This window comes from Cryptomeria japonica, chromosome 10 (assembly GCF_030272615.1).
Source record: "Cryptomeria japonica chromosome 10, Sugi_1.0, whole genome shotgun sequence".
Classification (NCBI taxonomy): Eukaryota; Viridiplantae; Streptophyta; class Pinopsida; order Cupressales; family Cupressaceae; genus Cryptomeria; species Cryptomeria japonica.
In genome coordinates this window covers 94429898-94501986 of record NC_081414.1, presented here as the reverse complement: position 1 = coordinate 94501986, position 72089 = coordinate 94429898, and the positions used below count along the sequence as shown (strand labels likewise).

Genomic DNA, 72089 nt, shown 5'->3' with positions numbered 1-72089 from the left:
ATTCCTATGCCAGTGCATGTATCAGGTTTCCTTGAACTTGGCATTTCTTGCACTTTCTGACAAAGTAGTAGGAATCTTTTTCCATAGATGGCCAATAGTATCTAGTGCGCAGGATTTTCTTAGCTAGTGACGGACCGCTTGCATGAGTTCCATAAATTCCTTCATGTACCTCTTCCAAGGCCTTTGTTATCTCATCATGTTCCAAACATTGAAGGAGAGTACCATCAAGACTGCGTCGGTATAGGGTTTCAACAATAATGGTATATCGAGCGGTTTGGCGAATGAAGGTTTTATGTTGGTTATTTGATTGGTTAGGAGGAAGTGTGTGATCGCGGACGTAGGTATAGAACTCACCGTACCATGGGGATTCAAAACCGATAAGGTGACATATCATCTTGAATTCAGGGATATCATAAGTGGGAATCCAAAGTTGTTTGACCAAGAACTCATAGCGTGTTGAATTTTGTGGAAGATCTAGGAGAGATGCAATGGTAGCCATAGCGTTAGCAGCTCGATTCTAATCTCTTGGTATCTGCTCAAAGGTGATAGTAGTAAATGATGCCTTTAATTTGTCTACCATTTGTTTGTACGGCATGAGTTTGTCATCCTTTGTCTGGTATTCGTCTGTTGCTTGTCGAATGACTAGTTGAGAGTCGCCTTATACTTGTAGTTCTTGTAATTTCCATTGTATGGCTAGCCTGAGTCTTGTGATCAAGGCTTCATACTCTGCTATGTTGTTGGTGCATGGAAATGTGAGTCTGTAAGATTTCGGGATGCTATCACCTTGAGGTGTGATAAACAGAATGCCTGCCCCTGAGCCATGCCTAGTGTTTGAACAATCAAAGTATAGTTTCCATGGTTGTGATGTCGTGATCATGAATATCTCTTCATCTGGAAAATTGGAAATGAGGGGATGATCACCCATGAGTGATGCATTGGCCAACTGATCTGCAATAACTTGACCTTTGATAGCTTTATGGTCCACATACTCAATGTCAAATTCACTTAGAATCATTACCCATTTGGCCAAGCGGCATGTCAATGTTGCTTTGCTGAGTAAATATTTGAGTGGATCAATCTTTGCAATTAACTGTACTTTATGTGTCCAACAGATAGTGTCTCAGCTTAGTGGCTGCCAAGATTACTGCTAAGCAAGCTCTCTCAATAGGTGTGTAATTGAGTTCATAGCCAACTAGTGTGTGAGAGATGTAGTAAACATCACACTCTTTCCCTTCTGCATTGTGTTGTGCCAATAGTACACCCAATGTTGTATTTGTTGCTGATATATAGAGTAGTAAAGGCCTACTTGGATCTAGTGGAATTAGCAATGGTGTATTCATGAGATAGTCTTTAAGCATCTGGAATGCTTGCTGGCATCTAGTATCCCATTGAAAGTGGATGTTCCTGTGTAATAGGTGTGTAAATGGGTGACACTTATCCGCCAATTGTGCAATGAATCTTCAAATGGATTGAAGTCATCCTTGTAATGTCCTTAGCTGACTGATGTTCTTTGGAGGTGGCATGTCCATGATTGCTTTGACCTTTGCTGGATCGACCTCAATACCTTTGCTTGAGACGATGTATCCTAGAAGTTTCCCTGAGGTTACTCCAAAGACACATTTCTTTGGGTTGAGCTGAACATGATAATGTTCCACTATGTCAAAGATTTTCTCCAATATGTATAGATGACCTTCTCTTGTGAGTGATTTTGCCAGTAAGTCATCAACATAATCTTCCGTTATGGTATGCATCATGTCATGTAAGATGGTGGTCATTGTTCATTGATAGGTCGCTCCTGCATTCTTGAGACCAAAAGGCATGACATTCTAGCAGTATGTGCCCCATGGACATGTGAAAGTTGTCTTATGTTGATCCTCTGGTGCGATCTTTATATGATTGTATCTTGAAAAGCCATCCATGAGTGAAAGCATGCCATGTCCTATTGTTAGGTCCACTATTATGTCGATGTTTGGTAGGGGGAAGTCATCTTTAGGACATGCTTTGTTCAGATCTCTGAAGTTAGTACAGATACAGATGCCCCCATTTGGTTTGCTGACAGGCACAATATTGGATATCCAATTTGCATAATCAATTGGTCTAATAAAACCAACATCTAGAAGTTTCTTGAGTTCTACTTTGGCTAGTACCGCAATCTGAGGATGCATCTTGCGAAGTTTTTGCTTGACAAGTTTGGCTCTTTCTGCTACTGTGAGGTGATGCATGACTAAATCTGGATCAAGACCAGGCATGTCTGCATATGACCATGCAAAGTTGATCTGGCATTTCTGGAAGAATTCAATGAACTTGGGTTGTTCCTCTAAAGTCAAAAGAGATGCCAGATGTATGTGGTGAGGCATTTCAGGAGTCCCCACATTGTATTCTTTTGTTTCCTCAATGAGAATTGTTGATTGTTCCTACTATGTACTAGAAGGGAGAATGTCAAACCTTTCATCCTTCGGTGCCTCAGAGAGGTTTTCACCATTGGATACGCTCTTTCTTTTTACTTTTGTGGGATCAAACAGTGCCACAGTGTGGTTTTCACTGGAAGATCCATGTTTTATTGTTATATTTTTGCAGCTGAAAGGTTTGGCATCCACCCTGAAGTATGTTGCGCTATTAAGTTCAATGGTGAATCCGGCTTTGTGATCCCCGCTTGGTATGTTATCCCGTAGTTCCAAAAAGTCAATGATTGCCTCATCGTTTTGGAAAAGCTCAAGACATGGGGGATTAGGTTGGTTCCATTCGATGAGTTTAGGATGGATAATGGGCATTACCTCATCGATTAGGTTAAGTTCGTGAGACATGTCAGTGAGGGTTAAGACATTGTGGTTAAGGTCGTTGATGGTACTCTCCCTGTCAGAATCAGGCATAGGATGTGACGTAGGGTCTATGGAAGAAGTTTCCAGCTCAGGAACCCAAGAGGTCTTTATCTGTGCTTCTCCGTAAACAGGGATGTCTTTGCGGGGTGGAGGTAGTGATGTGTCTTCCTCATCTGAAGTATTAAGCTGTATGGAATCAAATTCCCACTCATGTGAGTCAGTCTCTGAGTCACTTTCCAGTATCTGATTACTATACCATACTGGGATGTCCTTTGAGTTAAACACTCTAGGTGTGACCGGTTTTGTAGATGAAATGATCAGTGCTGCCGGAAGGATTATGGGGATCAATGAATCCGATACGGGGAGTATCGGTAGTGTTGATTCTGTTGCTTCTACTGGAACTGCTAGTGTCGTAGATACTGTTGTGGGTTTTGATACAGTTGCTGCTACTAATAGTGCTATTGATGTTATTGCTGTTGTTGATGGGATCGTTGGTTTGATTGGTGGGATGAATGGTTTTGTTGGGATTTTTAGCCTCGATGGGGCAGTTGCCATGGCATTTGATGTTGCTTTTATAAGCAAAGGTGACCTCTTTGTAATAGGCTGCTATAGTGGTTGGCTGGATTTTCCTTTGAATCTGAGCTTAGGAAAGATCTCCTTTTGAAAGCCTAGTCCTGTATTATCCTTGGGCTTTAATTCTGGCTGCAGTGGTTCATGTCTTCCTTGCTTGCAAGGTCCCAAAGCACTCTGACCATCATAACCCATTCTTTGCATGATGAGAAGGCCTTTTCCATACTAATCTGTGGGAAGCTTGGCTTGCGGAATATTGGTGGTGATGGGATCTTTATAGATCCATTCTGCTAAGTCCTCATCTCTTGTTTCTTCTTCTTGACTCTTTCCCAGGATGAATGGCATCAAAGGACATGTTGGCTTGATTAGTGGTTGTTGAAGTAACCGTGGAGGTTTACCATGTGTTCTAGGAGAAGTAGGCATTTGTCCCACACAAAAGAGTTGGTTGAGATTGTATTCCCCGGGACCTTCCTCTGTTATTTTCATTTTGAGCTTCTCTTGCTTGGGTATAGTGGTGTTTGAACTGGAAAGAGAGATGGACTTACGTATGATGTGGAGGAGATGGCTTCTCTATTGTTAGGAACAGTAATCTCTGGTTGATGACTGATATTATGACAATATGCAAAGGGGTTTGCATCTCCCAGGATTGTGATCTCTACACCATTATGCGGGAATTTGATACGTTGATGGTAGGTGGATGGAACGGCTTGCATGGTGTGTATCCAAGGTCTTCCTAATAATAAATTGTATGGTAGAGGAAGGTCCAAAACTTGACAGATGATGTGTTTCACCACAGGGCCCACTCGGATTGGTAGCACCACAACTCCTTTGGATGAACGCTCTGCATCATCATAGGCTTTGATTGTTATCTTCTTGCGGGGATCCACTGATTCAATTGCATATTCCAAAGTTGTGACTAATTGCAGCGTACATATATTCAAGCTTGCTCCATTGTCGATCAAGACTCGCTTGATCCTATGTTGGTTGATAAACCCTTCAATATGGAGTGAGCCGTTATGAGGTTACTGGAAGGAGGAGCTGTCACTTTTCGAGAAAGTGAGACAAAGTGATGATCTTAGATTTCGGACCATGGCTTGGAACTGATCTGTATTTAGGTTTGCAGGGACTGACGCCTCTTGGAGATCTTGATCCAAGATTGTTTTATGGGATGGAGATAGGCACAATAGCTCTAAGATAGATATCAGTGCAGGTGTTTTGTCTAACTGTTCCACAAGGTTATACTGCTTTGGGATAGATGGGGTGCCTTGTGGAGCTGCTTTTATGGTAATCTTGTTGCGACGTGTAACAACATTACAAGTGGAGTTGGGATTTTTTATGGTTATAGTTGCAATTTTTTCACTGGCATCATATAGGTGATTCATAGTGTAATTATACGCGGCTTGTGTATAATTGGTGGTATCTGTGTTTCACCCTGAAGTGGAAGGACCCCTTTGATCTTGTGATGGAAGTGGATTTTTAAACATGAGATGGTCATTGTTTGTTGTCTTTGGGTCATGTCCTTCGATTTCGATTTCACCTCGTTCAATAAGATCCTCAATAAGATCTTTCAATCTGTGACAATTGCTTGTCTTATGTCCTTTCCCTTGATGGAAATCGCAATGTTCAGTATCCCTCCACCATGAAGGTTTGACTTGAGGTTCATAATTTGATGTTTTGGGTAAGGTAACCAAATTTTGAGAAACCAGTTGTCGTAACACTGTTTCGATGGGTTCCCCTAAGGGAGTGTATGTTCGCTTTAGTTTTTGTTGACGTTGTCTGGGTTCATCTTGAGATGTGATGTGGCCTTGATTTGGAGGAGCAACTGTGTTAGTCTTAGGTGGGGGATTATGTCCTACAAATTGAACTACAGGTTGTGCACTTTTGATATTTCTTGCATCCACAACTTCGTCGTTGACGACATTTTTGTTTTTGTTCCAGAAGTTTGGTTTGTCACTATTGTTTGTTTAAGCTATCAAATACTTGGTTGATTTGTGGGTTATTTATTCATATCAGGTTCCTACAACATTGTTTGTGTATCTTCTGCGAGTTATTCTGATGAAGTAACTGGGGCATGTACTAATGGTGTCTACGTGGCAAGTTCACTAAGCTACGTGATCATAGGCAAAATACAGTCATAGATCACTACGGCTTGCTGACTACAGCGTATACCTCAACCATATGAGCATGAACCATTACCAAGGATCCATATTTTTTATTCTTTATATATGTTATTTGTTTATAGGTACCAATGCTCTTTCTTTGGTTCCTCCTACCTCATCCAAACTGGATAAAGGTTTTTATCTCTTATTATGGTATGAACTTGTCTCGGAATATGATCAGCCCAAGATCAAGGAGGATGATCGAAGTCATACATAAAAGGAGATAATCCTTGTCTGTTCCACAAGAAATACTCAGGTCAAATTAACCCATTATATCAAGTTGTTTGTATTAACTTTCTATATCAAAATCCATACTCAGGTCATCTTGAATCATTATGTCAAGTTGCTTGTATTTTCTTACAACATTTTAAAGCTCGATGATGAAAAATAAAGCACTATGGATCGTCATTTCATCTCATCTGTTTATATTACATTCCATTGCATACCGACCATCCATTTACTCATTTATTTACATGATTTTGCATGCAAGTGTGAACAAAGTTAATATATGAGTAGTTATGCAAAAATTGAGCTAGTTTTGGATACAATCGCGACAGAGTACTCTAAAACATCATCAAGGGCATCATGCAAAGTCTAAAACAACCTTGAATTCATCTATCATCATCCAATCATCATTTCATTACATTTTAATCGCATTTACATTATTCTTTAGTCATTCATTAGCGTGCATTTAAATATCATTTAGTTGCACTTACCCCATATAGTTCATTCTCATTTTACTTTCATTAGTATCATTTTATCCTTTCATTATTACCCTCATAACATTTTAGATTCACTTCCATAAATAATTGTCCTTCTTTGCATTTCCTACCATGATTACTCATTACTATACATTCATTTAACATCCGTTAGTGATCATCATTTATCCTCATTTTCACACTTATGTATCATACATTTGTTTAGGTTTCCATAGTTACATTCATTTATCTATCCATTAGTTAAAGTGCATTCATTCATCCATTTTAGTATATTCTTATACTCATTTTGTCTCACTTAGGATTCATTAGATTACATTCATTATCCCTCTTAATTGCATTAAGGTGCAGTTATTCATTACACATGAGTTGCATTATAATCACATTATCATTTTACTTCCTCATATTTTTACATTTAGAAATCATCATTTAAGCATTTGTACTTTACATTTGGTTTATCCACATATACATTCATTTTGAAACCATCTAGATGCATATTCATAAATAAATCATTCATTCAAAAGCATTACATTAACATCATTGCATATCTTTATCTCATCAATATATTATAACGAACAAACTACTATCTATACCATCGCAAATCATCATTTTCTTATGCATACATAAACATCATGGCATTGCATACATCTGGCATTTTATCCCAAAACATCAAAAGCACACATATATTAACCTACATCCACATGTTAGCATCCAACATCATACAACATGCATATAGACATCATGTAAGAATAAATCATCATAACACATGCATATAGGAATCATCTCATAAACACATACATATAGCAAAGAACAAATATCCATCTAAGCATAACTCACGAAATCACCAACAAGCATAAACTCCATACATATCACAATGAATATCATGAAAAAAATATGGGATCTCCTCATATATATCATCTCATGTATCAGAGTATAATGAAGTCTACAAAATCAGTTACCAAGAGCCATCCAAGACATAGTCCAAAATGACAATATAAATACATGCATGCAAAATGCTCTCTCAGATGCTACTCTGACCAGATGTTGCACCACCATCACCACCTACTCCCCCACTAGTCCTTGTACCATCCGATCTATCTCTCTGTGGAGGCCCCATCAAACCCCCACTAGCTCCTGCACCACCTGACCTATCTCTCCGTAGAGGACCCATCACACCCCCACTGCTCTGCATCCTCTGAGACCGCTCTGATCTGGCCTGTCGCATCTGTGAATAACTCAATGCCTGTCGACTAGATGGCACCTCCTGCTCATATAGGCCCCGCCAATAATCCACCTCTGCACCTGCTCTCTCTATCTCCCTCACCAAAGCTTCCACAGACGGCCCCTATCTCGGTACTCCCTCCAAGGCCCACACTCTCTCCTGCAACTGGATCACCCTGTCCATGGCCTGATCTCTCTCCTGCAGCACCACCGTCAGCTCTGACTCTCGTGCAAACAACTGCACATCTCTAGCTGCAACCTTTGCCTCCAGATTCTCCACCTGTGTCTCAACTGCTGTAAGTCAAGTCTGTAAATGTAATATCACATGATCCCAAAGATCTCCACCCCCTGTCGCTCCCTCCCTTGTATCCATAGGTGCCTCACCTGTAGCTCCCTCTCTAGTGGCTCCCTCCCCTCTATCCATCGGTACCTCCCTCTCTCCCATACCTCTCCCACCCAATATAACTTCTCCTTGCATCAGAGGTCCCTGTGATATCCGCAATGGCAAACTGCCTCTCCCTCTCCACTAAACCCAACCACCACCGCCACCTCCACCTCTGAATCCACCACCTCCACCATCCCTTCCTCCTCCTCCATGTGATGTCTTTCAACCCAATCCCAGGATGACAAGTGTCAATGTGAGATAGGTTGAGAGGAGAGGGAATAAGCATTAAATGCTTGACATGACCTGAGAGTTAACTTAGGAGTTAAGGTCAAGGTTAGGTTGAATGGATAAATTCTTTATTCAAAGAATAAAGCTTTTATCCAATGGATAAACTCTTGTGCAAAGGCAAAAGGAATAACCATGGTCAATGCAATAAATGCTTGAGGAGACACATGAGTGCAAGTTTAATTAACCATAAATGGTTATGTAAGAGTCATTAATGGTCATGTAAGAGCCATTAGTGGTTTTGGAAGACTTTAGAGGTTAGATTGTTGAACACACAAAGCATTAAATGCTTTTCAAAGACTTTGAAGTCTTTGAGAAGTGACTCCAAGTTGCTTAGGAATGTGACAATAATTAGGGGATGGATTAGGTTAATTAGGAAGGGTTTAGAAAAATCTAGAAGGGGGCTTAGGAGTGCAAGTGGCTTTGGTGGGTGAGGGAAAATAGGATTTTAATTAAAATAAAATCTATTTATTTCAATAAATGGGTGCAAGTTGCATTTGTAGGAAAATGCAAGTGGGGGGATAAATGATTTAAATAAATATTTTATTTTATTTATTTAAAAGAGGAAAAGGGGATTAAATGAAATAAATATGATTTATTCATTTAATTGATTTGTAAATTTGGTTGAATGAATTAATTAAAATAAATTGAATAATTCATTTAATTAATAGGAGAATGTTTGAAGATGAATTAATTAAATATTAATTTAATTAACTTATGCCTAATGGGTTTTTAATCAAATAAATACGAAATATTTATTTAATTAAAATGGACAGATTTATGTGACTACAGTTGATATTATGGATGTGTTGCATTGGTTTTGTCATTGATGTCAACACTTATCAACACTTATCCTTCTGGATATCTTTGGTTATGTTGAACCAGCACATTATGTTCATCGTAACATTATGTTCACCGGCAAGTTCAGTGACTTATACACAGTCACCGGTATATCACTTACCGGCAGGTTATATTGTTCACCAACACTGAAGAAGACTTGTTATCATCTGGAGATCACTTGGTTATGTCGAAGACATGGTTTGGACACTTGGTTTTGGTATTTTGGTAATTGGTCTAATCGGGTTGACATATTTGCTATTACCGGTAAATTGGTCTAGGTTATGACCGACATGCATTATCTATTCTGAAACAGCACGACACATTATGGAGATGATTCAATTAATTGGATATTGTTGTAAATGTATTTAACCGACATGATACATCGCATCTTGACTTATTTGTAATTGATTCAATTGAAATATTCTTAGTGAGCTGACCTACACATTTGGTCTTAGGTTTTGGTATATATGTAAGATCTCATTTGTGAGATAATGTAATAGATAGAGAAATGGTATATGGTTATGGTTATAACATGGTATGTGTGAATATTGAAGATCATATGAGCAAACCATAGAGAAGGTTCAAGGAAGGTTTGAAGGTGATTAACAAAGTTTAACCGGTACTGAATCCAGCATTGAAGATGCTACTTTGAGCAGTACATTATCATTGGATTTAACCATCCAATTGTAGTCAGTGTGACTCTTATTTTGTGATTGAGTAGTGAGCTCTAGGCGGTTGGTCTTTCTGCATGTGCAGACCCCATTTGTATACACATACTATTAGTAGTAGTATCATCTGATTATGGGTAAGGTTTCCCACTGTGGTTTTTTCCCTTACAGGTTTTCCACGTACAAATATTTGTGTTATGTTTTGTGGATATTGTTTCTCTTTATGTTCTATGCATTAAGTTTCACCGGTATTAATATTAACTGCTAATTTGTCTACTGGCATTAAGTTTGGTTTACCGGTATTAAGTATCAAGGTTGATTAAGTTATATTTGGGTTGAAATTAATTGACAATTGCTTCACCCCCCCCTCTCAGTTGCCTTCGGGTTCTAACAAGTAATGTAAACAAGATGGTTATGGGTCCTATCTACTAGCGTTGTTAGGTACCCATGTATAATGAAAGTCTCCCATAAAGTGGAGAAAGTTAGAAAAAAACCTATGGAAAAAAATAAACCACCCTCCAAAAGAGAGACGATACAAAATATGCAAGAAATTTTCTCCATATGTGAGAGAGAAAAGAGAGACCATACAGCCCCCCATAAATAATGTTCAAATGCTCCATGTGTTGTCCTACTCCAAAAAGAACCTATGGATGCTCTTGATGAAGTGACTTTGAATTTTGAGGCAATAGTTAATGGTGGAGATGAAAAATCCATGCTTAAAGTTATGAGTGCATGACTCTTAGATTCATCCATTGCCTTAGAATATTTTGAACTTGATCAAGACTCTAAGCTAGATTCAAAAATCCATTGTTTCTCAATAAGATGCATTACGTGATGAATCCTTTTCTACATGCATTTGTTCTCATTATGTCCTAGTTTATTAGAAAAGGCACATTTCACTTTTGTTGGCTTGGTATTCACTTGGTTTTAAAAAGTGTCGATTTGATTGGCATAATTTTTTCCTTCCTTACTTTCCTTATCCTAATGATAAGTCTATTTTTCCCTTTTGTTTGAAACCTTTTGTGTACCTTTTCCTATAATGAGGAATATAAGTTTAGTGGTCTTCATGGTTCTCATCTAAACTAACTTATATTGCTCCTATTAAGTCTACAATGAAATTATCCAAAGATGGCATTTTCCATGTCGCTCCAAGAGATCTCTTAGTGGAATAAAAACTAGATACAAAAATAGAATAGTCAAGACTTGGTCTTGAAAGAATAAAAAGGATGAGTTGATTCTCCTTCTTTTCTATGTCACATTCATTGAGGTGTAACTTTAGTGATTTGAATATTGTGAAATAGTCCTCCAAGGTCTCAAAGACTTTTGGACTTAAACTTAAGAGTTCATTTTCTAGCTCATGACTCCTTAACTTTCATCAACCTTCCCAAAGAATTGTTCAAGGGCTAGCCAAGCTTTATTCAATGTTTTCAAGGCTTTCACATTGAATTGAACTTCTAGAGATAGATTTAGACAAAATAATTTGAAGGCTTGATCACACTTATTAAACCACTTTTCCTCATCTTTTGTTGTATTGGATTCTCTTTCTATACCCATAGTTACCCTATATGACCCTTAATTCTTTAATATAAGGGAACTGACCAGTTTTCATTCATGATAATTGAAGAGTGTTAAAGGCTTAATAGTTTTGTTGAACTCCATGCTTAGTATATTTGATTGGAAAAATAGATATGCACAAAGAAATGTCAACAGGTAGATATAAAAGTGATAACTCAATGATAAACCACGAGTACCAAACCGGTACTAAGAGGGGGGGGTGGATCAGTACAAACACAAATTTAGTCCAAAACCGATTTGACAGCAAATACCCCAAATGACTGACAAACAGGGATACCTGTAAAACAGAGTGCAACCGGTAACATCTAGTACAGCTGAATCAGTCATGAACCGGTCACTCAATAAGCTACCCTCTTAGCTCAATACTACAATATCATTATATTCTCATGCATAAATAGGTAAACTTTAACCATTAGATCTTCACAACAGTGAGTTCAATATGTTTTATAGACAAGCATAAAACATAAAACCTTCATATGCTTAACAGGTAAAACAAAGCATCACAAGACAATAGCATTTCACATGACACAAATATTTTTCACGTGGAAACCCAACAGGGAAAAACAATGGTGGGGATGAATACCCACAAGCTACTTTTTGAACTCTTTAGAAGTTCGCTCTATTAGGAGCCTTGTCCGGTTAAAGAAATTACAATAGTTTATGCTAGGAACCGATCCTGTTAGGGATCACTCAGTTAAGGGATACCCGATTAAGGGTTAAAACCCGGTAGGGTCACCTTGTTAGAGGATTTCAAGAACTCAATAGTTGAAAGGATCTCCTAAGCTTTCTAGATTCTCAGAACTCATTAGCCTTGAGTTACCCGATTAAGGGATTTGAATCAAGTCGGTTAAGACCACCCGATTTAAGGGATTTTAAATCAAGCCAGTTAAGGCTACCCTGTTAGGGGATTTTACAACTGTTGAAGTGGTTAGAGATCAACAGGAATTACAATGATATGTTAATAGCACTCAATGCTAATGCAGATCCATTTTGGCTCCTCTTCACCTTCTGCACATTCAATTTGCAGATATCTCTTCTCTCCTTTGGCCTAGCAAGAATCATGTATCACTTCCCTTGGATACACACTCACAACTTTTACCAACAACCTCAGAAAGAAACACAACATCGACCTTATAGGAAACATACAGGTTGGTAGCAAAAACCCTAAACCCTAAACCTGTTAGGTTAAGAAATTCAAATGGTTCGATCCTGACCATTGAATCATACTGCATTAAATGCAACAATCTTGAATCGATCTCAAGACATTCTCCATCGTCCATTATCCACCGATTTCATGGCGGCTGATAACCCATCACGCATTATCACCATTTGACAGACTTCGCACATTGTTGAGGTAGATAGGAATAGTCTTCTTCATGCAATATCCTTCATGCGCACAGAGCTTACGTGGCAACCCGATCTGTCCTCCATCATACTGCTAACTCATCACACAAAGATCACTGATTGAGTCACACAAACTTGAGGTACTCCAACCGGAAACCCTGAAGTGGAAGCTACCTATCAACCGATAGTCATACAATGCTTCCATGTGTCGGTTCCCATAACTACATGCCGGTTCATCTTGAACAAATATGCCGCTTCACTTTGGCATATAAACCGGTTCATACAAATGTCGGTTCCTCTCTCTCTTCACTTATCACATGTGTCGGTTCGCACTATGTTTCATATTGACATCAATGATAACATACAATATCGTTATGTCTTCATGTCGGTTCACATAATGCCATGTCGATTCACATAATGCCAACAATCTCCCCCTTTGGTATTGATGGCAATATACAAAAGATATCTTCTCTGCTTCACATCTTCTCCCCATTTGCTGTAGATATCTTTTCGCTTCACTCCTTCTCCCCCTTTGACAACAATGCCAAAGTGGAGGTACAATCATCTCTATTTCATCATGTTGCTCCCCCTGAGGAGTAGCATCCTTCAACACACCAATCAACCAAAATTTGTCTTTCTAGTACCTGACTGATGTGGAACAATTACTTTCAGTTCACCTCCTGAAGGGGCAATACGCCTAATTCACCTCTCAAATGCACAAATGTTGTCTTTGGGAGAGGCTTGGTGAATATGTCTGCTAACTGCTCCTTACTGGACACATGCTCCGGTGCAATCTCTTTATTCTGAACCTTTTCCCTCAAGAAATGATACTTAAGCTCAAAATGCTTGGTTCTAGAATGTAAAATCGGATTCTTTGATACATTGATAGCACTTGTGTTATCACAGAACATACTTACCGGTTCAGATACAGGGATCTTGAAGCCTTCCAGTACATGTTTCATCCAAATTGTCTGAGTGCAGTTCATGAAAGCTGCAACATACTCTGCTTCCGTTGTAGACTGAGAGATACAACTCTGCTTTTTACTCATCCATGAGACCAGTCTACCACTGAGAAAGAATGCACCACCGGTTGTTGTTTTCCGGTCATCCACATTCCCTGCCCAATCAACATCTATGACCACTTTCAGGTTGAAATTATTGTTGTATGGGTACCACAATCCATAGTCAATCGTTCCCTACAGATACCTAAGAATCTGCTTGATTGCAATCAAGTGAGATTCTCTTGGACTCTTTTGGAATCTTGCAGTAATGCCAACTGCATGTGCAATATCCGGTCTGCTATGCACTACATAATGCAACTTACCAATCATTGATCGATATTCCTTCTCATCAACCAGTGCGGAATCATCCTCTTTTGTCAATTTGCAACCGGTCACCATCGGTGTACCAACTGGTTTGCTATCTTCCATGCCAAAAGTCTTCAACACCTCTTTGACATATTTGGACTGAGTGATGAAGATTCCATCTTCCATTTGCTGGATTTGTAGTCCAATGAAGAACTTAATCTCCCGTATGAGTGACATCTCAAACTCTTTCTTCATCTCATCACCAAACTCATGACTCATCTTGTCATCTCCACCAAAGATGATGTCAACAACAAAAACTTCACAGATCAGGATCTGATCTCCTTCAGACTTCAAGTAGATATTGCTATCTTCACTTGTTCTCTCAAATCCAATCTTCACAAGATGGGAATGTAAGCACTCATACCATGCCCTTGGTGCTTGCTTTAGACCATATAATGCTTTATGTAGCCTACATACCATGTCACTATCTTCAGATAGGGAAAACCCATCTGGTTGCTCAGTATACACCTCCTCTTCAAGTACACCATTTAGGAATGCATATTTTACATCCAATTGATATACCTTGAACCTCTTAAAAGTTGCATATGCAAGAAGCATATGAACTCCTTCCAATCTGGATACAGGAGCAAAGGGTTCTCCATAGTCTTCTCCTTCTTCTTGAGCATATCCTTTGCATACCAATCTGGCTTTATTCCTAATCATTGTGCCATCCTCATTTAGCTTATTTCTGAACACCCATTTCGTGCCAATGACATTTTTATGCTCTGGTCTGGGTACCAAGGACCATGTACCATTTTTCTCTATCTGGTCAAGTTCTTCTTCCATTGCCTTGATCTAGTCTTCATTTGTATGAGCCTCATTGAATGACTTAGGCTCAAATTCAGAGATCATACATGCGATTTCTCTGATCTTTCTTCTAGTAAGGAATCCTGCATCCTTATCACCTATGATCTGCTTGGGATCATGATTCAACTTGACATACCAAGGAATGATCTTAACTGGTTCTTCTTGCTTTTCTTCTTCATCCTCATCTTCATCAGTATCAGCATTCACCGGTTCAGGGACACTGTTACTGGTACTTGGTTGGCTAACAACCAGTTCCCAGAAGGTTGCAACTGGTTCATTTACAACTTGCTCACTGTCGGTTTCCTCAATCTTCTCAAAGGATTCATCAACTCTTACATCGATGCTTTCCATAATTCTCCGAGTCCTATTGTTGTAACACTTGAAAACTTTACTCTTGGTGGAATATCCTAGAAATATTCCTTCATCACATTTAGCTTCAAATTTGCCCTGATGTTCACTCCTCTTGATGTAACATTTTCTACCAAATACCTTAAAGTAGTTAACCACATGTGTCTTACTGGTCCAATACTCATAAGGAGTTTTGTCCTTACCCTTTTCTATGAGTACCCGATTCATAGTGTAGACTGCAGTGCTCACCGCTTCTCTCCAAAATGTGTGAGCTACCTTTCCTTGGATCAACATGGTTCTAGCTGCTTCAACCACAGTCCAATTATTCCTCTCTGCTAGGCCATTCTTCTATGGATTCCGTGGGGCAAACAGTTGTCTCTTGATGCCAAATTCTTCACAATACTTGTTGAATTCACTGGAAGTGAATTCCCCTCCTTGTTCAGTTATGAGACATTTGATCCTTTTACCGTTTTCCTTCTACACCAATGCTCTGAAAGCTTTGAATTTCCCAAAAGCTTCAGACTTGTCTTTCAAGAATGTGACCCACATCATTCTTGAGCAGTCATAAGTGAGAATCATGAAGTGCCTATCACCCTGCACACTTCTAGTTTTCATAGGACCACATAAATCAGTATGCACAAGATCAAGCAAGTTGTCAGCAGTGAAAGATTTACCTTTAAAGGTTGAGGAAGACATTTTCCCCAATTGACATTCTCTACACAAGGTATTATCTGGTTTGCTCAGCACCGGCAACCCTCTAACTGCCTTGATCTTACTAGCCTTCACAATGTTGTCAAAGTTCACATGGCAGAATCTCCTATGCCATATCCAGCTATCATCAAGCTTAGCCATAAGACATGTACTTATATTTGCATTTAGATGAAATAGGTTACCTTTAGTCTGCATGTCGGTGGCCACCAATTTACCATCTTTTCCTTTGATTCTGCAAACTCCATTCTTGAATTACAGAGTGAGGCCACTGTCATTTAGCTGGGCAACACTTAGAAGGTTGTGTCTGAGACCATCAACCTAGTACACATTGTCAACACTACTCTTTCCATTCAAAGAGATGGACCCTCTACCTTTGACCATGCATGGTGCATCATTACCAAAGTGAACCATACCACCATCATACTCCTCTAAGGATAGAAACTTTCTCTGGTCACCAGTCATATGGTGAGAACAGCCGATGTCAATGATCCACTCATTGGAATCATCAAACCGGGAGACAAGAGCCTTCTTGTCTGCCACATCTTCCTTTACAGCAACAAACACAATGTCTTTGTTCTCTTCATCTTCTGATTCCTCATCTGTGACACCTTCATCAACTGCCACAAAACAGTTTCTCCGGTTTCCTCCTTTGAATTTCTTGAACCTTTCTGGTTTATCCTTGTTGTCGCTATTAGGACAATTCATAGCAATATGTCCTATCTAGTTACAAGAGAAACATTTCAAAGGTAGCTTACCTTTGTATTTACCAGTTCCTTTTGAGAATTTCTTGGTAAGAAGTGCTTCAAATTCCATTAGAAACTCTTCATCATTCATTTCTCTTCTCTGATTAGGTTCCCCACTAGTGCTAGCCTCTTTTCCTTTTCTGGAAGGTATAGCAGAGGCTCTAAAAGCAGATTCTATCTTTTGAACACTGCCATCAAAACTATTCAGCTCATAGGCTGTCAACTTGGCTATGATGGAGTCCAAGGACACCTTAGACTTCTCTATTGATCTCAACTCCTGAATAGCAGCAACCCTTATTGCATAGACCGGCAACAGGGATCTCGGGACTTTGCTTACCACAGTGGAATCTTTTATTTTGCCACCTGCACTCTTGATTTCTCCAACAGCCATTTTGATTCTTATTCCATACTGCTGAATGGTCTCTCCTTCAACCATCCGCATGTCTTCAAACTATCCTCTCAGGCTTTCTTCCTTAGCCTGTTTTACATGCTCATCACCACCATAGATATTTTCAAGAGCATCCCATACCTCTTTGGGATTTTCCTTGTTCTGAACATCAATAAACTCAATGTCAGATAGACTACTGATGAGGGCTTCCATGACTTGCCCATTTTCTTGTATCTCTCTCTTTTGGTCATCGATGAGAGTATCGGTAGGAACAACATATACATTTTCAACATAACTCCAGTGTTGAACACCCATGCTTTTGATGAATATCTTCATTCTATCTTTCCATATACCAAAATTTTCCCTGTTAAACTTTGGACCTTCCCTCTTCATCATTTGACTAGGATCTTTTCCTCAAGCGGTTAAGCTTACAACACAGAGGACCTGGAGCACTCTGATACCAACTGATAACTCAATGATAAACCACGAGTACCAAACCGGTACTGAGAGGGGGGGGTGAATCAGTACAAACACAAATTTAGTCCAAAACCGGTTTGACAGCAAATACCCCAAATGACTGACAAACAGGGATACCTATAAAACAGAGTGCAACCGGTAACATCCAGTACAGCTCAATCAGTCATGAACCGGTCACTCAATAAGCTACCCTCTTAGCTCAATACTACAGTATCATTATATTCTCATGCATAAACAGGTAAACTTTAACCATCATATCTTCACAACAGTGAGTTCAATATGGTTTTTATAGACAGGCATAAAACATAAAACCTTCATATGCTTAACAGGTAAAACAAAGCATCACAAGAAAAAGCATTTCACATGACACACATATTTTTCACATGGAAACCCAACTAGGAAAAACCACGGTGGGGATGAATACCCACAAGCTGCTTTTTGAACTCTTTAGAAGTCCGCTCTGTTAGGAGCCTTGTCCGGTTAAAGACATTACAATAGGTTCTACTAGGAACCGATCCTGTTAGGGATCACCCGGTTAAGGGTTAAAACCCGGTAGGGTCACCTTGTTAGAGGATTTCAAGAACTCAATAGCTGAAAGGATCTCCTAAGCTCTCTAGCTTCTCAGAACTCATTAGCCTCGAGTTACCCTGTTAAGGGATTTGAATCAAGCCGGTTAAGACCACCCGATTTAAGAGATTTTAAATCAAGCCAGTTAAGGCTACCCTGTTAAGGGATTTTACAACTGTTGAAGTGGTTAGAGATCAACAGGAATTACAATGATCTATTAACAGCACTCAATGCTAATGCAGATCCATTTTGGCTCCTCTTCACCTTCTGCACATTCACTTTGCAGATATCTCTTCTCTCCTTTGGTCTAGCAAGAATCACGTATCACTTCCCTTAGATACACACTCACAACTTTTGCTAACAACCTCAGAAAGAAACACAACATCAACCTTATAGGAAACATATAGGTCGGTAGCAAAAACCCTAAACCCTAAACCTGTTAGGTTAAGCAATTCAAACGATTTGATCCTGACCGTTGAATCATACTACATTAAATGCAACAATCTTGAATCGATCTCAAGACATCCTCCATCGTCCATTATCCACTGATTTCATGGCGGCTGATAACCCATCATGCGTTATCACTGTTTGACAGACTTCGCACATTCCCAAGGTAGATAGGAGTAGTCTTCTTCATGCAAGATCCTTCATGCACACAGAGCTTACGTGGCAACATGATCTGTCCTCCATCATACTGCTAACTCATCACACAAAGATCACCGATTGAGTCACACAAACTTGAGGTACTCCAACCGGAAACCCAGAAGTGGAAGCTACTTATCAACCGATAGTCATACAATGCTTTCATGTGTCGGTTCCCATAACTACATGCCGGTTCATCTTGAACAAATATGCCGCTTCACTTTGGCATATAAACCGGTTCATACGAATGTCGGTTCCTCTCTCTCTTCACTTATCACATGTGCCGGTTCACACTATGTTTCATATTGACATCAATGACAACATACAATATCATTATGTCTTCATGTCGGTTCACATAATGCCAACAAAAAGTGTTTAAAGACACGATTCATGGAAGTGTTGAATAGCACAACTCAAGACATCCTCCTTGATGCAATATGAGATGACCCCCTAATTTTGGAACTTTATAACTTAATCTATTTTACAATTCAAATAGGTCCAATATGTAGGGAATGTTGAAATTAACTTTTGCAGGAAATGGTGCTCAATTTTGAACTACTAATCAAAAGTTCTTACAAAAACAAACTCCTATAAAATGGTCTATTTTAAATACATCTACACTAATTTCAAAAATACATGTCTAAAATGAAAAAGCACCTAGACTTCCAATTACTAGTTGGAAGTGGCACAAAAAAGTATTTCCAACAACTACTCCCACATGAAAAAATACTCCACCATTTGCCAGTTATGAAGAAAAGAAAATGAGCCCCTTTACAAACACATTAAATAGTGAATGATTAAGACTGACCACTAGCGGGTAGAATAATTTTGCTAGTTTAAAATAAATGTTAGAAGAAAAAGATTGTAATAGTAGTTGCTAAAATTAGAATTAACAAAATCCACTATTGAGAATTGAGAATTGCTAAGTAGGTGGAGTCGGCAAATTAGCAAATGGAGTATATGTCGTAGGAATGCCTAAAGTTGTTGTAGATGGATAACCTTCCAAATTGCAGAGAAAATATGGGATTCCAAACAATATGTAGCATGCCAAGAACTTGAGTCGCCTATGGAAGAAGGGATGGGCAATGAAAAAATGAATATTGATGTTGATTTGGCGTGGCTCTGAGTGGATAGAGCTAGATGAACAAGGCAGGAAACTTTCCTACAAACAATGAGGACAACTTGAACTACAATCAAAGAAAATTTCCAACAATGAAGAGAAATTTTGCACAAGAGAAGAAACATGGAAATGCTTAAAACAACAAAAAAAAATTAACAAAGTATGCAATGTATCATAATCCTAAAGACAAATCTAAGCAACCAAAAGATTGCATGCACTTCTGATTTTTAAAACTAACTTGTAGAAATATTGAATCAACAATCACATGTAGAGTAGATCTGATACCATGTTAGTGTTTACAAGATATTTGCTTGAATGCTAGCATCAATGAGTCACACATGAGGTAAACACACACTCAATCTATGAAGCTGAAAACAATAGTGCAATACAAGAATTTAATGATTGAATAGAAGTGTAAGTAAAATGTAAAATCTAGGCTTGCATATATACATAAGTTGGTGAGATGAGAAGGTAGGATAAAATGACTAACTACCTCTCCATATGTGGGACACTTGTGAGCACACTTCAGACAAGTTTGTGAACAAGTGGCAACTGTGTGTGTAACAGATGTCTCACAAAGTGAGGACACATGTCTCAACTAGATGATGTGAGACAAAACTTTAAAAGTACCTAAGTGGAGACTTAAACAATGTGAACAAGACTCTACCTAAGTAAGCTAAAATCAAACCAGATATATAATTTTTTTATTTACACTAACAATATATATATATATATATATATATATATATATATATATATATATATATATACGTAAATGTGTGTGTGTATAAGCACCCAATTTTGTGTAGTCAAATAGGATAGTTTATGACATCATAAGATATAAAGAATATGCTATTGAAAACCTATCAATTATGACAACTTATGACACCTATAAGGAATGTAATAAATAATGTTACAATAGATGGGAAGACCACAAGCAAGAAAAAGTTTTATAATTTTAACCAAATAATCTAGGCACCATACCTCTCATGGGTTTGCAAATGGTTTTTCCAAACCATTCATGGTTTTCAATTTGTTTATCTTTTGTAAAGTTGGTTCTTGGAGTAGTAGTTTGCATGACTAATTTTTAGGTACTGTTATGTTGTTGGATTTACTCTAGATTTAGGTGGTGGTGAAAATATTTTATATATTGTATTCCACTAGTTTATTGAATACTATATTAGGATGCTTTGGAGTGTGGGTTTTTTTGTCACAGCTCATTTTTTAGCCCTCTAGACAATGTTATATCATGTCGTACATTATTAGGACTAATATCTCAAAAAAATTATAACTATTATGCTTTGAATTTAAATTAAGAAAATGATCTTTAGATAAACCTCTTACATGAAGTTATATATAATAAACCCTTAACTCAGAATAATAGTTTGTACAATTAAATTTAAATATGAAATCGAACCAAAGATTACAATTTAATAGTTTGTAATCTAATTCAAATATAATATTTAGAATGTAGCTCAGGAAAGATTTAATTTATCTTTTGTAATGGCTGTAAATTTTATCTCTAGATATGTGCCTCCAAATCTACCTAATATCCACCTTAAAATACTAGAACTTGTCACTAGTTGAAGGAATATTTTACTTCAAATTGTAGTGAATCCAATTTTCAACAACAATGGTTTTTGTGTGAAACCACTATATGAATTGTGGGTTTTCATGCTCGAATAAGGAGTAGAAATCATATAATAGAATAGTCAATGATGCTCTTTCTCCTTGCTTGATCTCTTTCAAATAATTTTTTCCTCTAATAGTCACAACCTTTCGCATGTCCCTTAATCTTATTAAAATTAAATTTTAATTATAGTTTTCATTTCATAACATTAATTAACCCTATTTTTTGGCAAACTGTAAACTTGAATTAGTACCTCAAAGGTATTGTTAGTAAACAATAATAACAAGTAAAGCAATGATCAAGTTAAAATGTGAAAACCTAACCAAATATAACATGTTAGAAATGGTCCTCTAAAGTGTTGTGCTTGTCTTTAGATTGCCAAAGATCTTCCTCTAATAAACCTCCTTCGTTATGTTTTATTTCTAATAAGGGACATGTCATTATTGCTATGGTATATCATGACAATACCGTAATCTTGCATGATGTATATGTCCAACCTTAACCCAATGAAACTTTAAGCATCAATCCACGTTTTGGTTACATATTATTTTTTACCTTTCTAAAGGTAAAATGGTTTTAGATCAACCATTAGTTTGGTTCACCTAGGTATCCTGAGTAAGGTGCACAGTGAGCTTATCTTAGCACTGGTGGTTCTAAAATTGGATTGATCTAAACCATGCATTCTACCCTTGAGTTTTAATAATCCACTCGGTTCATATTGATATTCATTATATTTAAAATCTTGTAAGTTTTCTATAAAAGCTTTCTTTACTTTCTCATAGAATTCAACTCTTGAAGAGTTCTTCAAAACCCATTCTTGAAAAGTTAATAGAATAGTATCTATCTCTCATGAAATGACAAAGAATTATGACAAAGTCTCTTGGGATTTCTTGATGAAAGTTTAAAATAAATTTAAGTTTAAAGGAAAGAAACTAATGCTAATAAAACATCATTTCACTGCTCTCATCTCTTTAGATTAAGACAAGGGGGTCCTCTTTCCCCTTGTCTCTTAATTATGCTTGTTGAATTACTTGGAAGAAATATCCTAAACAATATCACTATTGGGAACTTGAATAAATTTAAACCATCCTCTACCATAAACCCAATTTATTTTATGACATTAATATCCTTCTTGGGAGGGCGTCTATTGATGAAGCTAAACATAGGAAGAGAATTCTTTTCGATTATGTTGTTGTCTCTATGTAAAAATAAAAATCTTGACAAAAATGATCTCTTCTTCTTCAAGACGAGCCACTCTTACAAACACAATCACAACTATTTGTGATTGTAATATCAACCATTTTTATGTTATGTATCTCAAAAATTCCTTAAGCTGAGGAAGGATCAACAATGCGATATGAAAAAATTTATTAGAAACAATTCAAAAGAAGCTTGCAACATAAGAGGGTAATATTCTCAACCATGTGTGTAAAGTTCAATGCATTAAGAACTCTCTCCAAAGTATCCATGGTTACTTGTCTCTTTTTAAAATTCCAAGGTTTTTGGCTAATAAATTGGAACAAATCTAGAGAATATTTCTATAGTGTAGGATGGAAGACAAACATGAAATAGCCCTTGTAATTTGGGATCAATTTTGTTAAGCTTCATGGGGTTCTAGCATTGAGAATGCTTAAAGTTATGAACAAGGCCCTGTTGGCCAAATTTGGTTGGAAATTTGTGATGATAAACTCTAAAAGGAGTGGAATCATGTGGGATTAAATGCTTAGAAAATCAAGACAAACTCTCTTTTATACATAGGAGTAATATCCCAATTGTATCTACCATTTGGAATAATATCTCTAAGTCTATATTGTTGTTCAACAAAGGAATCAAATGGAATGTTGATAAAGGAGAGATGGTCTACTTTTAGATAAACCCCTAGATTCTTGTTTCTCCTCTAGCCTCTTGCCTCCCTTGTTCTCAATAGATGTGGTGGCTTTGTTGCAAACTATTGGTCTAATTGTAGAGATAATTATGATGGGAAATTTTACATGTATACAACTAATATTGCTAATGTTGTTACCCTAAATATTTCAAAGAATATTAGTTCTTATGGATTCAACTTGTTTTCTAGAATACATTCTTTAATTTGGTCAACTATTCCTAGAATGGTTATTCAGTTAGATTAGGCTCCAACCTCCTCACGATGAACAACTTCCTGCTAACTTCAACTAGAAATTAATTTGGCACAACAATCTTCTTCCAAATATTATTTTTTTCTTGTTGGCCACATCTCAAGATAAGATTCTAATTTTTTACAATTAGCATCATAGAGAATTCACACATGACAATATGAACATCATGTTAGGATAACCGGTGAAAAACTAAGAGGGGGTTGAATCAGTTGTTAACAGATTATGAAACTTTATGCACACAAAACCTTTTACCGGAATGCAAAAACCAAATACTAGAATAGCTGATATATCAATTAAGCACAAACATAAATCATAAACCAATTGTATGTATCCACAACACATAACACCAAAAATTATATGTGGAAAATTCGATAAAAGGAAAAACCGTTGTGGGAAGCCCACCCACAGTCAGATGATACTTCTGCAGTAAGTATGTGATTACAATAAGGGGCATGCACATGCAAGAAAGCCAATAGCCTAGAGCGCACTGCTCATCACAAAAGGAGCCTCGCTAACTACAAAAAAAAATCCAAACTACAATCCGGAAATAAGAATGAACTGCAAGAATAGCATCTCCTATGCCTGAGTACAATTCTGGTTAAGCTCAATGTTGGAGGTCTTAAACCTCTTACACAAACCCAATTCGATCACCTATGATCGACCAAAACCTTTCCATATAATTACAACTTTATTCACACATAGATAATCCCATAACCTTGACCAATACCATGATCTACAAAGAGATCTTACATCATATTTATACCAACCCGGGACCTAAACAATTAGGTCAGACATATAAAAAATAATACAATAAATCTATTACATAAACCCACAAACCAATGATAATCCAAGTCGTCCTAAGACCGAAACAACATTAACCAAACAATAAATCCAACCGGTAACGCATCGAGAGCATCCACCAACATGTTACATAAACCGGTCCATAACCTAGCAGAATAAGACCAGACCTAAAATAGGTCGCCATAAGCCAAACGAAATACCACCAATCAACTGGAACACGAACACGATAACCATCAGCATCCTAAAAACCTTCTAGAAGCCGCACCAACACCACTTATCAAATCCATCAAAATATCTTCAACAAATCTCTGTCGGTAGAACCCTCACCGGTAACCAAAAGGTTTACTAGGACATATGATAGCTTCCGGATTGCCAAATTCCGAACCAACTGAATGTGATACGCATCTGAATAACATGAATGACCAAACTAAACCAATTCCACCAATCGGAATATACCAGAGACAAATCTCCTGATCATCATCAAAGTCCAACCACTCTACCAGAACCCAGTAGATAACCAAAGAAGCTAGTGTTGACATCAATGACAAACATCAATGCAACACATAATAAATTCCTCCAAATTTCCAACAAATCATGTGTAAGAAATATCAGGAATCCATTAACGACTTCTTCATTGACTATCTATTTGGATAGATTTGAAGCATGCTTTTCTCCAAAAATTTGAGGCTTTGTAGGCCTAGCCTAGAATTTTTCAGTCTTTGGTTAACAATTGGAATCACCATTTTAGACACCATGTGATAAAAGAACTCTGAAATTAATCCCTCCCCCATCTTTGTTGGGATATGTGCAAGGAGAGGGACAATAGGATATTTAGATAGAAATGCAAGCTATGAAATATATTTCTTTTCAAGAATAATTGACTCTATTTAAGAAAATTTGGATTCCTCTCAAATAAAAAAAACCAAAAACGTTCCCATCTAAAATTGGGAAAGGGGTGAATAGAAACTAGAAACTTAGTGTTCCTTTGAACAATGTAGAAAAAAATAAAATTATAAGAAGAAAATTTATAGTTTGCAAACCCCCTAGCCCTCGTTGGGTAAAAATATATTTTGAGGTTGTTGCGAAAGGAATCTTGGTAAAGTTGAAGCTAGAGGAATCTTCAAAAACTGTAATGGAAAGATACCCATTGCTTATGCGTAGAATTTAAACATTCAAACCAATAGTGTGGTTGAAGATTTAAATTCCCTAATAGGCCTAACTATTCAAAAAATCATGTACATTTTTTTATATTATTATTGAAGAGTACTCTCATAACATTATGGAAACACTTAATTTAAGAGCCCCAATTTGTTTGTCTAAAGGAATATAATGTTGGATGTCAGAAATCTACTTAATTTTTCAAAAAGATAAATACTATCCATAATTCTTTTGGAAACCTAGGATGTACAATCAAGAATCACACATACTAGGAAGAGCTTTTTTCCTTTCCACCTAATGTATTGAGAAAGATCAATGTTGAGCATATAAATGATGCTTAATAATGTGATTAGACGCTTATTGGTGTCCAAGTTATCCCACAAGAACTACATTATTTTCAAGGAGCAAAGTAATCATTTCAATGTTGCACTAAAAGGAAAGGACAAGTTCAATCTCTCAGTAGATGAGAAAAACAATTATCTAGAACCCTTTCAACAACAATTTGGAAGTATATTAGGAACAATCACATAAAGTGCAACATTCTATGAAAGGGAGGTCTTCCTAACATATTGGAAGCTATGAATGGATATGATCATGTTTTATCTAGTGAATTTGTCTAGGCACATTAGTGGTCTTTACTTTACAATTTAAAAATAATTGAGTTCACAAGCTACAAGGCTCAACAAAGGTGAACAAATATAAAAATATTGCAAGTCTATACAAATGTTGAATATATGGAGATGTTCTTCCCTAAAGAGATTCCTATGAGTTGCTTCCAAAATGGATTCAAAAATGATGACATCCCCAAGCCATGGGTAGAAGTTGCAAAAGTTCTTATAAGATTGGGTGGTCTAGAGAGGAAACAAAAAGAGATCACAAGTAGCTTGGCTGAACTCATTTCCTCCGGCAAAAATATTATAAAATACTCAACCACCAACCTTTTCATTTTGCTAAATGAACTTCATAAAAGGAAAAAGGGTATCACTTTGGAAGGACTAGCTTGGAGGACTTGTTCCAAATTGGCTACCAACAATGTAGATGTTATAGACATTGAATAGCAAATTTTGTAGGTTTCATTTGAAGATCAAGTGAATTAACTAAAGAGTGGAAGGTTGTCTTAGGCCTTCAAAAGTTAACTAGGAAAAGTTGGTTGCTCTATCTTGTTTTCCTTTGTTGGTTGTATGATCTATGTTGTCATTGTTATCTTTATGTGTTGTTATTGGTATAGTTATTTCTTTTTGTAAGTCCTATACCTTGTGGGAGTAGTTCCTTTTATTGTTGGGTTGCTTTATTGTAAAAGGGTTTGAGGCCCTTCTAAAAATCCTCTGTCTAACCTTAATCAACAACATATCAAAGAAAAGTTTATGACATAAATAGTTCTTTTTCCTCACAGTATTGAAGAAAATAAGAAAGTGTGGGTTTAAGAAATGAATGTGTCTCCTATTCTATAAGCCTTAAGCTATTGGCATGGAGTTCATCTCTTTGTTTATTGGCTACTAAATATTTTCTACTTTTGTTCAAGAAATTAAATATTTTTAAAAAGGCATTATCCTCAAAGTCTTGTGGTCATTATAATCATATCAACCTTTTACAAATAACTTCTACAACCCATAGTATGTACTAAGATAACAAAGTAAAGCACAAAGTCTTTATCTTGATATCTTGTTACAATTTTGATAATCTTTTTTTGAAAATAAAATGAAGCTTAAAGTCCTCAAATCACCACCTCCTTATCAAGATAACAAAGCAAAGCACAAATTCTTTGAAATGTTGTCTTATTGCAATTCAACTAACTTTTTTCTTGCAAATACCAATATGAAGCTCAAAGTCTTCAAAATGATATCACATGCACCAATTCCTAATTCTATTAACAAGAGCTGAAATATGGCACAAAGTCCACAAACCAACAATTGCCTCTATTCTTTAACAATATATCCTCAACCACTCCTTTACTTGAGAAAAATAAGAATTTACAACAACAATGACATAAAACAATCTCACCATAAACCACAAATGAATCCAACACAAAGTCTAGATGTCAAAGCTTTATTCTTATTTGATCAAGTTTGTAAAATAACAATAGGAACACAAAGTTCCACTTTTGCTCTTTACTTCAACAAAGTTTTTTTTTCATATAGATTAAAAATTCTATATCCCTATTTACAATGAGCACCCTAATATATATAGGTGAAGTGCGTTGAGAAAAACTAGGAAAAACTATGACTAAATCAAAGAAGAGTCCTATTTGACTTAGAACTCGTGCACATTCTAGATGCAAAAACATGAATACAAAATGACACTTGTGTCGATTGAGATTAAAATGATACTAGGCTAGAGATGCATAAAAATGACTAAGTGTTTGGAGCCTTGTCTTGTTTCCAACACTCTTCGTCAATGGAGTCTTCATGTCCTCTCTTGCTAGCCTAAATTTTAAAATTCTCAGGTCTTGGTACATGGAATCCAATGTCTGAAATGGAGTTGCAGGAATGGATTTGAAGAATTCTCGAAGCTGGACAAAAAAGACCAAAAATTGCCAATCAAGGTCTAAGAAGTGCATTTTGGACTTATAAGTCCGATTTGCACTTTGGGAGGGTCAACAATCATAAAGGTACATGTCAGACTTATAAGTCCGAAATGTACTTATGCAAAAGACAGGAAAGAAATACTCTTTGATGTGAATCGTGGTTATAACCCCGATTTACACCTAAGAATTGGTGCAAGTCGGAGTTACAACCCCAATTTGCACCAACTCTTAGCACTTGGAAGATTGCAAAGGAAATGGTGTAGGTCGGGGTTATACCCCTGACATGCATCTTTGGGTAAGGACTTGGTGTAGGTCAGGGATACGGCCCCGATCTATACAAAAATGGGCGGACTTGGTGCAAGTTAGGGTTATAACCCCGTCTTGCACCAGAATGGGAAGATTCGGTGTAAGTCAGGGTTACAATCCTGCCTTGCACCAGAATGGGAAGATTCATTGTAAGTCGAGGTTACAACCCCGCCTTGCACCAAAAATAGGAGGACTTGGATTTCTAAGGCTTTAGGTGTAGTTCGGGTTTGTCAACCCGACCTACACCTAACAAGAGAGACTTGGCTATGAAGTGGTGTAAATCGGGGTTACAAACTTGATTTGCACCGGACCTTAAAATTTTGAAAGGGAAGTGTAATTTGGGTTTGTAACCCCGATTTGCACCAAAACACAAAAACTAACTTAAAGACCCAAAAAAGGACTAGAACCTCTAAATCAAGAATCGAGGATCCTAAATCATGCATGAGGGGAAATAAAGACTACCTCGAAAAGTGTTCTTAGAGCACATATACTACAAATTGGACAAAAGTTGTAGGGGTTATCCTATTTTTGTGACATAGCCAAAAACAAGGACAACAAGTATAATACTCATGCATGTGCCAACTCTATACCCAAACAACACCATAATGGCACATAAAGAAGCCTTACAACTTGCCTATGAATTTATCAAGATTGCATTCTTAGGAATTTATCCCTACTCGATCATCACTAGACTACACCCACATCTCACATCTTTTCTCATAGATCAATCTATGTATTTTGACTTGATTGTCTATCATTGAAGGTCCTTGATTTAGCTAGAAAAAAATGAAGTGGTTGAAGTAAACCTCATCTCTGAAAAGTGAAGACTTGATTTATACTCATAGATTTTATAAATACATCTATCTAAAAAACACCAAAAAAAATTACTTAAAAATCATTTATTTTACTTTAGAACAATTAAAAATTTATTTTATACATTGTTTATTTTATTTTCTTCACTTCATTTTATATTATTTTTCAACTATTTAAAAATTATTTTATTTTATTTACATTGTTGACTTTATTTTTGTTTGAAACATTATTTTTTATTCACAATAATTTAATTATATTTACTCAATTTTTATTTAATTTAATTATATTTACTCAATTTTTATTTAATTTAATTTACACAATTAAAAAAAAATATTTATTTTTCTATTATTTGTCCCACCAAGTGGGAAACTCAAGCATCAAAGGGCAACTACGGTCTAGTTTGTATTGGTTGTGTGGTTAGCAACAATGAAGGCCTTGTCTAAGAATATTGGGGTTGCTACCAACAATGAGGCAAAAATGGAGATACTGACAAGAGGCCTTTGGATGGGAGCTAATTTGTGTTTAAAAGGTTCTTTTTAGATGGTTGGAAGGGTGTTGGGGGATCAACATCAGGGATTTTTAAAAAAAAATCAAAATTCTTGTCTAAAAGTTGCATTTTTTAGGTGGGCATTAGGGGAATCGACATCAGGAATGATTCAATGATTAGCATTAACGCATTAAAGAAAAAGGGGACATCCAACTGCAAACTACAGTCTTGGAGGACTTCCCAATTCGGCATTTGTACAGGGATGTAAACGGAGTTGTTGACCATCTACCCAACACTGAAGTCAATCAAGATCCTCGAGAAGAAATGGACAAATGTCTTGAAGTGTGGCAAGGACTTCAGGCACTTCAGGAGGAGAATTTTGGACTAAGAAAAGATCACGGGTGTGGAGGAATTGCACGACAATGTGATCTAACAAAGTGCAGTCTATAGTGTTGGTTCTAGGGATAGGGACCTCAAGCCTAGAGGTGATGTCTCATCCCCCCAATGTATATCTCATCCCCCATTTATGATCATCTTATGATCATCTTCGAACAGTTTATATAGGGGCTAATATATCATGGAGAGATAAGCTCAACTCAACTCTCACCAACTTTGATGTGAGATAGGCAATGGAAAAGGCGAAACGAGACTTGGGAAGAAAGAGTTTGCCCGTTTTGTAACACTGAGAGTGTGGAAACTGAAAAACAATTTACCTTGGAGTGTGAAGCACTTAAAGACAACAGGTATAAGTTTTTCAATATCTTAACTGCTAGCACATGGTATAATTTATTCAAGGAGGAGTATATCGAGAAGTTGGGAGCACTCATCATCAACTTGCATAGACAAAGGTCTGATCTTTAAAAATCAGTTCAAATTGGACACACTGTCCCATAAACTATTCTTGACCTCTTGGATGTTAAAATAAATCATTATTTCTTTCTTTCTTTCCCTCCAATTGGCATTCGAATTGCCTAAGGAAAGAAGCTGGGAGGAACAATTATGATGTGAGAGATCCCGTCAGTGTGGAAGCTTGGGATTCAAGGCAGATCATCTATGACTATTGTTCTTGGCTCACATGATAGTATCGACTTGGGCATTTCCTAGCTAGCCTTTCCATTCCAGAGGGGCAGGCTAGCTTAACTTAAGGAACCGAAGTCGAAGGATAATGCAAAATGGTTGGGCATAACATCTTCGATATTTACTGCAACTATGTTACGAAGACAATGGAGGAGCAAGTCCAAAGATTGTTACAATAAAATGTAGAGGAACGAAGAGGGTAATAATTAAGATAGTGTTGATATGTCTTTTATACACAATCAAACACAGAATAAAATACCCAAGGGTACCTTATCCTCTCTTGAACAAAGTTTCTTCAAATGCTGAAGATTTCGCCTAAGGATCAATCGAGGCAACTGCAAGGTTCTGGTATGTAGGTTCTCTACGTGTGGATAAGCACCAGTGTTCATTGTGTTTTTTGTTTCACCAAGGGGCCTTACGTACTCTCTATGAAAGTCGGTTCTTCCAACTACTTAACCAATGAGGAACAAGATTTTCCTAATACTAACCGATGTTTCAAAAAAAGGACAAAAGATAAGGGATTAGAGAGGACTATGTTAAACTAATCCTATGAATGACTAAATGGAGGGCAATCTTAGTGAAACTCTATCAATTTCAGTATTGCCATAGAACAACAACTCTATTGGAATCGATGCAATCTTCTAAGAAAATTTAAATTTATGAACGTAGTAACCATCAATAGGGTGCATATCAAAACTCATGTAGTGATTGAACTCTAGACAATTTCAATATCTCCAGTTGACCACACAAGGCGCACTTACAATCAGTAAGAGGCTAGTGGTTTGGACTATGAGCTTCACTAAAAGAATCAAGCACAACATTTATCACTCAATCTAACTCTAACATCTAAATACTATCTTCAATAAAAGTGATTCAAGGAGATAAACAACCATGTAAGAAGCCACAAATATTGCAATAAAACACCATAACTTCAATGTTTCATTAATCTCGTAGTAAAATGTAACAACAATTGCTCAACTTTCTTTCTTCACCAAATTTGTACTCTCTATGAATAACTACTACTCTTCTGCTAATAACCTTATTAACCTTACAAATGAAATGAGTGAGAGCTTATATAGCATTCTCAAATACAATGAATGGCCCAGATTTAAAGAAGATCAAGGGCTGACATTTTGACACCTAAACCCTAATTAGGGTTTGTTACACAAATAACCCTATTTAGATAAGCATCATCATAACATAGCCAATAGAAATTGGCATGAATAACAAGGAAGCATCCTCCAATAGGGATTGAATTGCCACATCATTTCATAACAACTTTTCATCTAGAATTTTGTTCCCTTTTCCTTGTTCCTTTCTAGCATATTCTATGAATCTAGACGTAATCCCTTCAATCTCTGCAATGGGAATCTTAGGCAGGTTCTTCATTTGTTCCTCCAAGTGAAGGACCTCATCAAAGGCCACAAGAAGAGTCATCTCCAATCCGTGCTCTAGCTCTTTTGTTCTCTCAATCGGGAACATATAGTATACATCTGATCTCGCTGCTTTTCTGTAATCACGTTGTCTTCTCTACAAAAGATGAACTTGATCCTGTCCTCCAACTCTTGGACATCCACATCTGTTTCAATCTCTATCCTTCTATCAAGGATCGCACATAGTACATCAAACACTTTATCTTGAATAGGATGGATAGTGTCCTCAACTTGGTTGCACCTACTATTGATGTCCTTGAATAGAACCTCCTTCATTTGGAGCAAAGTTGACCATTGTAGGAGATTATGAGTTCCACCATCAACTATCCTTTCTTGTGCTAAGACTTGTCTTGATGTCTTCCTTACTATTTGCAACACTGGGATGGTAATATCTCTAGTGTGAGTGAATGCATCGACAGTTACCACTAGATTATGAATGATCTCAAGGACTTGGATGGCCCTATGGATTGTTTTCATCATTCTTTCGACAAATTCCTTAGCTACCATGTAGGATCTATCAATCCATGTATCCATGAGTTGCACTGAGTTCTTCATCTTTTCTACCTAATTTATTGACTCAAGAGGGAGTGCCTGCAAGGGTGATACTACTGGATCTTGTCGCCCTAATGGCTCATTAAGCTGGCTAAAATAATTCCTCCAAGCATTAATCTCCTTTTCCAACCTTTTATTCTTTTCTATTTCTTCCTTTAACTTGTCATTGACTGCCCTCACTAAATCAGTCGCATCTTCCATGGCTTGCTTGGAGATAAGTGGACCAAGATCAAATGTCTCCAAATCATATTCTTCTGCCATGATCTCATCATCACACTTGTCCACCGTTGGTGTAGCTATCTGTATCTGTTTGGAGCCTGTATCATCTCTGATCACCTTAGATATCTTTGTAGCTTTCTTCTTTTCAATTCCCTCTTGAGACTTTCTTAGAAGACTCTACAAATCAAATACTTGCTCCTCTTCTTCAACTACAACTTCTCTTGCAAGTCTTTCTCTGAGCCAATCTGGAATGGAAGATTTTCCTTCTTTTTACTTACATTTCCTCAGGCAATGGTCACTCGCCTCTAAAAGGAGATGTCGCTTCATCATCATTTCTTTCTTCTTGTTGATCATTATCACAAACTTGGAGAGGAAGAGATTGACTTGATGATTGTCGAAGTGTCCTTCCTTTGTCTTGTTTATCATTTTGTATTGTGGACTCCATGGATTCATCTATCTCATATTCTTTCTCCCTTCGATCCTCATCTTGACCTATCTCCTTTTCATGTCTAGAAGAAGCATTAGAGGGATGATCAGGATTCACTTTTTGTTTCTTCTTGGACGATTCTCTCTTTTTCAAGTCCCTCCTTTCTCTTCGACCCCTTAGAATGAGAAGTGTTCTCACTTGCACTCACCTCTCCTTCGGAATGTCATAGCTATGTTTTGTTCCTTCAACTTTTGATGTTGGATATCCACCCATCTACGAGTACAACTCAAAACTGGATCCATAAATGCTCTCAAGTCCGCGACCTCTTGTTCATCCCAATCGATCTTCACTTTTTTGTCTTCTTTCTCATAGGAAGATTGAAGATATCTGCCACTATCCTGTGCTCGATCTACTACTCTATAGATCTTACATTTCCTGATGAGATCGAGGTATAATCAAGAGTGCATCTTTCTCTTTACCTCTACATCATCCTGAACATTCATCCAAAAGTCTTCTACTTGAAATGCATGCTTGTACTTCTTCCCTGTTGTTTCTTCCACATGACCATGAGGATCAAAAAAAAATCTCGAAGCAAAAGATGTGAATGAATAGAGAGATAGTTCCTTTTCTGCATCTTCAGCTGCTTGAAAGTTAGAACAAAGTTCAATTGAATTTCCAAGTGAAATAGGTATAGGGATGCCATTCCCATGCTTGTGTCTTGATGCTTTAGCACACGCTGCCAAATGTCTAGTCACTTCAAGTAGTACTACCCTATTTGTAGGATACCTTGGCAGCATATAAGGAGGTGAGGGACATCCATGAATTCTGATATAGGTGAATTTAGGAAATTGAATGAACCACGCACCATGTTTCTTCACGAGCTCTTGTGCTTCTGGAGATAGTCGTTGATGAATTCCTCCTTCTAGTGTCCTGGTGATATGCATTGTGAAAGTATCGTTGACTATCTTGTAGTACTTCTTAGGTGGATGATATAATTGGGCATAGGAATCACATAATCTTATCTCTCCGGGCCCTCTCCCAACAACGCCTATGTGTGGTAGCCCCACATACTCGTAACATTTGGCTAGAGAATATATAACATATGAGCTCATGTGGAATGATTTAATAGGGGCTAACCTTCTCAACTACACATCTAGGTTGTTACTGATAATCCTAGCCCAATTGAACATCCCTTTCCCTTGAACGATCACTTGTATAAAGAAGAACATCCACTTGTCGAAAAAGAAGGCTTGAGAGGCACCTACAACCCGATTAAGCATGGTTATCAAGTCTCTGAATTCTTCTTGGAAATCAATTATGTGAGGTGTATTAGGTATCTTATTTAGGCGAGGCCTACTCTTGAGCAACCAATTCTTATTGACGAAATTCAGACAAGTATCGGGATCATCTTCGTAGATAGACTTGGTTGTTTCTAGGCTCTTGTAGATCATATCCCTCTGCTCTGGAAGATTAAAAGCTTCACTTATAGCTCCCTTTAAGAGATAGGTGAGGACAGTCCCATCCTTGGCCACAATTGTCCTTGAATGCAAATCATAGTGCTTGGCACATTCGATCATTAGCTCATGAAACCCAACTGCGGGAGGGAAACCTGTCGCCTTGATGATTCCACTCTCAATTATCTTCTTGGCTATGGGTGATGGCTTGCCGATGTAGGGTGCTTCACGAAACTTCTTCACATTGAAGTTTCCTAAGTTGGTGTCTCTGACATTGCTCCACTTGGATGTGTTCCTCGTCTCCAAGTCGTCACTCCTTTGATCTTCCTTAATGAGGGCTTGTCGAGTAGAGGATCCGCTTGCTTGGGGTTTTCCATTTATCACCTATATAGATACCTTAAGTTAGGGTTTTAAAGGGATAGGTCACAAAGATGATTAATTCAAGACCTAAAAATAGCAGCTATGCCTATACCATGAACTTCAATTTGAAAATCAAAAGAATAAGCTCTAAAATTACAAGTTTTCAAATTGACATCACATATGAATCAAGCTAAATCATGAAGACCTAACTTCACAAAAATTAATTGATATTGAACTAAATCAGATCTTCATTAAAACTCCTTCAAATAAATCAGATTGCACATACCTTAATCTTGATTTTTTAGTTATCAACCTAAAAAAGAAAAAAGATGGGTAAATGGTAAATTGTTGTTGAATTCGCCTCCTTTCCAAGTGATGCTTTCACAAGATAGCCTCCTTAATGATTTAGACCTTGACCTATCTTCTTAAGCCTTGAAATTCGCCTACAAATCAGTTGTTGTAATCTGCCTTTTGAACCAGGTCTATGCTTGGGACATGCCGAATTTATCTAACAAAGAATCTTCCTTGAGAATTCGCTTCTTGATTGCTGAAGAAATTCACTCTTAAATTTGCTCCTTAAATTCGCCTTTTAGGAAGAATTTGTTTTGAAATGAATGATGCATAACTAAGAAACAAACTTCGTTTAAATAGGCGCCTTCACTTCTTCTAAAAGCCGACTTTGCTTTGGATAAATAAATTTAATTGCATTTCTCTTAAACTAGTCGACTTTCACATTGTAAGTTCAAATTAGTCTTTGGCGCCAAAAGGTGAAATTGGTTTTGTTAATGCTCATAGGCTGACTTGCTTGCTTTTAGTCTTCTCTCCAGCCAACCTCCCAATGCAAAGCACTTGCTCTTCACCGGATTTCGCTCGTTTACCTTCAAGAGGTACAGGTCCTTGATAGCATTTCGCTTTGGTACCTAAGAGAGGGACACAAGCGATTTTTTTTAAATGATGAGGTTTCGTTATCGTTTGATTATTCAGTGGAGGCATGCTTAGTTGTTATAATCTTTAGGACGTTTGGCCACTTGAAATTACCTTGAAATTACCTTGAAGAAGTCCTTTAACACACCTTTATTAGCAAATCATTCACCATTAGTGCATTTCGCTTTGGTACCTTGGGAAGGGTCCTAAGCGAAATTCCTCTTTTGCCCAATTCTTCTTCCATCTCGTTCATCTTTCAACTTGTCCTTTATCAAAATCAAGTCATTTGCCTCCAAAATTTCTTAGGAATGAGGTTCGCTCACTAGCTAAGGCAAGATACAAGGTCCTTTTGAAGAAGTTCGCTCTTGTACCTTCAGGGGGATCAGGAGCGAATTTTATTTTCTTGGCTTAATTCACATTCAATTCCTCTAATCTCACGTTGATCTTGACTCTTCACTTCACTTCTCATTGCATTCAAGCCACTTTGCTCTTTAATTTTGCTCAAAACAAGATCTTCTTAGTGCTTTGGGTGAAATAGGAGTCCTTTTAAGGATTTCGCTCTGGATTCTTTGGAAGGGTCAGGACCCTCCAAGAAAATTCGCTCTGGGCCCTTTGGAAGGGTCAGGAGCGAATTTTGCATTTTTGCACAAATTCTTCACACTTTGTGACCACAACTCACCCAAACACATGTCTAAGGATGCCTCTAAGTTCAATCAACCACAATCAACGCTAGGCTTGATGTACACTGGGAGCAAAAGGAGGTTTCAAGAGAATTCGCTCTGGACCCTTTGGAAGGGTCAGGAGCGAAATAGCTATTTGCACATCAACTCTCATCATTTCCTTCAACTTTGCTCTTAGACTTAGCTTTTGGGTCCTTCCTCCATCTCAATCAAGTCCATTTGCCCTCAAAGCGATGTCCACTCAATGCCTTTGGTGAGAAATTAGGCCTTTCTAAGGATTTCGCTCTAGACCCTTTGGAAGGGTTAGGAGCTTAGGTGAAATTCGCTCTGGACCCTTTGGAAGGGTCAAGAGCTTAGGTGAAATTCGCTCTGGACCCTTTGGAAGGGTCAAGAGCGAAATTGCTCCTTTAAGCTCAAATCCTTCACTTTCTCATCATTTTTCTTTACTTCAATTGTTTCCAAGGCATGATAATGTCCTGGTTGAGGTTCCAAGGCATGAAATTAATCCATATTTGAAGCAAAAGGCAGGGTCTTAGAAAAAATCGCTCTAATACCCTTGAGAGGATAAGCAACGAATTCTGTCATTTAGTCTCAAATTCATCAATTCCTTTGCTTCAATTCACTTCTCAAGGCAAGTATACATCAATCCTCTCTCAACCATGCCATAGGAACAAAGACTTTGACCTTAACAAGGAACAAAAATACGTTTTAGGAGAATTCGCTTATGTACCTTTGGAAGGGTCAGGAGCAAATTTGACATTTAAGTCCAAATTCTTAAATCTCTCTTGAATTTTCAAATCTATTTCTCACAATTACACTCCTCCAAAGAGATATACAAGTGTATTAGCACCAAAGAAGGTCTCAAAGCATAAGAATCCATCCCAAATGAGGGTAATGATCTCTTTCTTAAGAGATTCGCTCATGTACCTTTGGAAGGGTCAAGAGCGATTTTGACAGTCTTTCAATCAACTTGCCCTTGCTAGCCTTCATCGTCTGTGCCTACACTTCAATTATTGCTTCGTCATATCAACTCAAACTCCACAGAAGACAATACTCTGGCCTAGCAACTTACAACTTGACCCACATCCTTGACTCATTTGGACTCAAACTCTCAAGACTTCCTTTACAAAATATACATTCTTCGACTATCTAAGGCAAGGTCTTGCTAATGTTAATGCATGATAGCCTCGGTAAGGTAAATGATTGAATGAGAGATAAATGAAGTCTCTCATTCAAACATTTCTTATCGTGAGGGGGCGCGATCAAGTGATGTCTTGATCGGCCATGTCCTAAAGACATGGTCGGTCAAGGCATCGCTTGACCATACCCAGCCCACTACATATACCAAATGAAATGTGTGAGAATGGACATTGAAATAAAAATGCTCCTCCTCTTCTGCAACATAAAAGAAGACAATCAGATTTATACAACAATTTAGTGATAGATAATACATAGAACAAGATAAATTTTAATTATGATCCACAAAATTAACATGGTATCAGAGACAGGTTTCCTTCTATAAAGCCTAAATGCCTAAAGGAAGATCCGATTAAGATCAAATTGATATCTCCTTGAAAGTCTCGAATATGGCCACATTGCAAGAACTTGTCCTCTCAAACTTAAACTACAAGCGTCCCTTGTTGAAGTCAGAAATTTAGACGTATGTTCAGAAAAATATGTTCTCTAAAAGAAACTCAAGATACCTTGTGATTGAGAGGGAGCTTACTAATCAAGATTGAGCACTTCTGAGGTAAAAATTGTAAATATTGATTATTATTATTAATACTAATAATTATTTTATGGGCCCTATGTAAATCATAAGGAAGTGACGACTTCCAAATGATTTCCACTTGTATTTTTGAGGTTATTGGAAGGTGACGATCTTACAATAACTCAAGATTGTGGATAGAATCACCGACTGAGGCAATCCACGTAAAAACTTGTGGATAGAATCGCCGACTGAGGCAATCCACGTGAGAGCTCATGGATAGAATCGCCAACTGAAGCAATCCACGTGAGAGCTCATGGATAGAATCGTCGACTGAGGCAATCCACACAAGAGCTTGTGGATAGAATCACCAACTGAGGCAATCCACACAAGAGCTTATGGATAGAATCGCCGACAGAGGCAATCCACTCAAGAGTTTGTGAATAGAATCGCCGACAGAGGCAATTCACATCTTGAAACTATGGTCCCAAGATAAGCATCATACGATTTATGAATATTGCTCCCAATACCTTTTACATTTATCTTACCTAGCTAAGAGGGAGTGTTAATGCATGATAGCCTCGGTAAGATAAATGATTGAATAAGAGATAAATGAAGTCTCTCATTCAAACATTTATTATCGTGAGGGGGCACGATCAAGTGATGTCTTGATCGGCCATGTCCAAAAGACATGGCCAGTCAAGGCATCGCTTGACCGTACCCAGCCCACTACATAATACCAAATGAAATGTGTGAGAATGGACATTGAAATAAAAATGCTCCTCCTCTCCTACAACATAAAAGAAGACAATCAGATTTATACAACAATTCAGTGATAGATAATACATAGAACAAGATAAATTTTAATTCTAATCCACAAAATTAACAGCTAAAACTCACATTAAGATTCTAGACATACAACTATGACTTCCCATTCTTAGGCTAGACTCGGCCCTAAAAGGAACCCTAAGGACAATTATGAGGCAAGCTCTTCAAAAGAAATCCCAATTTACCTTAACATAGGCCATCACTAACTCACTCAAAACACTTGACAAGCAGAAAAAAGCCAAGCAAAGAGAAAGCAAGACCCAAAAAAGAGAGGGGTCCCCATTTTGATGGGGCGATGTGTGAGATGGTCACAAAGATAGTCGATACGACGAAGTGGTCGAATGGGCATCTTCATGATGGGCGCGTATATGAAATCTACTTCACTAATGTGGTGTAGATCATGGGAACAAAAACATGGGGGACTATGGCAGCACACAACCGAGTTTTTGTTGCAAATGTGGAAGCCATCATGGATGTTATCTCCGCATTTGACAAGAGGCCTTCGACTGGGATGATTGTCGAGTTTTTGGTCGCAAATGCAATAAAGAATAAGGTATCGACTCAAGCGTTGGGGTTGTTCAAGGAAGGTTTGCATAAAAAGAACATGAAGACATTTAGCTACTATGTTAGTCAGTATGGGGATTTGTTCTCCTCCCTACCCCGATTGAAAGAATCGCCAAATTTTTTGAGAGAATGATGTACATGATGCAATTGAGAAGTCACTAGACAAGACTAACTGATCTATCTAAACATTTTCTCTTGAAATCAACAGAAGGGAGATGGCCCCCATGGCAGTGCTTAATGGAGGTACAATTGTTTTGTGCTACACTTTAAAACTGTATGTTTCCACAGAGGCAGCGAAATACTGGTTTGTCTGGGCCACCACAGACAACGGTCATGCCAGTTCTAAATAGCTGACGATGATTCCTCCATTTCTACAATTCTTCAATATCAAACCTCCTGACTACTTCACAAATAAGGAACTCCAGTTATTACAGAATATATCTGCATTGAATGTATTCAGTCTGAATTTTTTTAGTAGTGTATTTAAATAGTACATATACATATGTAATTACTCTGGTAACTGCGGAACACATTAAATAAGGAACTCTTGTGATTACAGAATACATCTGTACAAAATAGAATCAGTCCATATTCTTTTGGAATTATTGAGGAGCATTACTTAGGATCAGGATTGATTGAGCAAATCAAAAGTAAAATAGAATTTAATTACTCTCTTTAATCTGAAAAAACTGTAGAAAAATTTTATGAAACTTAAAAAGTTTGAAGATTTATTTAAAATAAGGGGAAAATATTATTTTTGTTATATCTAACCAAATAACGGGATAAAAGCAGTGTTTCCATTCAGTGCAGCCCAGAAAAATTTGTATATTTACTTTTTTGAACCAGTGCAGGATCTGAGGCAGCATGTTCCTGGAGAATCAAGTGTCAGCACAACTCATGCATTTACCCGTACCAGCAAGTCCAAATTAGGATTGAGGTCTTTGAAGTCACAAGGACATTCATGGCTCATACCATTTTTCATAATTTTATAACTTTTATCCAAGCTCTAAACCTTTCAAAAAATGCATATCCCATAGAGGAGCAATTAGCTCCCTTACTAATTAGAGTAAAATGAATATAAGCTGAAGATCAAGATCAAAGGTTTGGTTACTAAGGTAAAATTCAAATCTGCAATCTTAAAAAGAGGTTTTTTTTATTGAAAAGCAAGTATAGCGAAACGAAAAATCCTGGTTTATTCAAATCACACTAGGAATTCATGCCTGCAAAAGAATGGACAAACAGTAAATCCAATTTAGATCACATCGTGAGCAGATCCAATCAGCAATTAATCGCACAATTAGTTTCCAATTTTGGTTGCCACGAATGAGATGATTATGATATTTCGGAGTGGTACAAAATTATATGCAAATGTTTTCATGATGAAAAAATAAAAACCATCCCTTGTTCTCACGCATTTTTAAGGATACATATTGTTTATCACCATTCAAAATTCATAAAATTCTGCACAACTCTATTGATTAGAAAAATCGGAGATGGATCATAGTTTGAAGGTTGCTATTCAACTGAAAGTTGAAAAAGAAATTATCGCACATCTATTTGCCAATTAAAACATTTTGTATTATGCAAAGGTACTGCCCGCAAGATGTACAAAAGATTTAGAGTGATTATCACACTTATCTCTTCAAGCACAACCATTTGCTATTGAACTGAAAGTTGAAAAAGAAATTATCGCACATCTATTTGCCAATTAAAACATTTTGTATTATGCAAAGGTACTGCCCGCAAGATGTACAAAAGATTTAGAGGTGATTATCACACTTATCTCTTCAAGCACAACCACAATTGGCCATGTTTAGGAAATCTGTTTTAGTCGAAACAAATAATTTGCAAAAACAGTACGAATAATATTGTTGCAGATTTAATTGGTGAGTAGATGACAAAAAGGAAAGATAGAATTGGTATTAAAAATATCTTGCATTAACAGAGAAATCGTCATGCCAGGAAGAACAATTTTAAACACATCCCCGAGCATAGCAGTTTGCAACAATACACATGGCATTGAGACATGCACATGTCCAGAGGACGAAACCATTTCTTCAAGAGTTCAGAGTAAGTGAGAGATCGAACTGTCAGAGCTTCCTGCAGCCGATTGTAAGCTTGAAAGTCATCTGCCAGATGCTATGCTGAAAGAGCTCACTTTCTTAGGTGTTGCAACAACCAGAGGAGCTTCGGGGTTATCTGTAACGGCATATTTCTCATGCATAAATCTACTATCTACAACAGAATCATCTTTTGGAACGATGTTGTAACAGTAACAGCTTTTCAAACCCTCTTGGCTCTTATAGCATTCATGATTGCTGTTTTTGACTTGTCTGAAATTCCAAATGACGGTAAAATTACCAACACTGGCAACAAGATGCCTCTCCTGCTTGCCACTCTCGGTAACCTGTACGAACAGAAAACGTGCCAGATCATGACTTCAGTTTTTCATCAGTTTAGAAAACCTTACAAGACAAATTCCAAAACCTTGTAGCTGAAAACGAGAAGAAATTCAAGTACATTAAAACGTTAGTTAAAAAACATCAGGAAATATATAGGTAACATATTTGAAGAATTGTTAGAGAAAAAACTGTAAGCGTCACTTACAAACTTTGGACCATATCATTTTGAATCAAATTAAAGTCTAAACATCTCCGGCCCATCCAGTCAGTACAAAATGTCCAAAAAGACATTGAAAATAGTGGCAGTCTTCTTCTAGACATCAAAGATGTTGAATGAAGGAAAAGACAGTAGAACAAACCTCAGCACAAATAGGCAGAAGTGCTTATGCCAAGAAAAAATCATTCGCAGGTTTTTCAGATGAATTTAAGCAACTCTTTCAAAAAGACTTTGAAAAACAGTCCTAAACTCTTTAATTAACCAACAGGCAGCGTAGATCAAAACATACATGCTAAGTAGTCTAAACAATAGCATTACACTGGTGGTGCAGTAGGTAGAGTGGGTCAAATTAACCAACAGGCAGCTTAGATCACGATTACACGACAGAAGCTTTGAAAACATTTCAGTCAGAAGTGAAACACGGCGCTGATATAAATCTTCAGATTTCAATTAAATAGCAAATGAAATTCATCCTCAAACAAAATGGCAGTCTCTGTTATATTACATCCATACAAGAAGTGACAGCAAGTTACTATGGACTCCAAAACAGATCTGGAAACAAATTCCATTTACAATAACTCGAAGCCGCAATATATTCCACCTCTATTTGTCCATCAATTTGCGAATGAGGGGCAAAACTAAAATCTAATCTGGCACCCAAACTTTTCCGTAACTCTGATATCCCAGGTGGAATATTTAAATTAATTTTATTTACGTGTGATGATTAGCACAAAATCACTGATTATACAGCTCTATTAGTGTGTTGAATGCATGTCTTTTGAGCCGCTAGATTCCGAAATAAATCTGCCACAAAGTCGCTGAAAATCTCTTTGGAATATCATGAGACAACTGTTAGGTCTCCCATGAAACATTTAACTCGTTTAGACCCTTAGACATACAATGAACTGCAGACTTATATTATGGCACCCATAGTTGGTACTGCTAAGGAGAATATGAAACTTTCTTCAAATATCCCCTGAAACCCTTGACCAAATTGGAAGCATAAGTTTGGACGAGTAATGAAGTTGCCACGATGATCAATCTCAGAATTGCTGTTTTGACAGCAATACGGAAGCTGCATATACCATATGGATCCATAGTATATCTGAGCTATGCCCCGACTTACAGCACTACCCTGGAACAAATTATGTGATTTATACATGTGAAACCTAGTGACTATCTGTATGAAACCCTTTTCAATGTTGCACCTATGATGTAATGTATTAATAGAAACCAGCAACCTAAGAAACCCTTATCATGCTCTAATGGCAGTAACTAATATGGCACATGGTACCCAGCTATTAGAAAACTCGTTGTATGCAGAACACAGCCAAAATGTTGATAAATTTCTACCCAAAAAGAATGCAGAACTACTCCAGCAGTCACAGCACCCCTTCAACACGAGTGTAAACTTAATCAGTCTGAGATTTCAATGTTCAGCCCAATAGTGACTCCTGTATGAAATCACTCCAAGGGTTTGTGGCTTTTTGTCCTTCAATTCTAGACCTAGAGGGTTTTCTTCCTCAAGTTAATTGAACCGAAGTTCAATGCTCCAAAAAATTGTAGAAACCAGAAGAGAGAATTGTATATCGATATGCCTCTCTTAAATAGAATTTCCATCAACAAGTCATGACTCTTTTTGTTTCCTTCACGACCCTTGACTGATATTTGAAGGAATTATTTTAAAATAAACTAAAATTTTTAACTTTACTTGAGGCCCTCTTTATTATAATTTTAATTCTATATCCTTAGTGCACAATTCCCAAGACCCATGGAAAATGTATGATGGGTGTTTTTAGTTTTGTTTTTTTTAGTTTAATTTTAAGAAGGGACATTACAGTCCACCCTTTCCAATATTGTCCACAAGCAATCACAACCTTGGATGCTCCAAAACTTCTTCTCTACTTTACTGAGTCCTTCTAAAGATGCGTGTATTTTGTTAATTGCCTATCTTTAGCTAACTCTTGCCAATGTGGTTTCTTACCCACGTTGTCTTTCTTGTCTTCAGACAACTTTGCTTGACTATCCATATTGCCTTGAACAACTCCTTGAGTCATACCCAATTCTGCTAAATGCTCCATCTCTGCAACTTCTAATTCTCTTGAGGGCTGTCATTTATGAAGAACCATTTCACCAGTCAACTTCTGCTACACTACTCTGATAGTATAACAAGTTGCAGAACTTGAACCAAGAGATGACTTTGCCTCCATTTCAAAAAGCGGGTTATCTCTGTGGACATATCTCTCTACATCCATCTCAAAAAGTGAATTATTTGCAATTCAATGGAAAAACTGAAAACTATTCCCGTTATCATATTGGAAATCAGTTTCTTGTTCATTGGCCTATTTACGAACGACTGTCTTTTAAATCCATTATTTCTAATTCCCAAACAATGTCAACACTCCCAAATTGCTTATCATTACTTGTTAATTTAACAATTGCAGTAAGCTCAAGCCAATGGTAGCAACTACCGAAACTTTTTCTTCAACTTGTGGCTCTAATGTGTTTGTTTCCTTATACTTCACCTTCTTTTTTTCTGAATCTTCATCAAATTTCCCCCACTTTTTCTGAAGTCATCACTTCTTTGCTCCAACACTCGTGGCTTGGCTCCAAAGGTTCCTTGCATAAGGAGCAAAGAATTTCTCTTATAGATTTATTTTTGTTATCATCAATCTTTCTCGCAATAGTAGAAGTCTTCTTTTATTGACTGAAATGGAATTGGATCCAAGGCACTGACTGTTGTAATGTTGTAACCCTATCGATGACTTCTTAGGGTTCTCCTTCTAAAAATTTGGAAATCCTTGTGAGTTATAGTCTCAGGCCTTGATCTATTTATAGTTCAATTTACATTCATGAAATTTGTGAAAGTTGCCTTTTGGATCTCGATAGGGAGATTTCTATAGTCTAGATAATAGGTGGTAGTGCTTTCCCCACAAGAACTTCTTCCCTTTGAATGAAAGTATGACGAAGAGGTCTACCAACAGATCCAACCATGGTTCTCTAGGGTGACTTCTCAGCTTATTATGGTTACTGTTATTAGCTCACAAGAACTTGTCTCACTATTTTGATTGTTGGAATTCCCTGCATTATTCTATGTTTTCTAGTTGTTATACCTCATATCTAAAATTTGCCGTATCATATTTAACATAAAATCAAAGTTATCTTCAAGATCTTTTGAAGTTTCCTTATCTCTTTCCATATTTACTTTGTCTACCTCCAAAAGAGTTCTTGTTTCTTTGTTCTTTGCAAAATTGATATTGAGTTTTTCTAAGTTCCCTTAGCTGATACTTGCTAACTCTGTCACAAAACATGCATAGGAATAAAATCTCACAAGCTAGAATTCTTTTAAAATAAAAAAATATGAAAAACCTTACTTATGTTTTAACCTTAATTGACGCCCTCTTTATTATAATTTTAATCCCAATTCCTTAGTGCAAAATTCCAGAGACCCACAGAAAATGTATGATGGGTGTTTTAGGTTTTCTCTTGTTTTAATTTTGAAGAAGGGTCATTATAATAGCATCCTCCAAAAATGACTCATAAACTTGGTAGCCCTATCAAATGTAATACTTCTAGGCAAACCTTGCAACCTTACAACATCCTAAAAAATAATCTAGCAAATTTGATGCATCATTAGTTTTCTTACATGGTATAAAATGAGCCATTTTGGAGAACCTGTCCGTTACTAGAAAAATAGTAAATATAATCATTTCCCTTGAGAGTTCTTGGTAATCCCAACACAAGATCCATACTAATATTTTGTTATGGCCAATCTAGAACAAGTAGTAGCTTATACAACCCCATGTTCATACTAGCACCCTTTGCTAATTGATAATTCTACATCTAGCAACAAACTTTCTACGTTCTGTTTCAAAATAGGCCAATAATACTTCTCTTTTTAACTATAAAAGGGTTTTGTCCCTTCCAAAATGACCACCCAGATTCCCTCCATACATTTCCCTTATGAGGTTCTTTCCCATAGAGCCTTGGGGTATACACATTTGCTTATTTTTATATAAAAAGCCTTCTTGAATAAAAAAATCCTTACATACCTTAACTTCTTGACACGCCCTTCAAATTCCAGCAAAATCAAGATAATCCTTACATAATCTTTCAAGTAAGCAAGACCAATTAGCTCAACTTCTATAATTTGATTCTCTATTTGTGCTTCAAAACAAAAGAGAAACTTTGTGTATATTTGTCTTAGGTTCAGCCACAGTTCAGAAACGCAGACTTGACTCAAATTCAACAGCACCAAAAATTTCAACTCAAGAAAAACTCAGCAAAAATTGACAACGTAAAGAACAATTAATTTTTTGAACAAAAAAAAGTAAACCTTATGCAATATGTAAGTACAAAATGAATCAAATGAGCTTGGTGGAAATTTGTGGCAATGCTCCCAATTGAATTGAGGAGCAACACACCTAGCCTTCAAAATCCCCAATACTAAGTCCAAATGAAGACCTTCAAAACCAAATAAACCTTCATGGCGTACACCATTTTCATAATTTTTAAGAGGCAAAAAAGCAATATTCATAATACCCAAAACAACATTTGTGGAGTATTTAATCTATGTTTTTTAATGCGCAACATGAATCAAGTGCACTTGCCATAAAATTCTGTAAGATAACTTTGGAAAAACTCACCATGAAAATTTTTTGGTGAGTGCTTGATGACTCACCAAGTCTTCTAATTGTGGATTCAAGTTCACTTGGCTGTTCACATAATTAAATGCTTGATGATTTGTATAGAGAACAAACTCCTTTAGCAATAAGATATTATGAAAACTATTTTTGCAACATCATGATTGGGGCTTCAACAAAAGGCAAGTGAGAAATCCTATCACACAGAAAAATCTCTTGATAAAGATGATCCAATAATTGAAGCAATAAGATATATCCCTAAATGTTTGAGATTTTATAATGAAGCAACCACAAGGTTAAGGAGGAAAACTTGTCTATAGTGGCTAGGAAAGAAAATATCTATGCATTAGTGAAAATATTAAATTTTGTTGCGAGTTCTATAGACTCTAAGCAAGTGGATTCACACCACAAGGCTTGGGAAGAGAATGTTTCTTCCATGGGACACGATGCTTTGAGTTGACTCAAACCTAAAACCATATCGTCACCCAAATATTGCTAGGCTAAAGCACTTAACACCAGAGATCAATATGCACAATTGGAAAGAATCCAACCAATTGGTTTTGCCAAACGGAGCAATTTTTTATTAAATCATGTTTCATGTCAACAAAATGTTGATATGGCATCATTATATTCGGAACCAAATCTATTCATTTGGTATCATTGGTTATGTGAAAATAAGAAAAATAAAGGTTGCATTAACACATGGTTAGTTTTCTAAGAGGAACTCACAACACATTATGGTGATACTGTTATGATTAGTAACTTCAAGCAAATCACCAAATAAAAGCAAACAATTACAATCAACAACTATACTCATCAATTCCAAACCTTGTCCTTAAGAGTGGAAAATGCTACAAAGGAAATTTTGAATGAACTATATCTACATGGTCTAGAGAACCACATCAAATATGAGGTACACATGTTCAATCCAAGTTCTATATCCCAATCAATAGCTTTTCCAAAGTATGTAGAGGAAAAGGTTTTGGCTAACAAAAGGGAGGAATTCCCTACCAACAAAGATTTGAGGATCATTGCACTATTATTCTTTAAAACTATGAGACTAGTGCCTCAACAAATTGAAGGAAAAAGGGTCAAAGGGTTATAGTTTAGCTATGATAGCAAATATAGTAGATGACATAAATGTGGTGAAAATCAATTGTCCCATACGAGGGCCCTAATAATGTTTATACATTTTCACTCAAAGAGTAGGATATTTGAACTAAGAGGATTGTATGAAAAGTATCACAACTAGCAAGCTCTCACTAAATGCAAAAGATGCTTAATAAGGAGGCAAACAAGTGTGGTCCAATTGTTTTCATTAAAAGTGCAACAATTAGTCTTGCATCGCTACATTTACAAGGATGTGTAGGCAGCCACTCAATAATTTTAAGGGATGGGCCTAAAAGACTACCTCCTAGAAGAGATTTTGATCATGCCATTCAACCTATGCTAGAATACAATCTATCATCCATCATTTCTTTGAAGGTATGCCAAAGGTTAAGCAATGGAAAAACACATTCAACGTCAACAAGAGATACTCTCTACTCTAAAGGAAAACAAGGCAATAGTACAAGATTAAAGTAAGCAACAAGCTAATTGGCATAGAATTTCAACCTAGACAAAGCTACAACAGCTTGATGCAAAGACAGAATCATAATGGAACTTGAGGAAATCCTTTAAATACGGACAAAGAGGTTGTGAACAAGGGAGATTAGTGTCTAATCAATCCCAAAAAATATAGAAAAAAATGCAAAAGAAAGGAGAAAAACCTATTGTATTTGAAATTTATAGGCATTTCAATAGTATAGAGATATAGAGAAAATATAATTGAGAGTTTAGCCATTGAGTGTGGAATATCAAACTAAGTATGTGCCTATTTAAAATTCTATGAACCCTGATTTATTCTCTTTTTTCTCTTTAGTCCTCACTTGTGACCTGTGAAGATGAACAAGCATTTCAACTTACACAAGTAAAAAGCATTAAAATATCATGTTAAGGAATATTCCAAGAAAAAATTCAAATCTTTAGATAATGATATTGTTAGACCACCAAACTTTTTCATCGATGAAAATAATGAGATGCATGAGGACTTCATTAATTAGATAGATGAGAACAATCCTTCTTTCATATGGAAAAAAAGTATAGTCAAGACTCGAGTTTAGTTTACTTATTACATCTTATACATCATAGCTATTCAATTTTGCAAGTTGTGTATGTTTGTCCAAGGAGTTGAGCTTAATTGGTTAAAGCATTGAGTTCTCCTTACAAAAGCCCAATTTCAAATGCCAAATGGACATCTAATATGGAATTCTAAGTTGTAACTCTTGGTCTTCCACAGTTGGCTTGTAGTGTGGAGGTGGTTTCTAATTAAATGGATTTCTAAGTTGTGACTCTTGGTCTTCCATGGGGTGTTTCTAGTGTGGTTGCTCAAAAGGAGTTAATATTAGTCTCATGGTTGTACTTGCAAGAGCTTGTACTAGTCTCATGTTGATGCTCGTATGAGCAAAATATTTGTAAATGGTTAACAATATAAAAAAAGTTGTGTATGTCCAAGCCTATTTGTTTTTAGAAACTAGACATTCATACTTGAAACTTTACAACAGTTTAGATCTAATCTATGACAAGTTTGGAAGGCACAAAATTGCATTTTTACAACCATGTCCCCAATATTAGTTGCCTTATCACCAATTTCCCCAATTCATTCATTTAAAGCATTAAAGGAAGGAGAGCACTTGACAACTTGTATAATATCAAGGCTTAAAATCGAAGCACTTCCTTACAAGCATCCAAAAACATAAGAACCAAGGGCTTGTACTAAGAGCTCAATTGTTGAATCTTGAGTCATTATTGTCTAACAAATCTATAATGACTTCACATCAAACATTGTTAAACATATCGATTTCAAAATGCTACACAAAAAGCATCAATAATTCCAAATTGTAAGCTAATTTTTTTGTCAACAATAGGAGATGCACAAGGAAAAAAACATCAACAACAAGAGATGCACAAGAAAAAACCCTTCAATGTAATTGCGCAAAGTTGTCACAACACTGAAAGAAGGAAGAAAAACAAAAAACATTACAACATATGTAGGTTTAAACCCTACTAACAACAAAATTCAAAAAACAAAATCAGTAATCAATAATTCTTATGTAAAATCATATTTTTTTCAAGGTAAAAATAGGGATTTTAAACCTTTTGTATTTTGCAATATTTTTCCTAATTTTTGCTTCTATAATTGTAACTATATTCTTTCTCCCATCACATATCAAATTCCTATCATACTACCAAGGCCTTCTTAAAAGAACATGGCAAGCATCAATTAGAATAACTTCAAAACACACCTCATCATAATATTTGCCAATATTAAAATTGATCTTGCATTGATCAAACACAATGACTTGATGGCCCTCTTGTAGCCATGAGAATTTGTGTGGATTGGGTGTGCATTGCTTTCAATGCCGATTTCTCCACCATTTTTGTAGGCACCAAGTTGCAACACTTACCCCCAAAGTTACATTTAGTTCTAAATATTCTCCTCCTCTACAATGGTTTAGCTCGTTGCTTTGTAGTTTCAAAAGTACTCTCTTCAACATTGAATTCTCTCCATTTTCTTGTTCTATGGGTGCAATAGTATCATCTTTGATTACTTCAATTTGACCAACATTAGCTCTTTTGTCACTCATATTCTCGTTAGTAGCTTCTATATATTCACATGTTTGATGCCCATGTGCTCCACAATTGTAGCAAGTTACATTGAACCCTCAATTATGTCCTTGTGATTTAAATCACTCTTAATTTCAAAGATTAAGAGTTCCATTGAACACTCAATTATGTCCTTGTGATTTAATCCCTCTTAATTTCAAAGATTAAAGTCCTCTCTATGAATTGCTTGTACCTTCATCCATGTTTTTGTTGTCACTTTGTTTACTTTCATCCAATTGCTTACCATGAGTTTCGTCTTGAATTGTTAGTCTCAACCCATTAATATAACTTGAAACTTTTTCTTCAAATATTTTCAAAATGGCAAGCTTGGATTGTCAATCTATAGAATTCTTCTATGTACTCTTTTACACTTAACTCCTAACTCCTTTCACTTCAATTTGCATTGATTTATACCTAATTTGACCCTCAAAATGGCCTAAAAGGAGGACTTCGCTTTGGACCTTGGGCAAGGTACAAGCCTCAAGAAAAATTCACTCTGGACCCTTTGGAAGGGTCAGGAGCGAAATTTGCATTTTACTCAATCTTCCCTCATAGAACTTCATCTCTCACCCTTACCTTATCAAGATCAAGTCACTTGCCTCCAAAATTGCTTAGAGATAGGTTTTGCTCAAGGGCCTTGGCAAAAAATTAATCCTCCTAGGAATTTCGCTCTGGACCCTTTGGAAGGGTCAGGAGCGAAATTTGCATTTTAGGCCCAAATCCTCCACCTTTTCACCCCTCAATTGCTTCCAAAGCATGATGACATCCTAGCTAAGGCTCCAAGGCACAAAATTAGTTCAAATTTGAAGCAAAAGGGAGGATTCTATGAAAATTCGCTCTAGACCATTTGGAAGGGTCAGGAGCGAATTTTGACTTTTAACCTCAAATCCATCATTGCCTTCACTTCCATTCAGTCCTTAAGGCAAGTATATATACATCCTCCCTCAGCGATGTCCTAGGAACAAAGATCTTGGTTTGAACAAGGAGGAAAATAGTGTTTTTAGGAGAATTCACTTCGGACCCTTGGGAAAGGTCAGGAGCGAAATTCTTCCTAGGCTCAATTCATCTTCCATTCATCCTTTCTTTGCCTTGAATTTCACCTACTACACCTCCTCTTATCACCATCAAGTCAATTCGCTATCAAAACAAGGCTCCCTTAGTGCACTAGGTGAAATTGAGAGTCCTTCTAGGAATTTCGCTCTGGACCCTTTGGAAGGGTCAAGAGCGAAATTTGCATTTCTAGGCTCAATTCACATCCAATTTGCCTTGGACTTACTTGCCCATTCCCCTTTATCGTATCATATTCAAACCAACTTGCTCTCAAAGTGGTGTCTACTCAATGCTTTTGGTGAGGAAATAAGCTATCTTAAGGATTTCGCTCTGAACCCTTTGGAAGGGTCGAGAGCTTAGAAAAATTTCGCTCTGGACCCTTTGGAAGGGTCAAGAGCAAAATTGATGTTTTAGGCTCAAATTTTTCATTATTGACTTCATTTTCAACCTTTCCTCATCAACAACAAGCATTTTGCCTTCAAGAATGCTTAGGAATGGATTAATCCAAAGGTTGGAGCAAGGGATAATGCTTCATGAAGAAATTCGCTCTGGACCCTTTGGAAGGGTCAGGAGCGAATTTGCTCTTTTTGGCTCAATTCATGTCCCTTTTTCACTCATCTTGCTTTAGACTTGTCTTTTTGAATCCTTTCCTCGCCATGTATGTCCACTATTTGATGTCCTTAGTGAAGAAATAGGTCTTTTGGGAAATTTCTCTCTAGACCCTTTGGAAGGGTCAAGAGCTTGCAAAATTTTTGCTCTGGACCCTTTGGAAGGGTCAGGAGCGAAATTTGCAATTATGCTCAAATTCCTTACTTTTCATCACTTCACATTGTTGCACATATCAATTCTCTCTTCATAACGTCATAAGACAAGATTTATGAGGCAAATTAAGACCAAGAAGGGAGATATAAGGGGAATTCGCTCTAGACCCTTTGGAATGGTCAGGAGCGAATTTGAGGGAATTAACCTTAAATACCATCCAAACACTCAAACTTCTCCCTCATTCATATTGTTCTCACCTCAAGACATGCTAACAAACCACCTTAAGGAGGCACCTATTTCAAAACGCTGGATCAAAAGCACACCTTAACAATTTTGCTTAGGTACCCTTGGAAGGACAGGACCTAAAGAGGAATTTCGCTCAACCCTTTGGAAGGGTTAGGAGCGAAATTCATATTTTAAGCCCAATTTCTTCATCCCATCTCGCTCCAACTTGTTCACAAGGCAAATTAGGTCATCCCTCACTTAGTCAAGGCGTAGGAGTAAGCTTTGAGGTCTAGACTGGGAGCAAAAGAAGATTCCAAGGAAATTCGCTCCTGACCCTTCCCTAATTTGGCAATTGTGCTCAAATTCTTTCTCACTTCCTTGACTAAAAGCCCTAGGTCTTAAAGGCAAGGCCACCCTTGGATTTTCACTTAGACTGATGGCAAGGTACAAAGATCCCTCTATTTCCAATCAAGACTTAACAAGCTCCCAAGCCTAACCAAGAGGAAACCTTCAATAGAGACCCTAACATGGACCACCTACCGACCAATTTGAACTTAAGTAGACCACCCTATCTTAATGAGCCCTCTGGCAACTCTCAAATGCAAAGGCTAAAAGCCAAGACCAAACAACTAAGCAAAGAAAACTAACCCTAGAAAGCAAAAAGTAGGGGTCCCCATTTGCAATGGGGCGATGTGTGAATACGTCACAACACATAGCAAATGAGATTCATCATCATCACAAAAGGCAGTCTCAGTCTTATTATAGCCATACAAGTGACAACAATCACCAAGTACTCCAAAACAAATTTGGAAACAAATTCCACTTATAGTAACTCAAACCCAGAACACCTTTGTTTCAGGCCACTAATACCACAAACACTATATGCTTCAATACTGGCCACTCAAACCCAAGCAGATCAATATTCAACCAACAAAAGATCCTCCTAGCAAGCACACCTAAATGCAGCCATTCACTTGCCAGAACTCAAGAAGATGTCCTCGAAATGGTTACACAATCATCTTTATATAGGCCCTATTTCCACCTCTCCACCACTTGGAAACTTCTTGTGTGATTAAAATCTAATATTAGATGAAAATCAAATCAGAAATACTACCTCAACCATCTAATGATGATCATCATCCGTAACACCACATCACATCATCCATCCAATGGATTATCCTCAATTCAACAAAGAACAACCAGTCTGGAATTATGAATTACATCAGCCACCTGCTGACAAAAATAAGTAAAAGAAAACAAAAAAATTCATTCTCTTGTTTGTTGTGGATCGCCTCTAACCTTAAGCTCGCCCTGCATCAACTAGTTAGCACTTGTCATGGTCTTGCTTAACACAAAGCAAACACAAAGCACCTGCAATCTGTGAAAAGAGGTTTGTAGTGGCCATTGCAAACATCGGTGATTGTTAAGAATTACCAGAAACTTATACCAAAGCATAAAAGGCAATGTTTATTCAAATACATCTTTAAAAGAAAGAACGATTGTTTTGTTTGATGTGGATCTTCCATAAACTTTAAGGTAATCTTGCATCAAATGATTAGCACTTGTCATGGTCTTGCCTAACAGTAAGCCAACACAATGCTTGCAATCTGTGAAAAGAAGCTTGTAATGGCCATTACAAAAATCAATGATTGCTAAGAATTGCCAGAACCTTATAGCAAGGCATTAAAAAGCAAATAAATCTTTAAAACAAAGCACTGTTTTTTGCATGTAGAAATCAATACGTAAGGAACTCAAAGAGAAAAAGACTACAGCTTGCACATAAGAAGAGTGACCTAAGAAATTCATGTTTATTCTTTTGTTTCAAACCAAAATGACACACATTCACAAAGTAAAGAACAACCATCGATGCAAATCCTTAAATAAGTTCAAAGAAATTTCAAGGAAGTAGGCAAGCAACTCTCTGCAATATATAAAAGCAACACAGTGCTAGATTCTTTAAGAAAAGTTCCAATTCAAATCCAAATATATTTTCAAACATACAAGATTCAAAATGTTAAGAACACAATTAGATATATTGCAAGAAACTCTCCAAATTATATGTATTATTAAAAAAAATTCCAATGCAGATTGAAATACACTTTCAAAAATATTCCTCCTATGCACAGTACTTATCATGGTTGGTCAAGAATAAACAACCCTTGAAAGATTTGTAGTCTATGATAGAGGTTTGTCAATGTTCCATGGGGACGCGTTTCCCCCCCTTTTGGGCCACGTCTCAAAGATGGGGATGCGACATCACCCGTCGTCCCGCCACCACCACCGGAGCTCCACTGGAGACAGGGAAACGTCTCTGTGTCTCCAAGTTTCCTTGGGAGACGTCTCGGCATCTCCAAGTCTCCTTGGGAGAGTCCCAGGCATCTCTTGAGGGGTGTGGAGAATTACAAGAATCTCCCATCCAACGTCTCCAAGACTCCTTGGGAGACTCCTAGATGTCTCTTGAGGGGCAAGGAGACTTGCAGGAGTCTCCCATTCGAACACGTTAGACACAAAAAGCAATTGAAATCCTTTTTTTTTTTTTATTTTGAGCGATTTAAGCATTTTGCCATTTTCACTTTTGTAATGCTATTGCTATTTGCTACTCATTGTAATGATGTATCATGTAATCATCATTATAGACTTTGTGATATTAGATATTAATATGATATTTTAATAATATAAATCTCCAATTTGACAATTTCATTTGTCAAATTTTATTTAGCAATTAGCATTCAAGAAACATTTGTATTTAGATTTAATATTTCAAATTTTGCTATTTTGTAATTTTACTAATTTCCTATAGTTCATTTGAAATGTAATTCTTATATTGTTATACTTCTTTTCACAACTAGTGTTTCAAGTACTATAAGTATATGTATAATTATATCAGCACCACCACCCTGCCACCCCCTCGCCGTCATCCCCAAACTTAGACCCTTTGTCCCCCATCCCCAACGGACATGGAACACTGAGGTTTGTTGTCCTTGTTGCAAAAAAAGGATGAATTTATAAATCATGGAAATTAATGACTTGTTTCAATGCACACTGACACCTGTAGCTAGGCAAGAAAGGCCATGCTTCATGAACAAGATTAGAAGAAAATTCTCTTTCTTACAAATAGATATCAAAAGGTTAAGAGTAGTATTTCGCGGTGACATGTTCTCAAGGTTCCAGGCAACATCTACAGCATCCCAGATGTTCCAGGGACTTGGGTACTTGCAGGGGATGACCCCTATTTTCAGGACTGGACAGCCTGCTCCATTTGATAAATAAATTTATTTTTTTCAAACAACCTTTTAAGCAAAAAATGATAAAATAGTTAAAAAGTAAAACCCCTTAAAACTAGAGGAGTGGGGGTGAGGGAGGAGGATTGTCATCACGAATGCAGCACACTGTATTTGCTTTTTGAAATTTCAGCTCCTTTTACTTTGTTTAAGTTATTTAATTAGTTATCCATCTCCTAAACTTTAAAAAAAAATTGCCATCCCAGAATCCTTGTCCCCACATTCCCACATACCCCTGTATCACAAACTAGGAGAAACAAATTAAGAGGAAATCAAGCAAGTCTGTGGCTTACATATTTATCGGGAAAGCTTAGAAAATTTGCAGTGTATGAAGAATGCTCACAGTCCATGGTGGACACTATGGCTATTTCTAAAATTCAGAGAAACAAACAAAATGACTTGTGTTCTTGTACAGTCACGCAACAGAAAGCTAAGGAGGACAATTTTTCCTGAAATGAAGTTCACAAGAAATTTTCGTTAACTAAAAAGAGCAGACAATGGCTTACAAAGTGGCAGGGCAAGCACAGACTACCTCTATTTTTTTCTATTTTAGTCCAAAAATGCACAGATGCATAAATAACTGTAACCAATGATCTACATGAATATGTGGATCAGTGCAAAATACTGGCCTGCAATCCAAGACCAAAGATAGAAAATATTCAAGGGGCAGAATTGTCTTTAATGCATCTGACATGATGGCACATCAATTAGATACATTTTGAATTATTGATCTAACGTATGTAAGGTTCATTGATATAGTTCTGTCTTCCAGACGGACTCTTTCCATGTGGATTTTGTACATTAGGATTTGTCACGGGGTAGCCATAACACTTCTTTTATCTTGTAGCTTTTATTGTTTCCTGGATTGAGTTATTATACAAGCATTATTTTGGCTATACTGGGGTATTTTTAGCACTCCTAATAAATAGAACTCGAAATACTTTTGAGTCTTATTGAACCACTTTGATCATAAATGGGTAAAAACAAATAAACAGAAAGAGACATGTAAAAGCTAAAATCAAACCAATGACAAGGTAAGGACCCTTACCCAAGAAAATTGCCCACCATGAAACTTGCTATTTCCTGCATTATGTGAATCCAGAGGAGTTAGCTTAAGAAGCCTTGGAGCTGCAATCTTGTTCCCCATTCTACCAGTAAATCCAGTCTTGTTCTTCCCATCTTTATCCGTGAAAACAGTACTGACAAGAATCAGATAAGTATCAGTAGTCCCCAGAACCCACTTTCCATCATAGGTAACATCCACATGAGTCACTGGCGAACCAAGGCCAGGAAATGCTGTCTTAGCCATCCTCATTGATCTCGTCCCATAGAGCCTAATCTTCCCATCAGCAGAACCAACAACAACACACCCATCACCTGTAGTAGCAAAGCACTGGAAATTGGTCCCTCTAGAAAACTGATGGCCCTCTGTCCAATTCAACACAGGGCTATCAATATCCTGCACATTGCCATACTTGACCCTCATGTCCCACCTACACAATCTGTTGTCATCCAACCCTAAGAAAGTTGATTCCGAAGCATCCAATTGTGCACCCTTGTTATTATTGGCCACATCTCTCATTGTAATGGAGGTCCCATCCTTCTCAAATTTCCACTCCGTTACAACCTTTCCACTCTCAATGTCCAGCTGATGAACCCCAGTAGAATAAGGCTTCCCCTCCATTGCAGGGCTCATTAGCAACATATTGGTCTCAGCCCTCATGAGCAATGCCTTTTTGGGTGTCGAGAAAGATGTACTTCCAGAGCCCCCAGACCTCAGTTCTCCCAACTTAAACTTTACCACTGAACCCTTGCCCTGGATACCATTGTACAGATTCTTCACTGCCTCAACCCCTGATTCCCCGACTAAAAAGCTATGACTCCCAGCGCCCATGGCCAAACTTTGAATTCCCCCAGTACCCCCTGTCTCCTCAGTCTGCTCCTTCAAATCATTCACCACATGACTACTAGGCATTTGAACATCATCCTCTGCATCCTCCCACACAGAATCATCAGCCTGTTCGGGATTAGCCCAACCCATAAAATCCTTACCAAAGACCTTAACCTTGTTAGCCTCTGTGGCGGCCATAAGGTACCTATTCTCAAAAATGCAATTCTGTGATTCCACAACAAAGTTCCTGTAATCTTCCCTGTTCAAAAATTTGACAGCCCAGACACCCTTTGAGACAAAGTCCACTCTCAATTGATCATCAAACATTTTGATCTGCAGACGATCATCCATTCTGGCTCGAACCTTCGACCCCACAGTGAGCATCCAGCCTCCGATTCCCTTCTTACTCGCCTCACCCTCCTCCTCCTCCTCCTCCTCCTCCTCGCTCACGTCGTCATCGTCATCATCCTTGTCCTCATCTTGGTCTCTCTCACGGACAAACCTGATGACGACAAGGTTATCGGAGACTACCCATTGGGATTTGGGGGTGTTGCCCCCAATGTGCCTATACAATTTAACCCTGGGCCCCTTGTCATTCGCATTGCTACTGCCAATGCCATTGTTATTGTTGAGGTTGAGGTCTTGAAGACTGGCAGTGAGATCCTCTGCATTTTTGGATTTAATGGGTTTTCCATTGGGAGTTGAAAAATTATCTTCGGACTCGGAATCCGAACTATCTAACACCCCCTCCCTGCTCTGAGCCCCACCCATTACAAAATCAAAGGAAGGGAGAAAATTCAAAGACGATAAATAAACACCCAGAGCAATGGAAGAGGAAAGAAAGCGATTATCAAGGATGATACCGAAGTTCAGAACTGTGTGTGGACTAACTGCCTTCACGCTTGTTAAAATATGCGAAAATAAATCGCACTCTGGTTTCCCTCCTAAATTAGGAAATTTGAATTTGTCAATCGCGTGCTTTTAAATAATCCGTTTTTCGTTTTTCCATTGGCTAAGCAGGAGAGCGAAATAAAAATCTTTTACCTTTATTTTTATAATTGTGAAATTAGCATATCATGCTTTCCATTTAATATGGGGTCCATTTTATAGGCCATTTTAACAAGAACTATATATCAATATGTTGTCTATTTATTTAATTTTACATATTTATCATTCAATTTATTATTTTTTATTTATAATTATCTCAATATATTTGTTTCTTACTTTGAGACTATCATTTTGTTGGCCAAATTCATTTTCACATCATTTAAGATCAATCCCTATGACATGCAAGAACGAATCTCAAATTAAAATTTCATATATGATAGTTGACTAGATATGTATTTGTGCAACATGGTTTTGGTTGTTGTAAAATGTGCAATGTGTCATTAATTCATATGCAAGCATCAAGAATTCATGTGCAACCACAAGGAGAAATCGTTAGGGCACGCATTGATTTTCTAAGGGACAAAGAATTAAAATTTGCATCATCAACATATAAGCCACATGCACACTTTTGTGTACATGTGGCCTTTAAGGTTTAATGCATTTTACACTTGTTTTAGGTCTAATTATTGAATTTTTTTGTTAGCTCTTGGGTCATTTTTATTCATTTTTATCATTTATGGTTTTGAGAGCTTTTTGCATATCAAAGTATCTGATACCCCTGTTCGATGAAAATTCAATAGTGTTAAACCTCGATGAACATTCCTTCATCATGTTGGTGGGCATGTACCCAAACAAATGATGGGGTGTCAATAAGGGGGCTTACCTTCAAACACTCTAGTGGATTAAAACCCTGCCCTTAACATCAATGGGTGTCATTCACTGTCAATTTAAGCTTTTGTTGCACTAGTTGTCTTGTTTGGTATCATAGCTGAGGTCTCAAGGTCAATCCCTATAAAGTTTGGTGGGCTTGTAATGCCCTTGTTGGACAAAAACCAAATAGTGTTAAACCTCAATCAACATTCCTCTATCATGATGGTGAGTGTGTACATAAATCAAAAGTTGGGTTAGCCATGTGTCCATGAGGGGGTCCACCTCTAGGCACATTAGTGAGGTGAAAAAAACCCACTCTTAATGCCAATGGGTGTCATTCACCATCAATTTAAGATTTTGGCATAGTGGTTTCCTTGTTTTGTAATAAGCCAACTCAAAATTTTATTATAAATTTCATATTTGGAAATGACGAAATGACATTTCATAGATTTCATAAGAAAGCATCACAATCGATAAGCTAGTCAGCATTGTCAATGCATTGAAAATGCTTTAAACTCCTATCACGTACATAAATCATATAATTATAATTTTAACATGAATAAGGATTGATATAATAGTCAAAACTCCAACAGAAAGAAAAAAAATGAGATATGGAACTGTAATGGTTTCACTATGAGAATGTGTAAAACCACTAATTTTTGCTTAATAGACCATTACATTAAGGAGGAGCGGAATCTAATAGATCTAGCCTCTATAGGAGTAAGATTCTAATCAAATTCCTAGTTCCTATGATAGGATTTTATCCTCGTTAGATTGAATTAAATTTTTGAAGATGTTGAAATTAGGGTAGATGGGTGAATATTGAAGAGATCGAACATAAACAGTGAGTTATAGTTGTCACATAAAGCCACAAACCTAGATATGAGCAAAGTAATATGATTCGAATCTGCTCCCTGAAATTCAACCTAAATTGTTGGGACTGTGGTGGTGGTCACCATGGTCCTCCAAACTTTCTGCAGTAAAAAAGGGAACCTATTCGTCTTTGCGAATATTGTCGAACCTCCTGAATGTAGCTCTATACCTATTTTTGTACACACTAAAAAGGGGAAAATGGTTGGGAATAGGCGTTTGCCTAAGTCAAACCCCAGTTTAGGAATTAACCTTGAAATGGAAAGATATACCTCAGTTCTACAATTGTTGATGATGATGCTTTGCTTCTTTGAATGTAATCACATATGTTGTATGAAATGGCATGAATATGAGAAAACCCTGATCTCACATACATGCTTGCATATGAATGATGTAATTTTGCTCCACAATGGCTGAATGAAGAATATGCAACCTTGAAGATCTCTAAAAATGTTTGATAGTGAATGCTTCACGAATGCAATGAATTGATTGCTTGATCAGATTACTTGGAGTCTTAGATTCAATTAGGTTGATCAAATGTCTTTATATAGGGGTATCTAGGTAAATTAATGATTAGGATAAGCTCCAATGGTCATGTGGAGCCACGAAGATGGATCCTCGTCAGAGGGATAGGACCCCTACCCTAATTCAAATTTGGGCCCCATTAAGAGGGACCAAGCACCATGGTCTCAAAAAGGAACCATAATGAAACCTCGAGGAGAAGAGTACCCCACTAGGGAGTCCATCAGTGGGTGCACGTGGCATCAAAACTAGAGAATAAGCACAAAATGGACCTAGATAGGTGATGAGGATAAGACACGCTAAAGCAAGGACACAAACATGAGGTGTAAATTGGCCCAATGATAATTTATGACACCACATTTAGCCCCCACTTTAACAGGAGTATGAGCCTATGCAAATACTTGTGATAAAGTAGATGAAGATATGAAAGAGAGGAGAAATTAGGAAAATAATCAAGGGGAAAATAAGACATCACTAATTTTGAGGAACCAAGCCTCCAATCTTAGGATCTTAATTCATGCAAGCGCACACGAAACAAGACAAAAACAAAAAAAGGCAAACAACGACAAAAAAGAAAAAGCCAAGAAAAAACAAGACCTCAATTCAACTAGCTGAAGAGACCTTGATATCAAAATGTCAACCACTAATGTCATTCTTGAACATGTCATCTCAAGAACACAAGTGATCACATAAAAAGAGTAAGAGCATGCATCATCCATGAACTCGAAGAACACAAGTGATCACTGAGAGGGGGGGTGAATCAGTGATAGTCAGAAATTTAAACCTTTAAAACATATGTGTCGATTCTAATAAGCAGATAGATTAAATGCACACACACATAAGAGGCAGCCACATAACACAAAGGTATATGAGGAAAACCCAATGTGGAAAAAACCTCAGTGAGAATAGCTATTGGAGTCTACTGCTCCAATCCAGCCTCGCAATGAAACAACTGATTACAATAGATTTATGAGCACCAACCCCTGTTCCGAGCACCAACTCAAATTATAGATAATGAGAAACGCAATTACAATTTAGATACCATGTTATAAATGAGTTTTTTAACTCTCTATGATTCACAGTCAATCATGCTTTGCTATGACAACTCTTTGATCTCTTATATTCTCTATTAACAACTACTACTCTCCATGTGTTATCAATCTTTCTGAATTTTTCTACACATAGAATGTCTCAGTTCTATTTCTCACCGATTCTCCTTCTTTCACTTGAACAACAAAAAAAAACTATCTACACACCTCCATCTTGCTTACATATGAGAAACCATATCTTTTAGATAAATTTGATTCTTTGTGTGCATGGACAACTCTCAACAATAAATGTTATCAAATCAGATCAGGTTTTTGAATTTCTTTATCTATGTTCGATGGCCAACTACCCTGATTCTTATCATCTGCAAATCCCACTTGAATACAAAAAATGTTTTTTATATTCCTTCAAGAAATCTACTATCTGCAAAATAGCAAGTCTCATTAATTTCATCATCATGTAGTTTTGGATTCATCACAGTGAATGGGTTACTATATTTGGTAGTCTTCACCAATCGTCCCTTGATGTCCTTTCATCTGGAAATGTTCTAATGTCTTCATGGCCAAGAGATCTCTACACATAAAATCTTTTGATATTCTTCAACCAACATGACTTATTCAACTTGTGCCTTCGAGCCCATAACAAATAATTAAATGTACTTTCATAAATGAGTCTCCAGCCGACATATCAGATCTTATTAACAAGAGTCAACAACCAACTTTAAATCAAATTGTCTTACAATTATTCTGCACGATCCACATCATCTTTGTTGATCAAACACCCCACGTGGACATTTCAACTGGCATCAACAAGTAAGAAGACAAACTGTCATTTGGTCGATTTCTACATTTGGGAAAATTTTGCCCAGACTCTGTCATCACCATAGCAAAATGGAGCTTATCTCTATAACTTTCACTATTTGTAAAAGCCGATTTGGCTCATAGCAAAATGCCATGTTACACCAGACTCCAAACAGATGTCGGTAGAACACACCATGGGTCACACCAAAACGGACACATCGTCGGCAAGACAACGAGAAGGGTACATTGAAAAGAATACATTTCGGTGTAGCACAAATAGTCTACACAACCCGAACAGAGTCATATCGAAACATATATCCTCATCGAAAGGAAATTAGTCATATCGCCGAGGGACCCACACAAACAGAACACGACCAATCACAGGCAGCCACAAGGCACCACAGTCGAACACACAACAGCCACAAAAACACCATGAAGCACAAAGAAGATGGGGCCCGCATAACCAGCGCAGATACCACCACTGCTAGGTCATCGCCACGTACACGCTTGAGCCTGAAGAAGGGAGGGCCCCACCAACAAGAAAGAATTATTTTGATGTAATAAACAAGATCATAATGAGAGGAAGAAGTTTCACCGAAAAGGCTCCTTACACCAAAAAGAAGGATGTCACCAAGACTTAAACCCAGTCATGCCGAAAACTTCCAAACACATGGATTTTGAGCAAATAAATATACAATATGCACCCAATGAACCCAACACATTATGAGTTCAATTTAGAATATGATTCCAACATAGAAGCACATGAATTTCACACATGATCATCTTTGCACACGATGAACTCTGCCGCAACACATGTTTTATGACGCCTACAAGTGTAGCATAACACGACGTGTTATGCACATCTGCATAACCTGCGTTTTATGCACTTCACCCTTGTTGACATCAACTGCAACTCGTATCATCTACAACAAGCCCTGGTTGACATCAATGACAACAAACTCCCCTTTTGGCATTGATGTCAACACATTGATTCCTGTCAACATGCTAATTGCACTTCACCCTTGTTGGCATCAACTGCAACTGCAACTCATATCGTTTGTAACAAGCCCTAGTTGACATCAATGACAACAATGCCAACAAAACTACAAATAACAAAGCTATGAGCTCATGAGAAGAAAGGGGAGAGACATGGATACACATTCTAGATGCATTTTTTTAGGTGATCCATGAGAAGAAGAATGAGAGAAGACATGAATACGCATTCTAGATGTGTTTTTATAGGTGATCCATGTTGGGGAGGAGAGTAGGAATATTTTAGATATGTTTTTTCTAGTTCCACTCATCCTCGTGTGTGTGTGCAAGTGATGTGTGGTTTTAGGTGTTAAGCATCTCATAAAAGAGTTTGTTTTCTTTGGTTTTGATATTGCAACAACCTATGTAAGACATGAAATGAAAATACAAATGTGTGTCTAGTATCGAGAACATCTCGTGTAAGGGTTTGTTTGCTCTTGTTTCGAGAATGTGTAACCCCGTATAAGACATATATATGCCTGGTTTAGAGGACATCTCGTGTAAGAGTTTTTTTTTCTCTAGCTTCAAGAATGTGCACCCCGTATAAGACATATCAATGTTGCGTATGGTTTTGGGTATGAAGCATCTCGTGTAAGAGTTTGTTTTCTTTGGTTTCAAGAATGAACACCATGTTTAAGACATGCAAAAATATAGTACAAAGAGGGCGATATGTATGCCCCCTCCCCTCTCCCCCCCCCCCCCCTCCTTGAGATGTCAACATATCCCTATGTTGATGTCTTAAGGAGGCTAGAAATAAGGATACCCACCTTCAATACCAAGGAGATGTCCTTTTTGGCAACAATGTTCATAAATCCATGCTAAAGAGGCAATACTCTTACAAGCAAGGATGAGATAGTTGAAAAAGAGATATCTTGGAACAAGTTTTACGAGGATCCTCGGAGGAGAAGAGATATTTTCTCAAAAGCATCTACCTCCAAGAGGAGTTTCTTGAACAAACATAACATGTTCTATTGAAAGAAGGGAAGGAGAAAAAGAATGCTTACCTTCCTCCAATTGCTAGGTAAAAGAGATTCTTGATGATGGATGACATGCTTTTGGCCCAATGTATGGGGAAAGTTTGTAATAGATATACACTACCAAGAGTAAAAGACGTTGTAGTCAAGGATACACACCTTTTGCATAAGAGAAAATCCTTGAGCAAAGAAACAATTTCATTCAAGGAATGACATCAAATCATAAGAAAACACTACTCAACGAAGTAAAAGTGGATCCTTAGAAAAGGATAACAAAGATCAATGCCCCCCCAAATGCACAATGTACTCACATGAAGAAATATTCAATGAAAGAAAATACATTAATATATGTAGAATGTAACTCTAAATAAGAGGTAATCTTCAAAGAGAGAGAGAGAGAATTAGACGAAGGATCACAAACTCCCCTAGGGAGATTAATCATGAGAGACATACCACTCCATTAAATAAAGGACATCATAACATGAAAAATGTAACCCCTAAAGGGAATAATGAGACCTTGGATATAGATAAAATATAGGATAAGAAGCAAGAATAAATTATGTTGTTGCCCCAAGATGTTTGTAATTGAAAAAGAACCACGTCTTATGACAAAGAGTTTGCAATGAAGTGAACTACTTGTTTCACAGGGTGAGGAGAAACATGGAGGGTGAATGGAGTGTTGAGACACTACCTCTTCACCAAGGAAGAGTGCAAGATTAGTTGTAAGAGCTATGCGAGCCCTATCATATACGTCTTGAACAAATGTTTTAAATGATTTATAATTTTCAAGAGAACGATAATAAATACAATGAAAAAGACAATGTGCATCACCTTCCTTATACTTAGAATTGTGATTAATTTTAATTAAAGAAAAAACAATATTCTTATCATACTTCAATCTCCAAAAGATTCTAGTATCTAATTTATCTTTGTCATCAATAGGATCACGTCTTGTCTCTTGAGATGTAGGACAAGGGTTGTTAGAAGAAGATGATTTGTCATCCATGATTTGAATAGTTTCATTATCAACTAGTTATTGCATGCTCTTTTGAAAATATGGACAATCATTAGCATGATGCTCATGAGTTTGATGATATGAACAAAAAGGATGGATGATAAGTTATATGTCTTGCAAGATACTCCTTAAAGTTTTGAATTACGAGGAAATCATCCATAAGTGAATCATGATAATGTCCTAGTACTTCGCTACTAGTTTGTGTAGGAGGGTTTATAGGGACTCTAATTCCTTGTTCAAATTTTCCAAGTCATTGTCCTCTAAAATTTTGTTTTGACATTATGTTATAGCCACTCCTATAAGAATGTTTCGATTGAGAAGAAGAGGGGGCATTGTAATGAATTTATTTGAAATTTGTAGTGTAAGTGTATTTAGAAGGAACAAAGATAAAAGTAGATGAAGAAGGAATATCTTGTGTAGGGAGATTTTCCTTTATATCATCATGCATATCCTCTTTGATAGGTTGGGAAGAAAGATCCTTATCATGTAAGATCTCATCTTTACTTAATGTTATGTGGGGAGATAGATCATGAATTAAATGCATAACAATATCTTATCTACAAAGGTTTTGATGACTAAGATAGGCTTTGGGAGAATAATAGAGAGATTGAAACACCAATATTTTGATCTTGCCCCCTTTCTCTAGGGTATTTGTATGAGAAGAAGATGGTGCCATGTTGCTCCTCAATGCTTACTCTCCATTAGAGAGAACATTTATAGGAGTATTAGCTCTTTCTTCATTCACATTAGATACCCCATGATAGGTACAAGTATTAGGTTTTTCATTAGCATCTCTAGGATTAAGATCTACAAAAGCTTATATGTGATCTACATATGTAATGCATTTTCCTAAAAATAGCACCATAGGACAACATGCAGAGTGGATAAAAGCTTTAAAATTTAATTGAATAATAGGAAGCAGCTTGGAAATTCTAAAAATGTGATATGCCAAAGTGCTATGAATGAAAAGGAGCAATGTGAGATGAATGAAACCATTATCCAACACATGACTATTATAAATACAAGTGAAAAGAAATGTAATCATATGTGAAATGGAAAAAAAATAAGATCTATTAAGTTCCATGATGGATTTCTAAAATTAGATCTGAAAAAAAAAGTTACAAATTATGAAACCCACAAATGAAATTAACCAAATTAGGGCTTTTATGAGTTTGACCTCTAAATTTATGTAATCCAATTGAAAATTAAACTTGTAAATGTAAATTTGAATTTGAAAATGCATAAACAATCAAATCTAAAAACACAAATCATAAATAAGGGTGCAGAAGTTGGGTTCACCAAAATGTAATGGTGAAAAATTAGGTTTCACCATAAGAATGTGTAAAACCACTAATTTTTGTTTAATACACCATTACATTTTCCCCCTCGGTTAATAGACCATTACATTAAGGAGGAGAGGCATCTAATAGATATAGCCTTTCTAGGAGTAATATTTTGATTAGATTCTTGGTTCCTATGATAGGAATTTATCCTCCTCAGATTGAATTGAATTGTTGAAGATGTTGAAATTAGGGTAAATGGGTGAATATTGAGGACATCGGTCATAAGTAGTAAGATACAGTCATCGCATAGAGCCACAAACTTAGATTTGAGAAAAGTAATGTGATTAGGATCTACTCCCCGAAATTGGGCCTTAATTGTTAGGACCGTGGTGGTGGTCACCATGGTCCTCCAAACTTTCCGTCATAAAAAAGGGAACATGTTCGTCTCTATGAATTGTGTCAATCCTCTCGAATGCAACTCTATACCTATTTCCGCACATAGTGAAAAGGGGAAAATGGTTGTGAATAAGGTTTGCCTAAGTCAAACCCTGGTTTAGGAATTATCCTTGCATGAAATGATGCAAATATTGAAATAAATAATGGAAAGATATACCTCAAATCTACAATATTTCATGATGATTCTTTGCTTCTTTGAATGTAATCACATATGTTGTATGAAATGGCATGGACATGAGAAAACCCTAATCTCACACACATGCTTACATATGGATGATGTAATTTTGCTCCACAATGGTTGAATGAAGAATGCGCAACCTTGAAGATCTTTGAAAATGCTTGATAATGAACACTTCATGGATGCAAGGAATCAATTGCTTGATCAGATTACTTGGACTCTTAGATTAAATTAGGTTGATCAAATGTATTTATATAGGGGTGTCTAGGTAAATTACCAATCAGGGCAACCTCCAATGGTCATGCAAAGCCACGGAGATGGACTCTCGTCGGAGGGTAGAACCCTTGACCTAATTCAAAATTGGGCCCGTCGTTCTAAAAAATGGACCATAATGAAGCCTCGGGGAGAAGGGTACCCCGCCAAGGAGTCCATCAATGGGTGTACACAACATTAAAACTCGAGAATAAACACAAAATGGACCTAGATAGGCGATGAGGATAAGACATGCTAAAGTAGGGGCACAAACATAAGTGTAAATTGGCCCGATGATAATTTACAATGCTACAAGAACATACATAGTAACTTATACACAAATTGGGTGAATAAAACATTGAATATTTCAACATTACATTGTTAAAATTCAACCATAAATCACTAATAAATGCTAAACCATCTAGAGCTAATCCATAATGCTAGAAACAATAGTAAAGTACCCACAAAATAGCTAGAAAAAATAAAATAATAGCTCAAAAATCTAATACAAAAACAATCACACGCGTTGGGTATTCCAGCCAAACTCTACCCAACAAAATCCCACATTAATATGAGCATTCCAACTTGTGCCAAAGATGATGAGACAAAAAATATTATTCAAACACACTCCACATTGTAGTAGCAACACATACAAAAAATTGAAAGCAAACTACAAACTTTAACTTATACACAAACACACCACACTAAAATTATGTAATCTACAACAACTTATGAAGCACCTATGCACGCTTTAGATGAGAATTCCCTCTTCAATAAAATATCTTTCATCCTATAAATCATGGGAATTCATGAACAAACCACAACGCTCTATGGATTTTTGTCCATGGAAAGATATTATATAACTTAGAGTTCATACAATAAAAGTTATAAAATTTAAATGGAAAAAAGATCCACCATGAGTCTCCAACAAAAAATGTATACATCTCAAGCCAAATTGGATGCCCAAAATCCCAACACCCTCTTTTTGTGGGAAAGGAATTTGAAATATGCATTGAAACTCCCACCATTTCATACACTTCAAAATAGCTTACCAATTACATTGTCGTATTTACAATTACAACCTATCACAGATTCTTGTCATAATCATCAGGAATCGTGTAGAAATTACCTCTTAAGAATCCCAACACCACTCTTGGTATAAATAAAATAAAATATTTAAATTGAATGGTTCGACTCCAAAATAATTTGAATTGTAATGACACCAAAATAAATAATAAATATTATATTTTCCAACCACTCGCCCAAGCTCATAACAAATAGTGGAAATGGGCTAAATTCCATCAATTTGAATTTTTACTTGGAATGAAATGTTATAATGTATCCTCCCTCTCATCCCCTTTTACAAAAGAGCACTTGTTTAAATCCCCATGTGGCTCAATTTGTGTTTAATAGTGTGTTAATAATATTTTATGACTAACAGTGTTTTATGAGCAGTATGTTGTTCCCTCTTGTCTGCAACATGTGTTTGAATGTCATACTGAGTACCAATTGTTGCTAGTCTATCAAGATGTTTATTCTAGTTTCTAGGAACACTTCGGATATTAAAGGTCTCGAATCCTTTGATCAAGTTTCGTACTCTATGTTTATATTATTTGAGTAGGTTGTTCTTTGTTGTGCTCTCAACTCTTATATGATTAACAACCAACTCGTTGTCTCCAAAGACCTGAAAAGCTTTGATATTCCTTCTTTGTGCTAATTGGAGACCTTGAATCGATTCGTCATGCTTAACTACATTATTAGTGCAACTAAAATAGAGCCTAACAAGAAATAATATTTCTCCTCCCTAAGAGAAACCAACATTACACAAACACCTGCACCGTCTGTGTTTCTTGAACCATCAAAAAACATGTTCCATAATCCTTTTGGATCTTCTTGTTTTTTGGTGAGATTTGGGATAGGAGCATCCTCCTCATGATTGCAATAAGTGCCAACACCGATTTCTTCACCTTCATTTATTGGTTCAAATTTAAAAGTATCAACCCATTCATATAATAAACAGTTAGGAACCTCCTCCAAAAGAGTAATAGTCTTGGGACTATACATTCATCATCTTCATCATGTAAAGTATAATTCATATTTGCAGGACTATGAATGTATGTCTCTATGTGATCATTGGCAATAAGTTCTACTATAATGGTCACCTTGGTACCATATTTTGTCCTAAATAACATGTAGGACCAGTTTGAGAATAAGTACCCACCTATTTTGGTTATGAAGTCTCTAGACAAATAGATGGGAAAGAAGGCAGGGAGATCTATAACTGATATGTCTGGCAAGACAATGTAACTAGGACATGCACGCAAGGTTAATTTTAAATCTTTTACTACCACTACTATCTTAATAGAAGTGCCATCTAACTGGACAACCCCCCAAGTCACAGGTTCATATTTTATGCCAAGAAGATCAACTACTTTCTTAGGCATGACTGAACAAGATAATTTTACATTGGAACAAGTGCCTTTGAGTTATTTGTAGTTACAAGGCTTACACTACTTAAGGGCTTTGCATAGTTCTATTGGTTTTGCCCTTTAAATGATGGCCTATTCAGTCGATAATTATGATTTTGATTTTGATAGGATATGCTGCTTTGATAATGTTGTCTCTTTATTTTGACCAACTCATTGCCAAGGTTCTAAATCATAGCCTTGAGCTCATGAATTTAATTTGAAGATGAAGCAGATGGTGATGGTTGACTTGTATATGTAATCGATATGGGGGCCAAAAGAGGCTGTGGAGTAGGAATTTTAGGGAATAGAGGCATTGGGGTTGTTTTCCCAGTCCATATCAAACAATTTCCTGCCCTTATGGCTACATCATATGCATCTAGTAGGGTTATCTCACCCATTATTGTATTATGGCAACTACATCATTGTTGAGGATTCTGAGATAGTACAAGAAAGCATGATTGGGGTATGGCTTCACTAGACCAAGAATTCTATCCCATGTCTTTTTAAGTCTAAATACAAAATCTCCCACGACTCCATGAGGTGCTCTTTTGGTGGTAGTTAACTACTCTACAAGTGATGAATGGTCACTTTTATCTTCAAAATGTTTACATAATTTCTCTCCTAATTTATCCCAATTATGAATAGAGTTATGTGGAAATACTCTATACCACTACAAGGCTTTTCCTTTAAGTGATGAGGCCAAGTTTTCTGATGGCATCATCATCCTTTGTGATATCATAGATAGTGTAAATATTTGCAATTGCTTGAATGTGTTCTATTGGGGTGATGGACATTTCACCAATAAAATTAGGTTTACTTTTTAATGTAGCAATGGGTATGTCATTTCTTTGGGCTAAAACAAGAGGACCATCCCCATTAAAGATGGCAAAAATCTGATTTATAAGGAGATCCATAGGGAGTAACAATCTATTCAAATGAGTGGATGGAACCCTAGATTGTGATGGTCTAATAGGTGGAGGAGTAGAGTGAGACTTAAGAGGTGTAGTGATTGTTGCTTCCACACCCCTAACTGGTGATAATAAAAGTCTACTTCTTCCTCTTCTAGAATTTGAAAATGGGAGTTTTAAAAATTAAAAAATACCTCTAGAAAATGTCATTATTTAAATGTTGAGCATGAAAGCAGCAGGCCTGGTCTAAAACCAAGATGTGAGAGCAGATTAGAGTCACCAAGTGCTTCAAAGCGAGCCTCTTAAAGGCTGAGATGCTGAGGGAAGCATTATTTCCTTAGCATAAAAGTTGAAGTTCTTTGAAAGAATTGTCTCACTGAGCATGCCAATAATTATTGACACGAAAGTTTGCACCCTTGTCTGAGCTAGTAACTCGTATAATCTTATGAAACATGGAAACAACCTCAAAGTGTAGGAACTTTGCTAGGTGAGGTGGGTGAGATTGAGTCTCTAGAGAA

General features: G+C 36.9%; 1 protein-coding gene across 1 annotated transcript; it reads right to left on the bottom strand.

The window, feature by feature from the left end:
- Positions 1-41727: 41727 nt before the first annotated feature.
- On the bottom strand, positions 41728-58933 carry LOC131052618 (protein CYPRO4). The gene is made up of 2 exons (XM_057987224.2): positions 57166-58933; positions 41728-42239 (listed from the first exon to the last, which is right to left on the bottom strand). The coding sequence occupies exons 1-2, from the start codon at positions 58777-58779 to the stop codon at positions 41958-41960; spliced, it is 1896 nt and encodes a 631-aa protein (XP_057843207.2). The 5' UTR covers positions 58780-58933; the 3' UTR covers positions 41728-41957.
- Between the last annotated feature and the right edge of the window lie 13156 nt (positions 58934-72089).

Coding starts and splice junctions, on each gene's coding strand:
- LOC131052618 (XM_057987224.2), bottom strand. CDS start 58,779: ATGGGTGGGGCTCAGAGCAGGGAGGGGGTGTTAGATAGTTCGGATTCC. Junction 42,240..57,165: donor ATGGTGGGCAATTTTCTTGG/GTAAGGGTCCTT, acceptor CTGTTCGTACAG/GTTACCGAGAGTGGCAAGCA.